The following is a 72,089-nucleotide window of genomic DNA, read 5'->3' as shown; positions in this document are numbered from 1 at the left end:
TATCATATTAAATAATATGTAATAATTAAAATTTTGTACAAATAGAAGAATAATATTTTTATAGAAGAAAATTATCATATTAAATAATATGTAATAATTAAAATTTTGTACAAATAGAAGAATAATATTTTTTTACTTTTGGATCATGGAAGACAGATTTCAAACTTAATGTCTCGTTGTTCTTGTTGTTTCCATATGTAGGTAGTTCATAACAACGAACAAATCTAAATTTAAACGAACATTACATATTGGAAGGATTCAACTCATATATGGTGCTGAAAAGATGAGTCATTTCAAAATTCAATTTTGGAGTAGATAAATTTAGTAAGATAAATAGAATAAAATTGTTTCTAATATAATATACAATATTGCATTATTTATAATTTAAAATTAAAATAAGAAATCCCAATGGACAAAAATTATATATTGGATGTTTCTGACAGAATTATACCATACATTAACTATTTCAAATTATGAAAATATCGAATTGCATGCATTGGGTGTCAAACATTTCTGATTATTGAGGGTAATATACATGTTTATTGAAAGTAATTTAATGTCCATTTGAAACACTTTTGAATCTATCTCTTTTAATTTTCTTATGCTCTCTTATTTGAATTTTTAAGAAGATAATTCAAGATATACAAAATACATATAGTTTTAGAAGAAAACTATAATGCATTAATTCTTTCAGATTAAGGTAATTTTGAAATAATATACATTTGGGATAAAAAAAAAAAAATTTATGATTATTAAATGGTAATTTAATGTCAATTGGAAAACCTTGTTGTAGACCATCCATTTTTTTGAAAAAAAATTAATTTAAAAAAAAAACACGAGATGAGTTTGAGTCGGCCTGTTTGGAACACTCTAGCCACGATGGGGAAAAATAACTTTTGTGTGTGTGTCTATTCGAGTGGACAGTTTCCCCATAACATCTCCGAGAGAAAGGTTGATCTCCCCTGACTTCCCCAACTTGACCTCGTACCGGAAACTTGATTTTTTGATGGTACGTGGAGGCCACAGCCCTCATCTCGTTCATGGCTGGTCTCCCGAGAATGATATTATATGAAGATGGGGCATCCACTACTGTAAAGACTTTCATGACCGTCTTTTGCAAGTCTCCAGTTCCCAAAGTTGATGGCAGTGTTATTTCTCCTTCTGGATACACTGCATGACCCGCGAAACCAAACAAAGCAGTCTCAACCGCCTCTAACTGGTACTCATGTAAATCCATTTGCACCAAAGTTTCTTTAAAGATGACATTGACAGAGCTGTCGTAATCCACAAAAACTCTTAATACAACATAATTGGCAACCTTGGCATGGATGACAAGAGCATTATTATGGGGTAGACTGACTCCCCTGAGATCTTCTGGGCCAAAACTTATGACCGGCTCATTCCTTCCCCTCCCATCAATTTCCAGAAAGTCTCTTCTACTTCTTGCCTTCCTAGCCCGGTTGGAGTCACCATCTGTGGATCCTCCCGAAATCATTTTTATTGTTCCTCGAATCGGGGAGGAGTTTTTCTTTTCTGGTTGCTTATTTCTCTTCTCCCGAGAGCTTCCTTCCTCTCTCCTGCTCCACTCGGGACATCTATCGGTCTTCCAGAAGTGTTAGGTCCGGGGCGCCGGGCTAACCAGGGTGGTTGCCTTGGTTCACTGTGTGTATGGGATACTGGCGTAGAACGCCGATTGGATTCTTTCTTCAAAGTTCGAGATTCACTAGTATCATGGGAACATTCTTTATGGAGGGTACAAAACCCTTTCTTGTCTTGTCTTGGCAGTCGTGCCATTGAACCTTGGTGCTGGGCCATATCTTAGCTACATTGTTGAACCTCCCGATCCCAGGCAATTCTCAAGGGGATTTGAGAAAGATGCCTCAAACCACCCTTCATATGAGCTCTCTCATCGGTCCTGACAACCCGATCTCCCCTGGCTCTCTTCAAAGCTTCTCATTTCTAGTTCTGGGCCTCTTCCATATTGATGTATTTTTTCGCCCTGGATAAGAGATCTTCAAAGTCTCCGGGCAACTTTTTAGTTAAAGATCGAAAGAAATCTCCTTCCCAAAACCCCTGCATGAATGCAGTAGTTTTTGTCTCGGGGGCGCAGACAGGGACATCCAAAGCTACTCGATTGAATCTTTTGATGTATGCTCTCAAAGTTTCATCCTGGCTCTACTTCACTTCAAACAGACTGAAAGCGGTCTTTTTATATTTCTTGCTGCTACTGAATTGGTGAAAAAATACTTTTTGGAAATCTTCAAAAGATTGGATACTTTGAGGTGCCAATCCTTCGAACCACCTTTGGGCCGATTCAATCAGGGTGGTCAGGAACACTTTGCATTTAATCTGGTCTCCATAACAGTGTAGCATGACCATATTTTCGAATCTGGCTAGATGATCTTCAGGGTCAGAACTCCCATCATAATCCTTAAACCTGGCTGACTTGAAGTGCCCGGGAAGTGGCTCCCGAACGATGACATCAGAAAATGGGCAACCCTTAACAGTAACTTGAGTGATGCCCCTGGAGCCGACTTGCCCCTCCAACACTTTCACCTTCTTTCTCAACTCTTCTAGTTCTTCTGCCACAGTAGGAGATTTGGAACCAGCACTCGACTCCCTCTCTTCCTCCCTCCTTTCTTCCCCTTCTTCTCGTACTTGCTCCCGTTCTTGATCTGGTCGGGTAGAATGATTAGCAAGGGGTTCAGCATCAGTTATAATTTTGGCCAACTCTTCAGGTGTTAAGTTAACAGTAGGCCGGGGACCAGTGGGCGGCGGGCCACCTGCACCAGAAAGATGAGTGTTATTCTCTTCCTGAATCTGAGAAGTTTCTTGATTCGCTCTCCTAGTAGGAGCCATATCAATGTCTTATAACTCTACTTCCCACAGACGATGCCAATGATGCGTCCGGGTGAAATGGATGAGCCTGGTCGGGTACTCTACCGGATCTACTATAAAGATCATGAAGAAAATAAGAGCAAGGGCGTCTAGATTGAAAGCTTTCCTCCTCGGACGGCTGGAAAGTTCTGCGAATAAGAAGATAACCACGTGAATGACAGTCGGAGGGGTGTCCGGCATGGCCACTCCGATGCTTAAGTCAGTGAATGATTTAGGCAAGAAACCAATGTAACCAGATGATGGTTGTGAGATTGGTGTGGAAAGTGTAGGTAATAAATGAGTAGTAAATGTGAGTATTCAATATCTGAATGGAGAAAAAAATGTAAAGAAAGAACCTGGTGTTTATAGTAGGAGATATAATGATGACCTCGTTCTTTGTGCTACTTATTAATTATAGTAGGACGACTAATTATACCCTACATTCTGACATTTCAAATCTCCTACTAGTCACATCCAGCCTACTTGATTTTGTCAACCACTTAGTGTCAGAGATAGGACGGCCGCCCACATCCTACCTTACTGGTGTACTCGAGTGCGGCGCTTATATCGAAGTGGCCCGAGAAGAAAGCTTCCAGAGAATTTTCTTAAGGGCTCGGGCGTCCGATAGCCCGGAGAGAAGACGTCCCGGATGTCCAAGGACTCGGCCTTCTGATGAACACTTTCTGTAGATTCTCCCTGGTGGGTTATTTATTCAATATCCCGGTCACTCGAGATCCGGGCTTATGCGCAGATTTTGGCCCTATTGGCCCGGATTATCCATGACTCGGGAATAACCCATTTTCCTAACCCGGGCACTATTCATGACCCGGGACATCCCAGGGTATCAATAAATGTGTAGATTTTGTGTAGTTATTGGTGAGATTATTATTTTAAACTAAAAAAACTGAAGATCGAGGATAAATACATTAAGATACTAAAATATTAAAATAACGTATATAGCTTGATCGTCGAATTTTTATCAATGAACTTTTTATAACATGAAATTCAGTAGGCAAAAAATCATGACTACGCTTTGCGTATATGTGGTCATTCTATTCTCAGCACGTAGCCGCCATGCTATTCAATTCACGAATTCAAAGGTTTAATACATTAAATAGACTCATATGAAATTTCTCAAGCATGTTTCTATTTTACACAACTCATTAATTCCGTTGATCATTAAATTAAAATAATCTTGATATATATATGTACCTAGAGTCGTCAAAATGGGTTGGACACGTCGGGACGACCTTCCCCATCTCATGAAATGGCGGATTATAAAATGAATATTTCGTTAGCCTGTTTTGACAACTCTACTTGTTCCTCTATTTAGTTTTCGAGAAAACAAGTGTAGTAAATATGTTTCCCGATGATCTTTGGAACTGAGAACAATACGAGTTGAGGCAAGGAAAATCTTTTTCCCGCAAGACGAATTTGCCCGTATTCCCGTGCTATACGAAGAGGCAATCGTCCCCATGATACAACAACTCTAATCCAGAAACTGCAGCAATACAAGTTCCGGATGGCAGCGAAACAAAAATATGCTGAAGCTTTCAAGTTTGGAAGAAAAGTGAAGGATCGAGTGTGCTAGTGTCTTCGAAGGCATTTCGAACAATATATTCTCCAATGAGCTGCAATAGCTCGTTTTCTAAGAATATGAACATCGATGAATTAAATCGAATTTGGTTTAAAACCAAGCGGAAGAAACTCAAAGTAATCCTTCGTGAAGAAGAATGTTATTAGAAAACATTTTAACTTATGTAAACTGAATAACGGAGAAAGACTAGATTAGTTTTTGCATTCTTCAATTCAGTTATGGTGACAACTGAATTGATGAATGCTCTAACTGATCAAAACAATTTGGAAAAACAGTTAATCAGTTAAATACACAAGATATGTTTATGGATGTTCGGAGACTTCAACTGCTCCTACGTCACCCTTTCTACCACCACGGGTAGGATCCACTAGAAGACTTTGATTTATACAACACTTTTGTACAAACTCACTCAGCTAGGACTTACAATACTGCATAAACTGAACTCCTAGCTACGACTGAAGGAAGCACCTTCCAACCAACACTTCTTTAACGTCTATGTGTCAAAGACTACATACACAAGTTTAACGTTTTTGTGCAAGACGGTATTTGGGTGTTTGAGAGATTTTGTGCGTGAGAACTGAACAAGGATGTTCTCACACACTGAGGGATATAGGCTTCTATACTAAGCTGATAACACGTTGAAGTGTCCCTATTGGCTGATTGCTTCTGAAAGCTGATTTGCAATATGCGTGCCCTTTCTTTTCTCTCTTATTTGCGTCGAAGCTTCTTCTCTTTATATGTTGAGTCTTCACTGATCTTCTTTTTATATAGGCTGGAAAACTGATCCTACAGTGAGACTCATTTATTGTATCTGTTGCATCTTGAATTTATTTCTTGGACTTTGTGTCTCGACTTTTCGACTGCCCTTCTGAAACGTTTGTCTTTAATGCTCTGATGAACGTCCATTATTGTCCTTTGATTGGACAAAAGATTTGTACCTTTACGCACAGCTGGAATCCACTAAAAGAGTTTGTCTTCATCTACAACTGAAAGATTCTAACTGATGCTTCGGACTGGTCAGCTGAATTGATCTTCAGTTGGGCTGGTGAAATCAATTCACTCGTCAGTGGAACTGAATTCATTCTCGTTCAGTTGGATTGATCAGCTGGGTTTCTTCATCAGTTGAACACTCCTTCGGTTGGCCAGGCTTCTGAGGTTCTCCTGCTGAACCACCTATCAATTGGACAATCAGCTGGACTGCTCAATTGATGTGACAGTTAGACTGATTCAGTTTGAGCGATCAGTTAGATTTTCAGTTTGCGATGTAAATAGCTCGTGACGAATCCTAGCTTCTGCACGCTAAAGTAGATTATTAGTAGCACAAGTTAACAAGTTTTGTTAACATCAAAATCAAGATTGCGAACTTGAAAAGTTCCAACAATCTCCTCCTTTTTTATAATCACAAAACTTGAGCAGTTAAGCACAATATATTCAGTTCAAGGGTTAGTACATTCAAACATCGTTAAAAGCACCCCCTCAAGAACTGAATTAAAGAAGTTTTGAAAACCATTTTAGAGATAGAGGATAAAAAAAATATAAAAAAAACTCTCCCTCCAAAACTGAATTGATAAACCCTTTAAATGTATTAAGAAAACACTTTTCAGTTGACGAAAAGAAGAAAGAATTTTTCTCAACAACTGAATTTTAAAACTAATTGAAAAACGATTTTCAGTTTGAGGATAAAAGAAAAATTGCACCTCAGAAACTGAATTTTAAAACCCGTATTTGAAAAATATTTATTTAGCCATTCATTCAGAGGTGATAATCATTCAAGCAATGTAGACAAGAGATCTGGAAATATCCATTCAGTCACAACGAAACACAGCTGAACAAACATGATGTTTATTAAATAAATTTCCTTGTATTTACATCTGAGTACATACATCAGTTGAAAAGGAAAAATTGCTACAGTTATAGCATAATTTAAACAACATCAGATATCAGTTGGTTTATGCGACAGAACTGGGTATACCATCAACTGATTGCTTGAAGTGTTGCATCGGCTGTGAATACAATTTGCTAAAGAAACGAGTTAAACTGCCTTGAACTTGACTTCTGCGCTTACACAACTGATCGAGCAGACTCTGACTAAGCTCAGGTGGAGTTCAGCTGGTGATTAAATCGACCAACATCCCAACATGGATGAGTATGCATCTTTACAGATGATTCACAGTCCGCTACAGACTGATTAAAACCCCAAAGCTAAGAATCTAGAGTAGTGGCTACAACGTTAGTTGCATAACCAATCCTCTCAACTCTTTGCTAAAGAGCGACATATAAATATTTTCAAATAGTTTTGAAAATGTATGAAATACTTTAAAATATCTTTTAACACTATTTTAAAGTAACAAATTTTAAAACAGAATTTTCTTCAAATGTTCTTCGTAGAACAACCCGCTCTGATACCAATTAAAGGATCGAGTGTGCTAGTGTCTTCGAAGGCGTTTCGAACACTATATTCTCCCATGAGCTGCAATAGCTCGTGTTCTAAGAATATGAACACCGATAAATTAAATCGAGTTTGGTTTAAAACCAAGTGGAAGAAGCTCGAAGTAATCCTTCGTGAAGAAGACTGTTATTAGAAAACATTTTAACTTATGTAAACTGAATAACGGAGAAAGACTAGATTAGTTTTTGCATTTTTCAGTTCAGTTATGGTGACAACTGAACTGAAGAATGCTCTAACTGATCAAAACTATTTGAAAACAGCAGTTAATCAGTTAAATACACAAGATATGTTTATGGATGTTCAGAGATTTCAATTGCTCCTACGTCACCCCTTATACCACCATGGGTAGGATCCACTAGAAGACTTTGATTTATACAACACTTTTGTACAAATCCTCCAGCTAGGATTACACTACTACCCAAACTGAACTCCTAGCTATGACTGAAGGCAGCACCTTCCAGCCAACACTTCTTTAACGTCTATGTGTCAAAGACTACATACACAAGTTTAACGTGTTTGTGCAAGACAGTATTTGGGTGTTTGAGAGATTTTGTGCGTAAGAACTGAACAAGGATGTTCTCACACACTGAGGGATATAGGCTTCTATACTAAGCTGATAACACGTTGAAGTGTCCCTATGGGCTGATTGCTTATGAAAGCTGATTTGCAATATGCGTGCCCTTTCTTTTCTCTCTTATTTGCGTTGAAGCTTCTTCTCTTTATATGTTGAGTCTTCACTGATATTCTCTTTATATAGGCGGGAAAAATGATAATACAGTGAGACTCATTTATTGTATCTGTTGCATCTTGAATTTATTTCTTGGACTTTGTGTCTCGACTTTTCGACTGCCCTTCTGAAACGTTTGTCTTTAATGCTCTGATGAACGTCCATTATTGTCCTTTGACTAGACAAAGGATTTGTACCTTTACGCACAGCTGGAATCCACTAAAAGAGTTTGTATTCATCTACAACTGAAAGATTCTGACTGATGCTTCGGACTGGTCAGCTGAACTGATCTTCAGTTGGGCTGGTGAAATCAATTCACTCGTCAGTTTAACTAATTTCATTCTCGTTCAGTTGGATTGATCATCTGGGTTTCTTCATCAGTTGAACACTCTTTCGGCTGGCCAGGCTTCTGAGGTTCTCCTGTTGAACCACCTATCAACTGGACAATCAGCTGGACTGCTCAATTGATGTAACAGTTAGACTGATTCAGTTTGAGCGATCAGTTAGATCTTCAGTTTACAGTTCGTGAGGGATCCTAGCTTCTGCACGCTAATATAGATTATTAGTAACACAAATTAACAAGTTTCGTTAACATCAAAATCAAGATTGCGAACTTGAAAAGTTCCAACAAAAAGAATGCAACGAAATTATGTATGCTCGAAAAAGTAAGTAAACTGTTGAATGCATGTAGATGGACTATTTAAAGTGAGAGCTTCATAAGCCAAGGGACATATCCAGAAGACACACCTTTCTGCAATGAGTCATGGGACGCACCCTTCAAAGCAGCGGACGCACGACGCGGTGCAACATCAAAGGACAGTCACACGAGACGCACGGTTTGAACTGAAGCACCACACTGGTTCGGACTACACACTGACTGATGTGTCCCAACATCGGATTGTTACAAAAAATATTATTCCAAATAAACTTTGTCCAAAAAGATTAATATGGTCAAGAAACCACACCGCACCGAACCGAACTGGGCCGAGCCGAGCCGAGTAAAGTCGAACACGCACTTGCGTGTGTGTTTTTCCGAGATCCAGCCTATTAGCGTCCACTCTCTTTCCAAAAACTTTTGGTGCCCCTTGGGGCCCAAACCCATAGCTCAAACATAGAACTAATAAAGACTTTTGGCACATTTTCCAATGTGGGACTTTTGGCACACTTCCCAATGTGGCTCACTTCTCAATGTTCATTCATTTATACACTTATACTTATCTAACAATCCCCCACATTAATGAAACTAATGTATGTATGCAGATTCGCTTGAAAGCTCTTGTGAATTATTATTGCAACAGGATAGGTAGTTTTTGACTTTGAACCTTCCTTAGTAACATACTATTGGATTTACTAGTTGAGTAGTGACATGATGTCTTGAACTAGTCAACCGTTTATGTAAACAAAGTCAATTGTATTTACACAATAGTAATTCTAACATATTTTGTTCTCATGTTGTGTCCATTTCGGCTCTGGACCATATCTTATATTCATAAGTGTTTTTCATTGAAGCGGCCTTTACTTCTCACTTATATAGGTGATATCCTAACTAGAGTATCCTGCCATACCCTACCTCTTAGATATAGGAATCATTAAAAGAAAACTTAACCTCACCACTTGTTGCAAGTCTTTTCTACTTGGATTTTGTAGGAATGAGCCTTTACTAATTCCAAGTACTCGAACTAATATTTATAACTTAGTTCTCCCATTGAACCAAGGTCATGGGATCTCCAATTCACAAGGTTGGGTTACCGCTATAAATATTTTATTTTGTGGGTTTTAAGCTCGTTCCTCTCAACAGTTTGTATATTTGATCTCTATTTATTCTTTTAGTAAACGGATCTGCTAGGTTTTTCTTTGATTTTACATATTCAACAGAAATAACCTCGTTCGAGAACAATTGTCTTATGGTATTATTTCTCCGTCGAATGTCTCGAGACTTACAATTGTACATACTACTCTGTGCTCTTTCTATTGCCGATTGACTATCACAACGAATGTTAATGGAAGGCACTGGCTTATTTCAGCAAGGAATATCTTCTAGGAAGTTTCTCAGACATTCGGCTTCTTCCCCAGCTTTGTCTAAGGCTATGAACTCAGATTCCATAGTAGATCGAGCTATGCATGTTTGATTAGACGATTTCCATGACACTGCTCCTCCACCTATTGTGAATACATAACCACTAGTGGACTTGGAGTCTTTTGTATCAGATATCCAATTAGCATCACAATATCCTTCTAAAACTGCAGGATATTTTGAATATATCAAATCATAGTTCAATGTATATTTTAAATATCCAAGCACTCTTGTTAAGGCTTTCCAGTGATCCTTATTTGGATTACTTGTGAACCTACTTAACTTGTTTACTGAATATGCAAGATCTGGACGAGTGCAGTTAGTCAAGAACATTAGACTACCAATTATCCTTGCATATTCAAGTTGTGAGATTGGATCTCCTCGATTCTTTGCTAAATGAACGCCTAAATCTATAGGTGTTCTAGCAGGACGACTGTTTAAGGTACTGAATTTTTCAAGTACCTTTTCAATATAGTGAGTTTGTGATAAAATGATTTCATCAGGTATTCTAGATATTTTAATCCCTAATATAATATCACATAACCCCAAGTCTTTCATTTCAAAATTTTCTTTGTATTTATAAGCAACTCATGATTACTTCTCATAATCAACATGTCGTATTAATAAAGGCAGACAATAACATAAGCATTTGCATTACCTTTAATATAAACGTATTTATCACATTCGTTGATTTTTGAAACCATTTGACTTCATTGTAGTGTCGAATTTTTCATGTCATTGCTTAGGTGCTTATTTAAGTCCGTACAGTGACTTGACAAGTTTACACACCTTTTTTTCTTGTTCAGGTACGACAAACCCCTCGGGTTGTTCCATGTATATTTCCTCTTCCAGTTCCCCATTCAAGAAGGCTGTTTTTACATCCATTTGGTGAATCTCAAGGTTATGCAATGCAGCGATAGCTATGAGAACACGAATGGATGTAATCCTAGTAACCGGAGAGTATGTGTCAAAAAAGTCATACCCTTCTTTTTGTTTGAACCCTTTAGCTACTAATCGGGCCTTGTATTTTTCTATATATCCATCTTCTTTGTATTTTCTTTTAAGGATCCACTTACATCCTAAAGGCTTACAATCCGGAGGGAGATTAGTCAACTCCTAAGTATGATTATGCATGATGGAATCTATTTCATCATTTATTGCTTCTTTCCAGAAAGGAGCTTCTGGATTGGATAGAGCTTTTTGAATGGTTCTTGGTTCATTATCTAACATGTAAGTCAGAAATTCAGGACCAAAGGACTTTTCAACTCTTGCTCTCTTACCACGTCTTAGTTCTTCATTGATTTCTATGTGTTCAACAGTAGATTCATAAGATTGTTTGTTAGAACCTTCTTTTTTTTCCGTACAAGGAAATTTGGTTTCAAAGAATATTGCATTCCTTGATTCCATAATTGTTCCTTCATTAGTATCAGGAATTGCTGACTTATGTACCAAAAACCTATATGCATTACTATTATATGCATATCCAATAAAAACACAGTCAACAGTTTTGGGTCCAATTTTAAATTGTTTTGGCTTAGGTACTTCTACTTTAGCGAAACACCCCCACACTTTTAAGTATTTGTAAGATGGTTTTCGACCCTTCCATAATTCATATGGAGTTTCATCTTTCCCTTTGTGTGGTATTTTATTAAGAATGTGGTTTGCTGATAAGATTGCTTCCCCCCACAGGTTTTGAGGTAAGCCAGAATTTATCAATAACACATTCATCATCTTTTTAAGAGTACGATTTTTGCGTTCTGCAACTCCATTGGATTGAGGTGAATACGGTGCTATAGTTTGATGAATTATTCCAGAGTTAGTGCAAAATTATTCAAATGGAGCGACATACTCTCCACGACGATCACTTCGAATCGTTTTGATTTTTGAACTCAATTGAATCTCGACCTCATTCTTATAATTTTTAAAAGCTTCTAAAGCTTCATCCTTACTTTTCAATAAATATACATAGCAAAACCTTGTGCAATTGTCAGTGAATGTTATGAAGTACTTTTTCCCACCTCGAGTTTGCACAAGTTTTAAATCACATACGTCAGTGTGAATCAATTCAAGCGGTTTAGTACTTCTTGTCACAGAATGGAATGGAGTTTTGGCCATCTTTGCTTCAACACAAATCTCACACTTATCTTGTGGATTTCTTTTAAATGCAGGTAGTACATTTAAATTTGCAAGTCTATATAGAGTATTGAAGTTAACATGTCCTAATCTTTCATGCCATTTCGCCTCGTGGCGGATAACATTCATTGCATTCATTTTAAAGAGACCATTGTCTTGGTACTCTTTGCCTACAAATACACCGTTTTTAGTTAGAACAAACTTGTCCGATTCAAACACAAGCTTAAAAACTGCCTTACTCAACAAAGATCCAGAAACTAAGTTCTTTCAAATGTCTGGCACATGCAGCACATTCTTTAGCGATATCTCTTTCCCAGAAGTCATCTTTAATACCACGTTGCCAATCCCTACGACCTCAGACGTCGTAGAGTTTCTCATAAACAATTTTCTATCACTTACAGAAGTGTAGGATGAGAACATTTCTTTGTCAGCACAGATGTGACTAGTGGATTCGGTATCTACCCACCATTCCCTTGGATTATCCACCAAATTGGTTTCAAACACAACTGCAAATAGATCGATAGGTCAATTGGCACATGCCTTTCCTCGATGACGTTTGCTTGCTTTAGTTTATGATTTTTGTTGTCTTTCTTTGGAAGACGACAATTCTTGGCCATACGATTCGGCTTGCCACAGTTGTAGCATGTTCTTTTGAACTTTTTGGCCTGCCCTCGCTTATTTTCATTCATAGGGCGCTTTCTCTTGTGATTGGAACTTTATTCTATCATATTAGCCTTGGCATCAGCCTCCATTGTTCTTTTGTATATTTTGGCTTCAGAGTTTCGACTATCTTCCTCAATTCAAAGCCTGACAATCAGATCTTCGAGTTTTAACTCCTTGCGTTTGTGCTTAAGATAGTTCTTGATGTCTTTCCACATTGATGTCAACTTCTCAATAATGGCCGCCACTTGGAATGGTTCATTGATTTCCATCCCCTCTGCTAATAAGTCATGAATAATAATTTGAATTTCTTGTACCTGGCTTATTACAGATTTGGTGTCCACCATTTTGATGTCCAGAAATCTACCAACTACGAACTTCTTGACTTCTTCATCTTCTGTCTTGTACTTTTTCTCCAATGAGTCCCACAATTCTTTGGCTGTCTTGACAGAGCAGTAGACACTGTAAAGGAAGTTGTCAAGTCCGTTCGAGATATAGATGCGGCAAAGGAAGTCACTGTGGTTCCATGCATCAACAGCATTCTTTCGTTGCGAGTCTGTATCGCCTTCGGATATGACAGGAGGGGACTCTGTCTGAAACCGAGACAGGCTCAATGTGGTCAGATAGAATAGCATTTTATACTGCCAACATTTGAAGTCAGCACCAGAAAATTTCGGAGGTTTTTCACGGTGAGCAAGGGCAGCAGGCACGGGAGCGAATGATGCAGTAGACATATTTGCAGAATGAAGATCAGTAAGAAACAAAAATTAGTCTTGCGATTGTAGTAAATATGTTTCTGATGATCTTTGGAACTGAGAACAATACGAGTTGAGGCAAGGAAAATCCTTTTTCTGCAAGACGAATTTGCCCGTATTCACGTGTTATACGAAATGGCAATCGTCCCCAAGATACAACAACTCTAATCCAGAAACTGCAGCACTACAAGTTCCGGATGACAGCGAACAAAAATATACCGAAGCTTTCAAGTTTGGAAGAAAAGAATGCAACGAAATTATGTATGCTCGAAAAAGTAAGTAAACTGATGAATGCATGTAGAGGGACTATTTAAAGTGAGAGCCTCATAAACCAAGGGACATATTCAGAAGACACACCTTTCTGCAATGAGTCATGGGACGCACCCTTCAAGGCAGAGGATGCACGGTTTAATGCAAAGGGACCCGGTGCATTACCAAAAGACAGTCACACGAGACGCACGGTTTGAACTGAAGCACCACACTGGTTCGGACTACACACTGACTGAAGTGTGCAAACATCGGATTGTTTCGAAAAATATTATTCCAAATAAACTTTGTCCAAAAAGATTAATATGGTCAAGAAACCACACCGCACCGCACCGAACCGGACTGGGCCGGGAAAATCGAGCCGAGCGTGCGCGCGCGTGTGTTTTTTCGAGATCCAGCCTATCACCTTTCTCTCCCTTTCCAAAAACTTCTGGTGCCCATTGGGGCCCAAACCCATAGCTCAAACATAGAACTAATAAAAAAGTATTTTATTGGCATACTTTCCAATGTGGGACTTTTGGTACACTTCTCAATGTGGCACACTTCCCAATGTTCATTCACTTATACACTCATACCTATCTAACAACAAGTTTAAGTGAGATTTATGAGTAAATCACAACAATTTGAGCACAAATGCAAATACTGGTCCATTTAAAGTTGATCGTATTAAGGGCGTTTAAAGCCCGATAACATGACTGCTTTTGGGTTTTAGTATTAAAATTACAGTAATTTCATAAATGATTTAATTAATAAAATATTAAATGTGACATCGGCTCCTTCCTATGAAGTAAATATAAATATGTAGATTTTGTGTAGTTATTGGTGAGATTATTACTTTAAACTAAAAAAAAACTAAAGATCGAGGATAAATACATTAAGATACTAAAATATTAAAATAACATTTATAGCTTGATCGTCGAATTTTTACCAATGAACTTTTTTTAACATAAAATTCAGTAGGAAAAAAATCATGACTACGCTTTGCGTATATGTGTTCATTCTATTCTCAGCACGTAGCCGCCATGCTATTCAATTCACGAATTCAAAGGGTAAATACATTAAATATACTCGTATGAAATTTCTCAAGCATGTTTCTATTTTACACATGCAACTAGTTAATTCCGTTGATCATTAAATTAAAATAATCTTGATATATATATATATGTACCTAGAGTCGTCAAAATAATGGGTTGGATACGTCGGGACGACCTTCCTCATCTCACCAAATGGCGGATTATAAAATGAATGTTTCGTTAGCATGTTTTGACAACTCTACTTGTTCTTATATTTAGTTTTCGAGAAAACGAGTTTAAGTGAGATTTATGAGTAAATCACAAGAATTTGACCATAAATGCAAATACTGGTCCATCTAAAGTCGATCGTATTAAGGGCGTTTAAAGCCCGATAACACGACTTCTTTTGGGTTTTAGTATTAAAATTACAGTAATTTCATAAATGATTTAATAAATAAAATATTAAATGTGACATCTGCTTCTTCCTACATAGTAACTATATTTTACTTTGTTTCATAAGATAAACCAAAATAGGAGAAATGCTATTAAATTTTCTTTTTGTTCTACGAGAAATAAAACTACTTTTGTATATCCAATAACACAATCAGTAGTTTAAAATATAATATACTCAATTCACAAAAACATATTTCCATCAAAACACGTGTCGTATCGGTATCATGCCGAGGACCTTGTCGAGGTAAGACAAGTGTCAAGTATCAACTGGTGAACCGACATCCTAGTTATCCTCAATACATAATCCTGCAATACATGAGCTATGTGAGTTTATAAACTCAGCAAATTGGGTTTTGTACGTATCAATATGGAAAGAAAGGGCATACTATTCAATTCGTGTTCAAACTCTGAATTATTTGAAATATAGTGCTTTTATATCGTGAAAACCATGGTCAAGTTATATGATATTCATAAGCTATTGTGGTTGATCATATACTACTGTATTCATATACTATTGTGGTTGATCATACGATCCATGTCAGTAATCATTATTTACCAATAAATTCGGTAAGTTTCAATCTTTCAGGTATTAACGACCCATGTTACGTCACCAACATGATCATTTTATCATATAACTTGCTTTAATTTCTATAGCATATCATTTACTTGCAAGATTCATTTCTATCAATACATAATAATGACAATTGTATTATAAATCATTAAAGAAATGCATAATACAAATACATATATCTTCAAATAGCATAAATCCTTTGAAAACTACGAAGAAATTCATATTATTCTCATATATTACATCAAAGAATAAGGCCAACTTAATCTCAAAACTTAAGAACACTTGTCGGAGTAATTTTTCTTGATTCTAAGTTGTCAAAATTATACTAACATCAATTAACATCATCATTTCAATGTAACTCCTAACAATTACTCCTACTGTATGGTTTACATAGCATGAACTTATGAATTAATATTGAAAGAAAACTTACAACTCTAAGTTGAAAATTCCATGCATGTAGAACTCGAATATAACTTCAAATAGAGGTAAAGATGAATGTGTTGGGGACGATTTGAGGATGAAATATGAAGAACCCTAATTTTTCTCCCTATTTTTAGTGTATGGGAAATGAATAATGATATAAATCCTGAAGCCCACGCGTCTTAATTCAAAATTTCACAAATGAGGCGTCGGGGTGGGAATTTTCAGCCGTTGGACGTGCACTTTGTTTTTGAAGGGCACTGGGCCTTTTCAGGCGCTGGGGCGCATCCTGCTCGGCCTTGCACTTGATTTTCTTGCCTAGGAGCGCTAGGGCGGTCAATTTTGGTCGTTGGGGCAACCCTCCCTCGAAATTTCAAGTCTTTTATTCTTTTTAGGCTTTTTAAATTATTCTAATATCAATTGTTTTCCTTTATTTCTTATCACATTCATTAGTCACTATCTATACCTCCTCAAACATGTTCTCAACATTCATTTCCACGATCACCAACCTCCGTCACTCACTTGTAGAGATAACCGGACATTAACAACGCAATGCAATTATGAATTTAGTTTTGGATATATTATATTTCAGAATGATTGAATTTTTGAGTATCTTGTATATATCTTTGAGAAATTGAAATTTTATGAATTTAGTTTTGGATATATTATATTTTTATGTTAATTTCATTGATGTTTGATTATAAATAACTAAATTTATATTAATTTTTTTGGTGCTAACTTTATATTTGGAGTTTTGATTTAATTTTGGATTTGTCTAAAATATCTCACATCCTATCAATCTAACTACATGATTTTATTATATATTTTATTTTATCTCATATCATTTCAATTTCAAAAATTTACAACTTTTATTTTCAAATTAAAAAAATAATTATTTCTTTATTTTATTACATAGGACACGAACACAAGCATCGTATATGTAAGGATCCGCTAGTATAACATAAAATAAACACAAAAACTCACGTCAGATCGTCGCATAAAAACGTGCTCTAAAATAAAAAAAACTAGTAAAAAATACAAGATTGTGAAGAGATTGTTAAAAGAAACCTTCTGTTTGATTTATTTATTTAATATGACGGTCATAACCTTCTATTAATAAACTACCCTAAATCCATATTGGTCAATCGATGTTCTATTTGGTTTATCATGAACTAATTTTCTCATTCTGGAAGGGATAAAATTAATAACATTTCATTTTAATTGGTCAAAACCTTGATCTTTGTACAATAATTGATATTTAATATTTTTAATCCAATTTTCGTCGGAATATTGATATGGAACGTCGCTAACATGACACTCGGTATTGCTGACACTTGAGGCTAAAATTGTGAAGTTCATCGAAAATCAGATTAATAAATGTGCAAAAAACAAACTCAATTTATTGCATTAATGCTAAATTTTTTTGGCAAATATACATGATAAGTATATACTCCTATACCTAGGGTGGAAAAAAATACCAAATTTTCGGTATACCAAAGTTACGGTACCGAAAAATACCGAATTTATCGAAATTTTTGGTATACCGAAATTTTCGGTACGGTATGGTACCGATACGAAATTTTCGGTATGATAACGGTATGTAATTTGAAATTTTCGGTATATACCGAAATACCGAAATAATATATATAAATTAAAAAATTTTTTTGTATAAAACGATATATATATGGATACTGTCTCAAAATAAAGAATTTAACTTCTGTTTGGACTCATCATGTTGGAATAGTCCAAATCAAAGTTCAGTGAAGCAACTCCACTCATTGTTGAGAATTTAAACTGTTGAGAATTCTTATCTTTATAGCCTAACCTTACAGCTAGCTAGAGGACTGGATGCTGATTCTCGACTTATTAAAAAGCTGACAGGCTTCAGAAATCACAGGAGCTCAGACATTGTTACAAAGATAGCGTATGAAGAAGTCGCACATATTCCGGTTGAATTTTATTGGTGTTTATTGATGTCTTGGATCTCCAGACACATGTTGCGTTGATATTTATTGTCTTTATGGATTTGTTTTGTATATATCTTTCCTGGTCTCTTTGACTGTCTTGAGGGATTTGTTAAGTATTGATAATCATTGACCTTGAAATTACAAAAGAATGAATTTTTTATATATATTTTCGGTATGACGGTATTTTACCGATACCGTACCGACTTTTCGGTATGCCGACTTTCGGTATACCAAAAAGTCGGTAATGTGACGGTATCATTTTTCTCATACCGACATTTTTTGTACGGTATATGGTATCCGAAATTTCAATACGATATACCGTACCGACCACCTCTACTTGTACCTACTTTAATTTCATATTGCTATGATCAAGCGATCCACTTCACCTATTTTTAAAGTGAAATTTTGAATATAAATGTTAATTTTTCAGAATTTTTCAATAATATGACATATATAAAATTTAATTTTAAACTTTAGTTTTATGATAATTTTAAAAATGTTCAATATTATTATTATTAAATATATATATATATATACACACACAATAAGTATAGCTAATAATAATTATAAATATGAATTACTATAAAGATAATAATAATTATTATGGTTCTTGAAATTAATTTAAATGATATATTATATAAGGGTATGTTTGAGATATGATATAATATATTTGAGATATGATAAAATTAATAAAAATAATTTTGTTTTATTCAAATAATACATTTTCATATAAGTTGGGGTACCCTAATTTTAAAAAACAATTTTTAGTCTATCAAACAACTTATTTTGACTATTCTTTTTTTTTTAGAAAAAAAATTTATCAATTTTTTTAATAACTTATAAACTCTTAAACAACTTATAAATTTTTTGATACTCCAAACACCCCGTAAGTTGTTTTTTGACTAAAAATTTTATTGAGGAATAATTTTATTATGATCAAATTGGATAGTCAATATATACCTCATTCAAATGTTGGATCTCGGTTTTCTCGTGTCCAAACGCAGCGGAAGTTTTAAAATTTTTATTTATTTTGAAAATCAAAATATATTTGGACACTCGTATGATTTTTAATTAAACATACATAGTATGTTTAAAACTTTTACCTTTGGTGATTAAATCACTTGACTCCAACTAATCCGGTGTTGACGGATCTAGCTATTGATGAATCCCTATGAACTTTCTTCAATGACTCATTTCTTCTAATCAGGTCCATGACTAGATGATTTATTTATCTTCCAATTTGCACTAGAAAAATGGAAGAAGTTTTACGTTGGAGATTAAAACGAAAGGGCTCAACCTCTTTTAATTGGGATGACCGAAATATTATGGAGGAAGGAGGCTGAATTTTCGAAAATTTCAGCTTGTGTATATACTACTAGGGTTATGGTTTGATTATCCTATTTATAATTAAGTCATGACCTTAATCCACATGAAATAATACATAGGCCTTTTAATTAACATTAATGGGCTTGATTAATTAATTGAGCTAGTCTAACTAGTTTATTTAATTAATCAAAGTCCATTAAGAAATTTAATTATTTAGTATGTTGGACTTGTACTCCTACAATCTCATTAAACATACTTCCCACCAATTTTAATTTAATATTTAATATACCCAACTTTTGAGTTTAATAAATTAAATTAAATATAAATTCAACATTTGAATTTATTACATAAATTGTAAATTCAACTCCTTGAATTTTATAACCTCCAAAATTTAATTATCATAAATTCAACTCCTTGAATTTACTATATCATAACATAAATTCAACATCTTGAATTTATTCTCTCAACGGGAACAAACGATCCAGTGCTTGTGTGACCCTCAATGGTTCAGGGATACAGTTAGCCGTGGGTTCACAACTCTTTGTGATTCAGAATAACATTTATTCTTATTCGGGCTTACCCTAGTTAGCCCCATTTTTTTCATCAATACCTTGATCAAGAATGTCGGAACTCATTTCTGATTGCACCCATCGGATCATGGTAAGAGCGTCTAGTAGCATCGCCACATGATCCCCTAGGTATCACTGATAATGCCTACAAGAACCACTCGATTATGATTAACGTACAGTACGGTCCCTTCATCTCATATATCACGATCGAATCTGCAACCATTGGTTCATCGAGGATAGCATAATAATTCGATAACTATGTGATAACTATAAATAGTGGCATCGCATGTACGGTTGGAGAACTCCTTCTCTAACGTACATCTCATACTCTGGCCAGAGATTCCATGCACTATTATTTTATCAGATCACATAGGATATCCACACCCGCAGGTGAGCGGTGAATCCCCGACTACAATGCACCGGCTCTTATATGTGTCGCAACTGTACCCAACCTCGCCACCTGATGACTCTCCTGGAGCCGGTAAACGAGTCAAAGCACAACCCTAGCATATAGAGTCTCAGTGTTGTCCCGGGTCGTAAGGACTAATGGTGTACAATCATAACCATGGACTTATCCTCTCGATGAATGATAACCACTTGGAAAATACGAGGGAGGGTTGTTCGGTATAATCATCACATGACTACACATCTGCATGTTTGGACATCTCTATGCCCTTACCAAGAAACGCAGTACACAACATCACAAATGCTAGTCTCGAGCTCAAGCGACCTTTATCCATGTTTTAGGAGGCTGAATCGACTAAGAACGAATTTAAATCATACAGTGTTTACAAATGAGTTTCAACATCGAATTATGATTCATTTGTATTAAAGTATAATCAAGGTCTTTACCTATGTTTGATAAGATGAGTATACAGATAAAGAAATAACAAACCATGAAATAATGAATTATATTAAAATAAAGATTGTTTATTACAACTGAGTCAATAAAATCCCTAGCCAACAGTTGGCTTGCAGGGCATCTACTCTAACATCAAATACATAAAATCAGATAGTAACTTGAACTCAATCCATAAAATCACACATAATTCATAAAACAGAAAAATATGATTTTAGTAACGTAAGTCGACCTATTTTGTATATTAATCATTAAACTTGTCAAAATTTGATTTTTATCCAGCAATTTAGACAAGTTACATGACGAAAACCCAAAACAAGTTATGCAACTTGACATGATTAAAACCCAAAACTCGAATTCTTTCCTTCATAAAATATCCAACATTTTAGCTCTAAAATCATAAGCAAGAAAATTGAAACCAAATTTTTGAATAAAAAGATATGAACTTCACTGAACTTTTGTTCCGATTTCAAGAGAATACCAACATTGACATAAAAAGAACACAAATTTTGAGCAGATCACACGTATTTCATGAAGAGCGTTGAAGTTGAACATGAACATTGATTTCATACATAATGTGCGCGCAAAGAACAAGTCAAATATATGGATTCATTCAATGCAATTAATCAAATCAAAATACTCAAAATCAAACAGCTAAAAATAAAATAAAATAATAACAAGAACAAGTATGCATGCACAAAACCAGAAAAAACAAGACCAGAACTAGGAAGATCTAACACCAGAAATGATCTACTCTTGCCTCGGTTTTTCGCAAACATTCGAACAAACTTATTAACACAAATCGAGCAAAAGTATTTACATTTCGAGCCTCTCAAGATTCCAAATTTTACAAAAAAAAAAAAAAAACTTGAGAAAATGAAGAACTTAGGAGCATCAATGTTCACTATTCGCAATATTCTTCGTTATTTGGCAGATTTATTGATTACACTTGTTGGATAAGTTGGAACACCAATATCATTATTATCCTTATTCGCAATATTCTTCGTTATTTCACTCGATTTCCTATCGAAATCCTTCCTCCTCGCGTTTCTTGAGGGTGGTGACGAACCTGTGACTCCAGGGATCAAATACCATCCGATCGAAGCGCACAATATCGCGAAAGATCGTCCAAAGATAGCCAGAAAGACCAAAATCAAGACCACCATCATTGGGAAAGAGCAAAAAGGTTGTCTCAAGTTTTCAACCTTAAAACTCTCGCTACATGTGAGGCATGACTTTTTCTTCTGCGTTTGTTTTTCATCGGGTACCTGATTAATCTTCTCTTGATGAACTTTTTCGGATCCTATCGCGGAATGACTCCTGCGTATTCCGACCGGATTATTTACAGTAGTAATGACCGGTTTCTTGGCGAGGTTTGTAGGGTTAGCTTCTTCTTTTCTTTCCTTAACCCTCACCACTATCGGCTTTATTTTATCCGAGTCGTTAGAGTAGACAAACTGCACGAAGGAGATCGCTTCGGAACCCATCCGTGCGTAGATCATCTGTCGCTTCTCGTCAAGTTCGGACAAAAGGGCGTAGAATTTGTCCAATCCTCGGTTTGCATAAGGGTTCTTCGTGGTGTAATTCTTGCCGATTCTGCAGAAACTCAAGCTCTTTTTCGTCGTTTTCTTCGGTGCCGGATACGAACTGATTACTCTATCATCTTCATCTTGATGACTGAAGCTTGCACTACCACAGATGAACATCTGGTTTTTAACGTGTCTAATTTTGATTTGGTTCCTTTCTATGATGTTTTTGGATCGATGGGCTATTTATTTTTTCTAGAGTTGAATGGATTAAATCGAAGAAAATGAGAGCCAAGCAGTCAATGTCATTTATATATATAATTTATGTAAACTAAAGTATTACTAGTGTGAAACTCTTGGAGAAACTTCCAAGTTTATCAAAAAAAAAAATTTCTAAAATAAATCCCTTTCGATAATATACTTATTTTTATGAAATATGAATTATTGTGAAAAATAAATATTTATTATAATATAATTAAAAGTTGAATGAACATTTAGTANGTTTTATATTAAATTTATATGTTTCGTATACAAATGAAAAGCATGCTTCTAGATGGACAAATATTAATATTCGTGATGGGTTAATTATTTGAAGGATATGATCAAGAAAATTGGCAAGCTGTAGTGGGTCAAGTCTTTGCCGAGGAACAAAATTCCTCAGAAGCTTCTATTTATTCACATTAATTAATTATATATATATGCATATGTATATATATTTTTGGATTTAAGGGTTGAATTCTAGAACGATGGTTTCGTTAGCTAAATGCACTTTTTTTTTATGGGGATGGATATGTAGTTACTACAATTTGGTGTGAATTATGTAAACCTTCGTACTAACATAATATCTTGCAAATCATTAGTTTATAGTTGGGAAAACCTTACGTGACATGCTCGTCTAATAAAACGTTGGAATGAGAAATCGAAGTCACGACTAATATTGAACAAGCATTCACCTACTCCATCATGATATGAATAATTATATCATATATACAGGGTTTGCAAAATTATGATGCATCGTACTATATAATCATCGGTTCATAGGAGATGGGCTTGGTATTTTTTTGGATCGGAACAAAGTTTAAAGGGATTGAATAAATTCTATTAAAATAATTTCTAAAATCGAACTTGCTTTAACTACTTTTTAGATTGTTAAGGCACTTTCTTCTAACAGCTAGAATTTTCTAGACCACTCAACGTGAATAAGTACGAAAATGATCCGATTATACTAGTAATATATTAAATATTCAAATCAAGCAGCAGTTAACACAAGAGTTAGATATGCAAATAGACAATATAAAGTGTGTAAGGTAAATAAGACATAATTTATGGATGTTCGGATATGAATATTCCTGTGTCACGCCTTCTTCCATTTAGAAATGAATTCTCTAAAAGAATTTGGTTTTAAAACACTTTTGTAACAACCCACTTCGAAAAAAACTTTGCCTAAATTGAAACTTCTAATTATCACGCAACAACTTCTGGCTGTTTAAAAACCCTCAGTTCACCATAAACTAATACAAACACCATCGGTTAGCTTTGCAGCTTGAGTTAGTAAGGTAGCACAAAATGATCATGTAATGTCTTAAGTAGATATCATAATTTGTTGATTTAGTAATGTGAGATTATTAAATAATTAACGATTTTTAAAGAATGAAATATGACATATCTTGGTCATAAGAAGTCCAAATGATTTGAAATTTCGAGATGACGTAGAAAACTTAAAAATATAGAAGTTTCATGCATGTTTTGAGTTTTGGAAAATTTGATCGTTTGACTAGTCTAAAGGGATATACCAGTGTTGAAAATGTTAAATATGATATATTATATTGTATTGTATTATTTAATATAATATAATTAATATAATATTTAAAAAAAAGAGAGAGAAATTTTGAAAGTTGAGTAGGTGAAAGAAGATAAATTCACTCGACAGATAAGAACAGATAGGTGAGAGAAGAAATAGAAATAGGGTTTTGATATTTTCTTTTCAATTTTGCTACTTATCAGTTCATCCAATCAACGAACCGACTTCAGTTCTGGATTCTTTGACACGAGGTCTTTGATTTGAGGTATAAATTTTATAGTTTTGGTGATATTTGAAATTCGTCGATTTCTGTAATAAATCTGATAAATTGTTAAATCATACAGAAATTGAAGATTGTTAAGTAGTGTATGATTTTAACGATGAAGAAAAGATAATAGTGGTTTTATTTTGAATTATTCTCAGTTTATTATAATGAGGGATTTTAATCGATGGATTGAAATTGGGGAGATGTTTATGAGTTGTTATTAATTCTAATTATATATTCGGAGTCTATGAAGTATAGCCTATCTGTTGATATGAAATTGTTGTAGTTTAGTGGGTGTTTTATATAGCCTATTAATTGAAGTTAATTTATTAGACTGTATTTGATTTTAGTATTGAAAACTAAATACACTCGAATATTAATTGTTGAACGATGAAGATGTATAATCGATTTTTATATTTTGTTGAATAATTGTTGTTAGACTATTTGATGTTGTATATTGAGGCTGTTATGATTTTGTTGATACGGTGACAATGATCTGATAATTGTTGTTGAATTATTTATATACATCACAAGCCTCAGGATCAAAAAAATAGACAGATTATATAGTTGACGTACAAGCATATGTTGTTATTGTTTAGTATTGATCAATACTATTGTGTTGAACGATCGTAATTCACCGAAGATGGGTGGTTTGATATTATATTTACTTTTGATCATTGTTGATATTGTTGGTTTTCGTTTATTGGGAGACGTATTTTTGATGTTGTTCGATCAACGATATTACTATCGCCGGAGTAGAGGTGCGACGTATCGTTGATGTTGTTCGATCGACGATATTGTTGTCGTTGGAGTAGGGGTGCGGCGTATTGTTGATGTTGTTTAATCGACGATATTGCTATTGTCGGAGCTGGGGTGCAACGTATCGTTAATGTTGTTGTTGCAATAGTATGAGAATGATGTCGTTGATGGTTTGATTGTCTAGAAACATCAAAGGGAGTATTTCTGTTATGATTTCAGTTATATTTTATGTTATTAATATAATTGTTATATGATGATTATAGTATATGCTCAAACTTTGAGGGCTGTTTCTGTTGGACAGGTTATAGGACTAGTGCTGAGACATGTTAGAGATGAAGGACTAGGTGTGTCTATTCAAAGAAGTCATGTAGTTGATAGTAGATAGAGACAGTATAGCTTATTGTTGTATTTGAGTTATGTGTCTGTATTTATTATATTGTATTTGCTACACTGATGTAGATAGTGTGATGATTGCACTATTTTGTCATATATACATTTTATTTTTACTTCGTTGAATAGAAAATTTTCACGAATATGACATCAAATGTTGTATGATTAAGTGGCGAGGTTTGGGACGCCACAGATCCTTAGAAGATCTGATATAATCTGATAAGTGTGTGCTAAGTTGAGCATCTTGAGATTTGATCGAATAAGAGTGCTCGAGATCTTGTAATATTGCAGATTGAAGTACATGTAGTTAAGTTGATTAGATATTATTCTGTTTTTCTCGACTTCTGAATCTGCATATTTATAGTTGAAAAACTCCAATACTCGAAAATTATTTTCGACGATCATTAATACTATCTCCTGATATAATGAATGTGGGGACCCGGACGCTAATCATATTCTTAATCATCATTGGGACAATTTAATCAATGATAATAAACAGGGTCTAAATTTTTTTTTTTTTTTTGAAAATACAAAGCGGAAACGTAATGTAATTCAATCTGAAATACATATTAAACATAAACATACAAATCTTGTAGTGTTTATAATAATTCAACTAGGTCCAACTACATATCAGTGATGAATCCTAATTTACTTCTGAGCCCGGATCTCCACGCTAACCAGTCCTGTCTCGTTCTCTTCCTGACCCTGATCCTGTCCCACCTGTTGTCATGCACACATACAAACAAGACAACAGCCGGATAACTCCGGTGAGAATTACATTCCCAGTATAAACCAAGTATACATGCAGTCATATAAACAATATAAAAGCATGCATCAGATATACATAACATGTATCTCAATCAACACATGAATTAATATCAACTATCAATCATACTCTAAACAAGTACCAAAATCAGGAACATAATTCAATATCAAATAAGGAATCACACTCTGTGACTCTCAGACTCAAACTCGACTCATTTCTAATCTAGGGATCCCGATTTGAATAAGAACGCAACAGGTCTCCCACCTACTGTCCCGATCGTGGTGGCGGTACGTTCTTATTACGGACTTTGGTCCTGTCTATATCGAATGTCTGTGCCAGGAGTTGCTCTACTCATAAGCATTTCGATACGACCAAACGTCCGGTGTCTTGGCTATTCTGCCAAAGACTAGGTGTATCTACCTAAACTCTAATTCTGACAATGTGCAATGGGCCATTAACAACTCTGTCTTAATCTGGCCCTTCTGTCAGTGACTCTCACTCAATAGCTATCTACTATTCTATGCTTTTCTATAAATCAATAAACAAAGCATATTCATTCAAATGATACAAATATATGAAAAGCAATAACATACAAGTATGTGATTTAGGGAAACTCAAGTCCAATCTGACTTAAGTCGATCTCCCGATTCACATTGATTTATACCTTTGTCTTCTCAGTCTGACGAAGACGAAGTCTTGCATTCCAATCTGTCCATACCCAAATCTGGCAATGACAATATCAATATGCACAATATCAATGTACAACTCAATTTAAGACCTGTTCTGATCAATACACAAATCAAGACATACTCTGATCAATGTCAATAAAGTACGGTATAATCTAAAGCAATACTGAATCTGATCAATATCAATCTACTGATGTTTCGACGACATACTAATACAATCTCAATAACCGCGTCAATCTCAACATCACAGATATAATATCAGAACTCATACTCGATATCAGTATAACTCATAATCTCAACTATAATACAAATCTGATATCGAATCTCAATCAAATCAACTCCAAAAATCATAACAATTACATACACAGTCCGTTCTTCGATCTGACCTCAAATATACGATGCCTACTGTATCAAAACACCATATATGATTCATATTCGATTCTGACAATATCATAATTTCAAAACATATCAAAACGTAGCAAAACTTACGTCCAGTTGTAGCCTGCGTCGATAGGAACATAGTACTGAAGTCGGATTCAAAATCGGACGGACGGATCTTTCGCAAACTTCAAATTTCGACAATAAAAGGCGTGTGGATTTTTCACACTTCCCCCGGAGCTTCTCTCGATTTCTTTGCTATGGAATTGAAGGACTGAAACACTTATATATATCACTTGCATGGCTAAAGAACGTGACATAATCCTTCACGCAACACGTCTCGCGCATATGCGCGACATCACTCGGCGCATATGCGCGAGACCATATGTCTCGACGCGTGTATCTCGGCAGCTCTCGCGCATATGCGCGCCTTCCCTCGGCGCATATGCGTGAGGTTCTCTGGACATGGCGCTTGGCTTCTCGCGCATATGCGCGTTCGTCTTTCGCGCATGTGCGCCACATTCTCTGGAAATTTACTTTAGCTACTGGACGCATCGCGCATATGCGCGAGACCTACTGTCTCGGCATATTGCAACTCGCGCATATGCGCGCCTCACTTCCGCGCATGTGCGCGAGGTTTTCTGGAATTCACACTTTAGCTACTGTATACCTCGCGCATATGCGCGCCATCACTCCGCGCATATGCGCGGGGTCTTCTGCCCGTTCCGCGCATGCGTGCGCGTCCGGTCGCGCATGTGCGCGAATAGCACCGCCCTCGCACATATTTCGCGTCTTTTCTCGTCTTTCTCGGTCTAATACTTTCCGTCTATAATTACCTTGATTAATCAATAAATCATTTCAGATTAATCTCAGATTACGGTAATCAAATCTCGGGCATTACAATGAATTTGTCACTTTCAATCATTGTTCAACATTAATTGCACATTTAATGTTTTTTTTTGCGACTTTTAGCTCTTATCTTCTGAAAAATTTGATTGAATTTAGATAGTTTAGGAAAAATTTTGTCAATCGAGAGTTAGTAGGATATTGTGCATTAATACTTTAACTGGTATTCTCTGAACGGTTGGAGCTAAAGTATTCACTTTGATCTGCTAAGTCTGACCAGACGAATAAATGTAAGCTTTAAATCACCTCAACGATCCGGTCAGAGACAAATGATATTATGAAGTTTGCATACTGAAACACTAATAATATGTTGAGCAGCTTGAGTAGGTCCAGGGGTTGGAAGTTCTATAATACAAAGAAATCGACATTTGGACTCTTGAAACAACTCGATGTTATTATTATCATTACGAAAACTTAAGGTGATTTATGTTCTAATAATTTTTCTCTTTTTGGTGATGAAAAAACAAAGATGCGAAACTAAAAATATTATAGGTAAACAGCTAAGGAAAATAAGACATGAATTGAAAAATATTTTTCATGGAGATAATGAAGCCCATTGATACATTGCATAAGACAAATAGCAGCCGAGTAGACCTAAAAATAAATTTAAAACATATTTTTGTTGAATCGAGTTGCCACCACCACTACTTCCGCCTCATCTTTTATTTATGATTTATTATTCTTGCCTTCTTCTCTCATCAAACTGTTTCGATTCTTCATATCTTTCTCTCTGAACCCGCTTTTCCTTCTCCTCAAGCTTTATTTAATACATACCTTCCCTTTTTTGACGTCATCATGCTGCATATATTCAAGGATTTCCTACAATTGGCTACCAAGGGTTATTTGAAGATGATCCATCTGCTGATCCATATGATTTTTTAGTTGGGGCATCTGTCCGGATAGTTCAATATTCATGTTTACAGTTTGATGCTTCATTGACCTGATCAACAGGAAGTTTGTGGCTTCGCATCCTAATGGATTTCAATTCCTTCATAATTTGATGTTTGAAATTATCAAATGTCATTTTATGAGAAAAATACTTTATTTTCGTTGATTCAAACTTGTGGGGGGAAAAAATCTTCAATCTATTCGTCTTTTGGTTCTGAGAGTTGAGTGCTTTGTGATGTTGAAGGTCCATGCTTGAACATATCAAGAGGGTTGGGACATATAGTTTGATTTTGACTGGGCTTTAGGTCAGTCAATTTTTCCATTTATTTTGGTCCCGGTTGGACATGTTCACCTTCTTATTTAAAAGCGTTGTGAATCACTATGTCCTTGACCGTCGTATTTTCTGGAGATATTATCTGATCTTCTTCCATAATTTCACCGGTTGGAGTGGTTGAAAGTGAATCAATTTGGAGCTCTTCTTCTGTATAGACTCCTTATTTCTCAGAAATTGGATCTTGATGCAAAAGAGAAGAAGGGTCCATCTTGGACTGATCGAATTCAAACTTAGATAATGAACGAACCACTTCATCCACAAAATTCAAAGGCATCTCCAGAGATCTCCAATCTGATTTTCTGTTGGAGGAGGAGATGAAGGTGCTTTTGTAGAAATAATAATGGTGGGATCGGTTGGAATGGTTAAATCATTAATTGTAGTGGTACAAGGCTGTAGACTCTTTTTGATTTTGTGTAGGAGTGGTTTGAATTGTTATTCTATCACATTTTCCTCAACAGCTTGAGTTTGGAGAACTCCTGTTGGGATTTCTTTTGAGACTGGATGGTCACCAGCCTGACTTTTTCCTTAGTCAAAAACAGCTGAAAGATATTCTTCTTCAGCAACTAGGAGTTCATAATCATGTCATTTGACTTTCACCATCATTGACAGAGATGGAGTGTCCATCTTTAGGTGGCTGATGACTGCAACATTATCTTTGGATGTCGGACAATGGGAATTGAAGTTGTTTCTTTTCCTACTTGGTAATATGCCAGAGAGTGCTTTTACATTATTTTCATCTCAATAAAGTTTTGCCATTTTAGAGCTTCAAAGATAAGATCTATTTCAATCCATGTCAAAATCTATTTTTCTAGCTCGGCCACAACCTTGAGCTTTTTTTCATTTTTAATGATGTCAAAATGAAAAACGGTTCGATAATATACCCACATGTGGAACCGGTTCATTCTCTCCTTAGAAATTTCATCAACCCTTTGCATTGCCAAGTTGATGGTCTCTTGAGCATTTGATATTTTCTCTGGCTCGACGAATATCCCCTTCCCTTTGGCTTTTAGGTCAATGGAGGGTAGTCCGGATTGAGTTGCAACTTTTTCTCCATACTAGCCTCAACTTTTACTGTTGTTATATGCCATCTTTGAGGTTTTATCATCAAAAATGTCACGAATAAATTTTTACTGAAAATTTGAATATGGCTTCCTCATCTACAACGACAACTAATGATCCAATTTCACAAGGATAAAAATAGAAAAGTTCAACGGCGCTGAGATGGTAAACTCCAAATCTGTGGTGAGTCAAGTTAAAGAAATACAAGTACTATTGCAGGATATTCACGAGGAGGATATTAGTTTAAAAGAGTCTTTCAAGTTGCTGAACTGATTGAGAAACTCCATCCTTTGTGGAAGGATTTCAAAATGTAATTGAAGCACACACGAAAAAAATTGGACACGATGATCTGATTGTTCAACTGAGGATTGAATATGAGGTCAAAACCAATAAGATGATAGGAAAATTTAACATGGTGAGATCTATCAACAAAGAGAATAAAAATAAATTAATGGATGGACTAAAACAACAAAGAATCTGGAAAATTCGATTAAAAAGGTAATGTGAATCCTGGATTTGACCACTGTACCTTGACATAAGGTATTGTCTGGTTTCTCAACACTTGGTCTTTTGAGTCCACTATTCGGGTAGGGACTTCTTCGTATTTAAGTTCTTCGTTGAGTTTTCCTTCAATCATCAGTAATGTAACCTTGAGTACATGATTCGGATCTGGAACATATTTCCTGAGCTGTGAGATGTGGAAAACATTGTGAATCTTGGACATATCAGGCGGCAAAGCAAGACGGTAAGCTAAGGTTCCCACCTTTTCCAATATTTCGAACGGTCCCACATATCTCGGGTTTAACTTTCTGGATTTACTGAACCGAACTACTCCTTTAATGTGAGAGACCTTGACATAAGCCTTTCCACCGATCTCCAATTCCAACGGTCTTCTCTTCAAATCTGCCCAGCTCTTTTGTCTATCTTGGGCTGTCTTGAGTCTTTCCTTGATTATGGCTACTTTGTCAACGGTTATTTGAATGAGCTCTGGTCCAGTAACAGCCTTTTCTCCGACTTCATCCCAGTATAGAGGCGACCTACACTTTCGGCCATACAGAGCCTCATACGGAGCCATCTCAATGCTACTATGGTAGCTGTTATTATAAGCAAACTCTATCAACGGTAACTGCTCACTCCAATTTCCATGAAAATCCAGAGCACACGCTCTCAACATATCCTCGAGGGTTTGAATTGTCCTCTCGGTTTGGCCATCAGTCTGAGGATGATAGGCTGTGCTGAGAGTGACTTTGGTTCCCATCGCCTTTTGAAAACTTTTACAGAATCTTGATACAAATCTTGGATCTCTGTCAGACAGTATACTTGTCGGGACTCCATGTAGTCTCACTATATTGTCCATATACAAGGTAGCGAGTTTATCCAGGTTGTAAGTCATCCGTACCGGTAAGAAATGTGCAGACTTCGTCAATCTGTCAACGATTACCCAGATTCCGTCATGACCTTGACTTGATTTTGGTAGTCCGACTACAAAGTCCATGGAGATGTTATCCCACTTCCTTGTTGGTATTTCCAATGGCTGTAAAAGTCCTCCAGGCCTTTGATGTTCTGCCTTGACTTGTTGACAGGTTAGGCATTTGGAAACAAAGAGGGCTACGTCTTTCTTCATTCCATTCCACCAGTAGTTGTTCTTCAGGTCTCTGTACATTTTGGTGCTTCCTGGATGTACTGAAAATATCGATTTATGTGCCTCGGTCATTACTTCTTCTCGAACTCCATCGACATCGGGCACATACAACCGTCCTTCCATCCAAAGGATACCATTCTCATCAAGTTGAAATTCTGGAAGTTTTCCTTCTTGGATCTGTTCCTTAATTTTAAAGATGGAGGTGTCTTGACTTTGCTTTAATTTAATGGTTTCTCGAAGTCCTGGTTGTGCTGACAGTGAAGATAAGTTTACCTTTCAAAAATTTCTTCGACTCAATGCATCTGTCACCTTATTCGCTCTGCCTGGATGATAGTTGATTACTAAATCATAGTCTTTCAGAAGTTTCATCCATCTTCTTTGCCTCATATTTAACTCTTTTTGAGTGAAAATGTACTTGAGGCTCTGGTGATCAGTAAATACTTCACATTTTACTCCATAAAGGTAGTGTCTCCAGATTTTAAGCGCAAATTCCACTGCGGCTAACTCCAAGTCATGAATGGGGTAATTCTGCTCATATGGTTTTAGTTGCCGTGAGACATAAGCAATTACCTTACCCTCTTGCATAAGTACACACCCTAATCCTCCTTTTGAAGCGTCACTATATATTGTGAAGTCCTTGCCATCTTCAGGGAGGATTAATACTGGTGTAGTTGCGAGTTTTGTTTTCAGGGTTTCAAAACTCTTCTCATATGCTTCATTCCAAATGAACTTTGAGTTCTTCTGAGTAAGTTTAGTAAGAGGAATGGCAATTGACGAAAATTTCTCCACGAACTTCCTATAATAGCCAGCTAAACCAAGAAAACTCCTTACTTCAGTTACTGTCTTCGGTTGTGGCCAATCCTTGATTGCCTCTACTTTCTTAGGGTCTACTGACACCCCAGATTCAGAAATTATATGACCTAGGAACGCCACACTTTTTAACCAAAATTCACACTTCTTGAATTTGGCATATAGTTCCTTTTCTCTCAGTGTTTGCAACGTGAGACACAAATGTTCCAGGTGTTCTTCCTCACTTGGTGAGTATACCAAGATATCATCTATAAACACAACCACAAACCTGTCGAGGTATGGTTTGAATGCTCGATTCATTAGGTCCATGAATGCTGTCGGAGCATTTGTTAAACCAAAAGGCATTACCGTAAATTCGTAATGTCCATATCTTGTCCTAAAAGCAGTTTTAGGGATATCCTCGGTTTTGACTTTCAGTTGATGATAACCATATCTTAGATCGAGTTTTGAGAAAACTTTGGCTCCCTTTAGCTGATCAAAAAGATCGTTTATTCTCGGGAGTGGGTACTTATTCTTAATGGTGATCTTGTTTAACTCCCGGTAGTCAATACATAGCCTCATACCCCCATCCTTTTTCTTTACGAACAGCACTGGGGCTCCCCACGGGGATGCAATGGGACGAATCTGCTTCTTGTCCAGTAATTCCTGAAGTTGCTCCTTTAACTCTTTCAATTCGGCTGGAGCCATTCGGTATGGTGCCTTTGAGATTGGTGCAGCACCAGGGACCAAATTAATTTCGAATTCCACTTCCCTATCGGGTATCTCAACCGGTAATTCCTCGGTAAAAACATCTGGAAAATCCTGAACAATTGGAATATCTTCCAAATTTGGGACTTCTTCTCCCTTGATCTCAGTGATCATTGCCAGATAGATTTCTTCCCCTCCTTTTATGGCCTTCCACGCTTGTGAGGCGGATAACAGAGATTTCCTTTCCTTGGATTTTCCGTGGTATATGTCTTCTTCTTTAGTCGAAGTCTGAAGCCTAATTTCTTTCTTTGACAGTCCACTATGGCATGGTTTTTAGCTAACCGATCCATTCCAAGAATGATGTCAAACTCAACCATATTGAGTTGAATCAATTCTACTTCAAAATTTTGTTCGCTGATACAAATTTTACAGTTTCGATACACTTTGTGTGTCTCAATTATTTTACTCGCCGGTATTTCCACTTTTAATGGTTCACTAAGAGTATCATGTTCAAGTTTAAGCTTTTTAGCAAATCTTCTAGACACAAACGAGTGCGTAGCACCACAATCAAACAAGGCATATGCAGTCATTTCATTGAGTAAGATAGTACCTGCTACCACTTCATTAGTGTTATCAGCTTCCTCTTGGGTGATTGCATATACCCGTGCATTGGTTTTGTTTTCATTTTGCTTGCTGTGCCCCATTCCTTTGTCCTTATTGTCTGGACAATCTTTAATTCTATGACCCTGCTTTCCGCATTTAAAACAAGATCATGTCTTCCGATAACATTCTCCAACATGCTTCTGTCGACATGTATCGCACCACTTTCCTTCGGTGTTGCCAGTACTGTTAAAATTTCCTCTTGGAGGTCCGCTGGAATAATTTGGCTTCTTAAATTTGGGACCATTTTGGGTAATTTGGTTGACTAACGGTCTCTTATTTCTGTTTTCATCTTCACGGCGCTTAATATCTGTTTCCGCGCTCATTGCCGCGCCCATCAAATCAGCAAAGTTGTTTGGTTTGAACACTGCCAAAACCAATTGAATCCGGCTGTTCAGTCCTTTCTTAAAACGATGCATCTTCAAGGTTTCATCAGACATAATTGTTGGGACGTAGGTTCCCAAGTCATTAAATTTTGAGGTATATTCCATTACTGTCATATCCGGTGTCTGCCTGAAATTTTCAAACTCATTCAACTTCTGCAGACGAAACTCGGCTGGATAGTATTGTTTCAAATATTCTCTTCTGAAAACCTGCCATGTGATTTCTTCCATTTCTGCTAGAGATGGTGACACAGTTTCCCACCATTTCCTAGCTCGGTCTTCCAAAAACGGTGTTACAACTTCCACTCTCAGTTCTTCAGGTATTTCCAGTAAATGCAGATGTGTTTCGATATTCTTCAGCCAGTTGTGGCTGACTTCCGGGTCTGGGTTCCCATCGAAGGTTGGAACTCGATTTCTTCTCAGAGATTCATAATGGTATTTAATTCCATGAGGTTGTGGTGCTTGGGGTGGTTGGATCGCGTTAGCCAATGGGTTCACGAATCCTTGCAATGTCGTGGCTACGATAGTAGCTATCGCCATCATGTCTTCTTGACTGAGATTCACTCTTGGTGGTGGTGGATTTTCATTTTGGTTGGCACTACGAGGGTTACGGTTGTTTCGGGGTGGTCCGCCTGCCATATCCTATAAACATGTAATTTATTAATTTGTTTGTCACAATATTTGATTAAAGAAATAATTTCATTAATTTGTAATATTTTCATACAACCCAAAGTTTCTAATAAATGATTAATCAGATAGTTCTGGTTACAATTGATATTTAATCTAGAGTTCTCTCCCTACTCGTCTATGACTTCACCGTCTCCTACTGCCTCATTAATCTCCTCTTCTACAATAGGATTTTCTTCTTGGTTAGCTTCAAGTTCTTCAAAGAGTTCCTCCATATTGATCATGTTATTCTGTAGCTGATCAATATAATTTTGCAACTGTGTGTTGTGGTGGTCAAGGTTGTTTACTTGCTTCTGAAGCTCCTGTATTGTTGATTGGCTTACATTTTCATCAAATTCTTGTTCTTCGATCCGTTCTTCAAGACGGCGTTGTGTTTTGAGAAGGCTATTATCCCGGATTTGGAGTGTAAGAATCCTATCATGAGCTTTGTTTAACTCTTGCTTGGTGATCTCGTGTCGACGTTCCGTCTCCAGATGATAGGCAGCATAACGTCTAACGTCCTCGCGTAGTTTCTTTTCTTCCTCTCTGGCTTCACAAGATCCTCCATCATGCATACGTTATTCCCATCCAGCTGGTAGTTGTCTCTCTCAAGTTTTTCATTTTTTTCTTTCAGTGTTTTAATTTCTGTCTCCTTTTCCTGAAGTTGTTTTTGAATTTCATTTATAATGCTTTGAAGATCCATGTTTGTTTTCCTATAAAGATAAAAACACAATTTTATTGATAGTATACTCATCCAATTTTTTAATATGCAATAATATAATAGAAAGTGTCATTTAAAAATAATTCAGTACATAATATTTTCTTAATCATAATTTCATTACAATCCAAATATTTTTATTATAATCTTGATATTAATCTAGTCTATCATCTCTCCTCCGTCGCTGTCGCTGTCACTGTCTTCATCGGCCACCTCCATCGGTGCTTCTTCCTCTTCCTCCATGTTCTCTATTACCAGGTGCAAATAGTTGTTCTGATCTTGGAGTCTGTCCATAGTGCCGTGGAGCTTTGAGATGTACCGCTCTTGCTTGGCACTGAAATCTTCCTGACGCTGACGAGCCTGAGTAGCGCGCTCTCTCTCTGTCTCAACTCTTTCCAGCAGATCCTTGTTTAGTGAAGCTAAGCGCGCAATGCGAGCCGAATTAGTCGGTATCTGTAGTAGTTGGCTCTCAGCCAAGTCCAAGTGATGAGTCAATCGCTTAATCAGAAATCTTCGGCAAAATTTCAATTTCAGTTTTGTAATGTGACATTTTTAGTCTTATATTTATCGTTTTATCAATCTACGATCCAATCATATAATTAAATAATTAATGTCATTATAAATTTTTTATTATTACACCATTAACAAACATTAGCTGTAATCGTATCATCATATGGTCGACTGATCAGTCTTAGATCACCATTGCGCATAAGGACGGGCACTAGGCCTTGTCGTAAGTGAAAATACGATCGTCAGGCTACCTCTGGGGTCTTTTCCTTTAAATGGACTCCCTTTGAGGTCTTTTCCCGCATCCGGGATCCCACTGGGGTCTTCTTCCATAGACAGACTCTCTCTAGGGACTTTTCACTCACGATATTCCAAATAATGTCATATCATATCATGTTTTTCATAGTCAATTCACATCTTTCAAAATATTTTCTTTTTTTTTTATTCATAAAATATTGTGTCCTTCAAAATTCGTAAAATAACATTTTACAGTCAAAATCGTACAGCTTTAACATAAATCATAAAATTCTATTTTTCATCATAATCCTTTTTAAAATATTATTTAGCATGTATTATGATTCTTTGGGGTACTTCCAAGCCTTTCGTACTACCTGGGATGCAAAATGACCATTTTACCCCTGGACTCCAAAATTCCCGATTTTGACTTTTTCTTACCTTTATTGACTCGAGCCTATCCCATAGTATCATATAAGCTTAAATTTGACTTCTAATATTTTTTCTTAGACGTAAACCCGAGCCTTTCGATTTAATAACTTAATGACTAAACCATGAAGCGTTTTTTAACCCGAATAAATTCAAACTTAATATTTTCTTTCCCAAATTTTAAACATAAAATTTTCATCCATAAACTTAACATGATACCTTAAAATAGACCTATAAATATTTCTTAGACGTAAAATTAAGCTCCTCGATTAATTTCCCAACTCGTTTTAAAACTTAACCGTACGTCCCGATTTAACATATACTGACTCAAAACTTAATCAAACTTGAAACATAGCTTATTAACACCTTACTAACCCTTTTTCATCCTAAATCAAGCCAAATAAAACCCTTGAACAAGCCTAGAACCATGCTGAAAAATTCTGCTCATTTTCGAAAACTCTAGATTGCACAAACTCTCAATCCCTTCGACCCCTAGCCCATGGCCGACCCGACCAACCCCTAGCTGACCATACTAGGACCATGACACTATCCTAGAGACCTTGCTGGACCGAGGTTAAAGAGCCTAGAACCCCCAGCCCTAAGCCGCACCCCTACATGACTTAAACAACCCAAAATGATGTGCAACATTTATTCTCTCTTTCCAGCCCTTGCACAGCCCATCTAGGACCATGACTAGACTCTCTTAGGACCCTTGAACACATCACAAATAGCAACTAGAAGTCTCCCTCGCCTAGGACCAGAAACGCAAACCCTATCCCCATTTGATCTCAATTTTCGTTCAACATCTTGCCTTACATGTACAGCCCTTAATCGTGGCCCTTAACCACCCTTAAACATAATGAACTTCATCCCTTCCCATAGACCTTTGATGGCATCCCCTTTATGCATCATAATCATGAGTTTGAAAGCATGAAAATCCAAGTTTTAAATTGTACAAGTCATAAAAACGAAAATAAAAGGAGGGTTTCATATTATTCATGCAAACATTATTAAACACACATAATATGGTTTGCATAGTGCAAAAAGAAAGTTTAGAAACGTGCTTTTGTGTTTAAAACGCTGGAAATATGCTTAAATAATATTCTTAAAATATTTAAAATAAATATTTTCTTATCTAAAAATAAAAATTTAGCTTTTAAATATTTAACACCTTAATCGTCTCCGATCCTTCGTCCATGGCCAACCACCGATATTCGTCTGAAAATTTTTAAATTATGAAACCAATCAAAATTACACAATTAATCATTTAGTCTCTCAAAATATATCATTCACGCATCCAAAATCATTTAATAAAAATATTTTAGTAATTTAATAATTTTCATGCATGCGTTCTACGTAGACTTATTTTCGGGCGTTACAATATGTGTTCCATGGACAAAACGACACAATCGAAAACCAAAAGAAAATTCTAGAGGAGTTACCATGCATGTCTGATTGTATGGTTTTACACAAACTACCAAGAATTTCAAGACATCATGTTCAATTTGTGGTCTAATAAATCCGATAGTATTCTACTAAGGAAGGTTCAAAGCCAGAAAATATGCAATGATTTTTTGTATGAACTCTCTTTCGACATCACGTGCATTTATGTGGGAGATTGTTGGAATATTTTAGGCTTAATTATTAGTAATTAAGCAAAGAAAAATACGAAGAAAACTCGAATAAAAGAAATGGAAAAAAACATGGGCCCTAAAGCTGCCAAGGAATTTTTCATGCATCGAGAGAAGCACTAAGGAACTTGAAAGAGGCGCCTCAGCGTCCCATTGTGTGCATGCTAGGCATGGAGGCGTCTCAACACCACAAGTGTGGACTTGCTTGTTGCCCAGGGGAAAGGGAGGCTCCCAAGCACCCGTAAAGTGGCGTCTTGGCAACAAAAATGCTATTTGGAAGTAGATGCGAGTTTTTCATGGATCAATGCATTCGAGATGATGTTAATTCATTAGAATTTTTTATTAAGAGACGCCTAATTTATGAAACAACATGTCTCTGCATATTAATAAATAGATGATCAAATGTCATTCCGAAATATATTTTTTTATGAATACATTATGCATTCGTTTTGTTTGTAATTATTAATTCTTAAAGAAAGAGAGTTATACAGTTATTTTTGTTATAAAACTTGTGGTTTTCTTTGTTGTTATCATAAGATAAGTTATTATATCTTGGTAGAAGATTTCCAACCACCGAAATACCAGAGCGGAGCAAATTCTTTTTAAATACATAATATTCAACATTAGCCTCAATTTTTACTGTTCTTATCTGCCATCTTCGAGGTTTCATCACCATAATAATTTTATAAATTTCCAACAACAAAAGAAAATATTGAATTTTAAATAATTTTTCTTGCCTTTTTATTAAATGTTTGACACAAATGAGAGATTTTAAACAAAAAATAAAAACGTGGAATAAAAAACTGAACATCTTAAATGCAGTTTTGCTTTCGGTTACTATTTTCGTTCTAATCTGAACCAATTTAAAGTAAAATCTAATTTTTAAAATTTTAATAATTAGATAAAATAACAGTACTTGTTGAAAAATATTTTAACTAAATAAATCAGTTATCAAATATCATAAAAAAAATGTTGTTTCCTACAAATGTAGTGAGTATAAGTTTTTGTATTTTTAACGGTTCAATTGTTTGTAGAAGACAAAATATGATAATATACTCTTAAAAAGATATCATCTTTGTAAGTGTGAGGACGAACCATCTCAGCGAAATACTTATGAAGCCATATGTGTGTCATGGACAAAACGGACACGATCGAAAACCAAAAGAAAATTATAGAGAAAGTTATCATGTATGTATAGTTGTCTGGTTTTACATAAACCGCCAAGAATTTCAAAACATCATGTCCAATTTGTGGCCTAGTAAATTCGATAGTATTCTACTAAGGAATGTTTAAAGCCAAAAGCTACATTTTCCTGCTGCAATGATTATTTGTGTGAACTCTCTTTGGACATCACGTGCATTCATAATTAATTTCATTCATGTGGGGGATTGTTGGAATGTTTTAGTCTTAATGAATAGAAATTAAGCAAAGAAAAACATGAAGAAAACTCGAACGAAAGAAATGGAAAAAAAACATGAGCATTAAAAGCTGTCAGAAATTTTTTCAAGCAGTAGGAGAAACACTGAAGTACTTAAAAGAAACGCCCCAGCGCCCCATTGTGTGCATGCTAGGAACGGAGGTGCCTGCTTTAGGCGCCTCAGCACCAAAAGTGTGGACTGGCTTGTTGCCCAGGTGAAAAAAGAGGCTCCCAAGTGCCCGCAAAGTGGCGTCTTGGAGCCTAAAATGATGTTTGGAAGCCGATGAGTTTTTTATGGATCAATGCATTCTAGATGATATTATTTGATGTTATTCATTAGAATTTTGTATTATGAGACACCTAATTTTTGAAACAACATGTCCATGCATATTAATAATTATAAATAGATGATCAAATTTCATTATTAAATACACTTCTTATTAATACATTATTCATTCGTTTTGTTTGCGCTTATTTATTCTTAAAGAAAGATAGTTTATACTATTTTTTTGTTATAAAACTTGTGATTTTCTTTGTTGTTATCGTAAAAGAAGTTGTTATATCTTGGTAGAAGATTGCCGACCACTGAAATATCAGAGCGGAGCAAATTCTTTTTAAAAATATAATATTCAACACTAACCTCAATTTTTACTGTTCTTGTCTGCCACCTTCAAGGTTTCATCACCACAAAAATTTTATTAAATTTCCAATAACAAAAGAAAATATTGAATTTGAAATAATTTTTCTTGCCTTTTGATCAAGTATTTGACCCAAATGAGAGATTTCAAACAAAAAAGGAAAATGTGGAATAAAAAACGAATATCTTAAATGCGGTTTTGCTTTCGGTTACTGTTTTTGTTCTAATCTAAACCGATTTATAGTAAAATTTATTTTTAAAAATTTTAATAATTAGGTAAAAATAACAATACTAGTTGAAAAATATTTTAACTAAAAAAATCAATGATCAAATACCATAAAAAGATTGAAAATATTCCATTTTTATTGGAAAATAAACAAAAGAGGTTAACGAGATGTTATAATAAGATTACTCGATCCAATGTCTTATAATTGATGTGTAATCGGAAATATTCTGCAAAATTTCAATTTCAGTTTTGTATTGTGATATTTTTAGTCTTATATTTATAGTTTTATCAATCTACGATCCAATCATATAACTAAATAATTAATATCATTATAATTTTTTTATAATTACACCATTAACAAACAAACACTTCCAAGACAAAATTTTTAACCATACAATTTTAAATTTTTAAAAATGATATTAATTATTTGATTAAAAAAATTGCATTCTTATTCTTTCGCCCGTATTTCCCAAAATGCCCCTCACTCTCCGGCGCCATAATTCAATGTGATCACACATAGATAACATGAAACACGATTCGATGTGGCAAAATTCTCCGTAATGCTACGATTCTACCGATTCTATCGCCGGAATATTCGCCTCCCGCTCTTCCGCCGTGCGTTTTCTTCCAATTCCGAACCCTTCAAGGATGCCAGCCTTGTCCCTCCACCGCCGCCAGTTACTCTCCAAAATCACCGTCCCGCCCCACTCCCCTCCCCGTCGTCGTCCTACTCCTCTTTCTCAAAAATTTCCATCGCCGCCGCCATCACCTCCACCGTACTACTCGCCTCCTACACCCTGACAACCTCCCAAAACGAGGCCCCTGCGGACCATTGGAAGAGAACGAGATTGATGTACGAGGAACTCGAAATTGCGGTCGAAAGATACAACGAATCTTTCAATAGAGTATTGCATAAGATGAAGCAGACCAGCGTGGCGGCGTCGGTTTTGTGGCAGTCGCTGAGGTCGGTGATGTCGTCCGCGAACCATGAGGTTAGGGCGGGGTTCGAGCTGCGGGTGGCGGCGCTGTTGGCAGATATTGTGGCGGTGAGCGAGAGCCGGAGGGCTGCCATAGTTGGTGCCGGAGGCGGTGCTGTGATCGATTGGTTGTTGGAAACTGTGGCGGTGCCCAAGGAGGGTAATGGGACGCAGTCTGAAGCCGCCAGGGCATTAGCGTACTTGATTGCGGATCCAAATGTGTGCCAGGAGGTTTTTGCACGGCCTCATGTTGTTCCTTATTTGTTGAAATTTATTTTCTCTGCTCAACCTCGGCGATCAAAGAACGTAAGCGGTTATGTTTGTTGATTTCATTGAGTTTTTCATGTTTTATGCATGTGTTTCTGTTCTCTCAAGTATACTTAGATTGATGGAATTGTTGTATGTTTGAGCATTGTGTGGTAGATGATCCTGCAATGTGCTTATAAGGGAAAATATTTGATCTGTCTGATTCATAGTAGTCCAATCATTTGGGAACGCTAATGCTATTTGGTTTATTTAAAATTTTTAGCTCCGATTGAAGTATCAGTGTTCAGAAATTTGGAACCTTGAATGCCAATTCTTTTCTTTCTCTTGAAGTCACAATTTTAGAGACTTTGTGTACTATTGTCGTTTCCGTTATGTAAATGATAGACGCGTGACAAACTGTTTTTTTGTTAAAAACTTTACTTCAAAGGAGATGTCCTTGCCTTTGTCAGAGCCCCATCCTTTCTGGGTAATAACTTCTGTTGATGTTTGTTTTATCTATCATTGACTATGTGGGATGGCTTACTCCCAAATCATGGAGGAATCGCAAAATACCAATTTTTTTTGGAGCCTCTTGGTTTTAGTGGCACTTATATACCGTGTTTCTGTGAAGCAGCAACCAAGACGTAGTTCATTCGATGTTTCTACTTCTTTGAAAGGTAGGAGCATGCTTGTGGCTGCAATTATGGATGTTGTTACTTCCAACTGTGACAGTGTGGAGAAATTAACTTTCAAGCCATTGCTACCAGAGAATGCCGAAACTAGAGATATTGCAGCAGCTATCGAAGTGATCGAGGGAGGCATGCACTGGGATGAGCTGCATGAGGACGGAGATGATAATAATGGTGGAACAGGATTGAAGGGTATCGGAATTAAGGTTCTTGGAGGTACCACAGTTTTGGGCTTTTCAGGAGTTAATGGAGTTGCAGAAATGGAGCATTCTGATGCCAGTGACCTCAGGACAGTAAAATTGGTGCCAAAGAATTTGTTCTTCAACAAAATAAGTGAAGTCTCTCCTGCACAAGCTAAATTGTCTTCTGCTGTTGTTCCTGGCCTTTGGGATGATTTGCATTCTGAACATGTGGCTGTCCCATTTGCGGCTTGGGCACTAGCGAACTGGGCAATGGCTTCTGCAGGTAATAGGTCTCATATTCAAGAACTAGATCGAGATGGGCATGCGGTTATGAGCGCTTTGATGGCGCCTGAGAGGTCAGTGAGATGGCATGGGAGCTTGGTGGCTCAGTTACTCTTAGAGGACCAAAATCTGCCTCTAAATGATTCTATTTCTGAATGGGGTTCAAGCCTTCTTTGTACTATTTCTCAAGCTAGCAAAACTCAGGACATACCTTTGGCTCAAGTGGCTTTATCTGCATTGTTGGTTTCCATTGAGAGAAGCCCTGAAGCTCAGGAAGTAGTGATGGACAAAGGTCTTCATTTGATGAGGGATGCTGCTAAACGAACGGTGATGCATAAACCTGTCCAAGAATCATTGTCAAAAGCTTTGAAATTATTATGCTCCAGGGAACTGCATATGTCTCTTGAAGAGAGTCAAAAATGGTCAGCAATTTTACTTCCTTGGATATTTGGCAAAGTTTCTTCTGACACAATTCGTTCATCAGCAATAAATATCCTCTCACACATTCTCGAAGATTATGGGCCATCCTCGATACCAATTTCTCAAGGATGGTTGACTGTTATGCTGGCAGATACTCTGAGCTGCAGGAAAGCAACATTAACAAAGGGAAGTGCCCAGCTTGATAGTGATAAAGTGAAGGTCTGTTGATGAATTGTACACTGGAGTAATTGATCGCATAGATTTACATATCCTGTTTTGAATAAATATGGATAACATCCTGTTTTTATTAAAAATTGATTCCATCAAACCATTTTGGTCATTCTCATGATTTTGTGAAAGTTTTCTTCCTTGCAGACTCAAATTGATCTGTCGAATGTTGTTTCAGCTACCCAGACCGCAAGTCAGTTGGCGAATGCCGTTGTTAGCTTAGCAGGAAGGCAACTTGGAATGGCCACTGACAATGACGATATGTTTCCACTAGCTGAGCTTTTATGCCTCGAACCCTTTGCAGGACCATTTAAGAATCTTAAGAAGGACAAAGCACCAAAAATTACTGCTGCAGATTCTGCTTTGGCCACTCTAAAAGGCATCAAAGCTCTAGCAGAAATATGTGCTGAAGATCCCATTTGTCAACACAAAATAGCCGAGTGCGGAGTGTTGTGTTTGCTTAGACGTCTTTTGTTGGAAGATGATTACGAGCAACTAGCTGCAATTGAAGCATATGATGCATCACGAGATCTGGAGGCACAGGAGCGGTTGCCATCTTCCCCTGCTGATTCATCTGTTGATGATGCATATGACCCATCTAATATAAGAGTTCCTGCTACAGCTCATATTCGGAGGCATGCAGCTCGACTACTTACTGTACTTTCAGCTCTTCCTGACATCCAGAAAGCAATTGTAGATGATAAATCTTTGTGTAAATGGCTCGAGGAATGTGCTACAGGGCATATTCCTGGTTGTAATGACCTTAAAATTCAGAGTTATGCCAGGGCAATACTCTTGAATGCTTTTTGTAGTGATCCAGCTTGTTGGATCTCTGAAAATGACGATGCTTCTGAAAGTGGTTCTTTAAACAAAAAGCGGTCCAGCCCTCGGTATTCTGATATGATATTTTTAATTAATCCTGAATTGCCTCACTGGAAATGTATAGAGAAAAGAGCACCAAACTTTGTTGACACATCGCCAGCTGATGATGATTCCATTGATACAGAAGATAGGTCACGTACCAAATCTTCAGAAGATGACAAATCTCCTGCTTCCACACCCGGAACAAGAAACTGCTTGGAAATGGAGATTCCTCCATTGGACGTCGTTTTTGTCCATGGCCTTCGTGGAGGTCCCTTCAAAACTTGGCGGTTATCCGAGGACAAGTCATCAACAAAGTCTGGCCTTGTTGAAAAGATTGACGAAGAGGCTGGCAAACAAGGAACATTTTGGCCTGGAGAATGGCTTGCAGCTGACTTCCCCAATGCCCGCTTGTTTAGCCTCAAATACAAGGTTCAAGTTGTCTTATTTAACTCATTACCGTGTTTAAACTACTCCAGTTTCTTGGATTTATTTCAACAATATGCTACCATCAAAGTTGGGTTATTTAATCAGATTAAGAAGCTGGATACTTGAATTAAGAGATCTTTTGGGGGATTATTGTTTACTTTTTCGAACTCTGACTTTTGAGCCAATGATACATGCAGACAAATCTTACTCAATGGTCTGGAGCAAGCCTACCTCTTCAGGTGCGTTTGTGTTTTAGCAATTATGTAGATAAGTTACTGAACATTTGGTACTTAATCATTTACCAAATAACAGCGTGTCTTGATTTGTTTGCTATAGCACATTAACCTTGCCTTGTGTAAATAAATGAACCACAAATGATTAACCCTAACTGGTACCAGACATTTTTTCTTCATACCACCACAACTCACAGCTACTTAAATTTCTACTGGATACAAAACAGATAAATGGGGTGTGATAGTTGGTATAAAATGTGATCCATAAATTGGTTAGATAGAAATTCTACTTTGTATAGCCTTGCAATGAATTATGCGAGGACAATGTCGTGCTCTATTTATGCTTATTAGTTCCTTGAGATGACAGTCAAGTGAAATAACTGTTTGGGGATTGTCTAATATGTAGAATTGACTTTTAATTTTCTTTTAATTTTGTTATTTTTTTCTCCAGTCATTTTGGTTTGCTTCTCTTATTTTTCACTTTATGTTATGGTCTATTTAGATGTTTAGCTGTTCTGCTTTCTTCGCAATTTGCAGGAAGTTAGCTCCATGATGTTGGAAAAACTTGTTGCTGCAGGCATTGGGGATCGACCAGTTGTATTTGTAACTCATAGGCAAACTCCCATCTTGCTGCGCATACACAATTTCTCTTAGGAAAATTGATGTTTAACTCACATTCTTACTTTTTGCTTCAATATATACAATTCTGCTTTAATGAATTGTATTTATGATGTTTATAATTAATTTTTATGTCTATAGAACGACAGAAACCTGTCTTAGATAGGAGGTGGCAAGCAAAGCACTTAAATAAAATAATAGCACAATATAGCACCCATATTCAAATCTCTTTTACATAGGACTCTGAATTTCGAAAGGTGCTTGAATGAATTAATGAATGGCAATGATATTTGAAAGATGTCAAGGAGATTCATGAAGTCAGGCAGGTGTAGAAAATTTATTATTAGACTCCACAACTTAAAGGATGTATAGGAAGATTTTTCTTCTGTTTGCCTGGATACAAACTTGAACCTGTAGAACAGTATTTTTACAGGTTTGGTTTGTTGAATTTGTTTATTTTTCAGAAATAAAAAACAATTACTTAGAATATTCCTATTGTAGTTGACTATATTCGGTTCAGTCAACCTCCATATCGGAGTTGTTCCATGATATGACAAGATATCACAAATGATTTTCATCCCATGTTTCCGCATCGTGGAAAATTGTAATCCATATGGCATTTGCCTACTGAGAATTTATATCATAAATTTCTTTCTTTTTGCAGCATGGGAGGCTTGGTGGTCAAGCAGATGTTATTTCAAGCAAGGACAGAAAACAAGGATAATTTTGTTAATAATACCATCGGAATTGTATGTGTTTCTGCAGTTGATTAAATAATGCGTGTTCGCCTTTCTGTTAGATAAATTAAGTTTGCGCTAAAAGGTTCCTTATGCATGAATGTTTTAGGTGTTCTACAGTTGTCCGCATTTTGGTAGCAAACTTGCAGACATGCCATGGCGTATGGGTCTTGTGTTGCGTCCTGCACCTACTGTTCGTATTTTGCATTTTCATATGTGCTGTCCTTTAAATTATCCCCCCTTTTCTTCCCAAGTGTGATTGAAGTTTATCTCCTTGTTGCATAACTAGTAATGTACTGTGAGTATTGAAATGATGTGGATTGTTTTTGCTGTCACCAGATAGGAGAACTAAGAAGTGGATCTCCACGGTTAGTTGAGCTTAACGATTTTGTCCGTCAACTTCACAAGAAAAGGTTGCTTGACGTCCTCAGTTTCTGTGAGGTAGTTAGCTACATTTTGTCTGAATCATTAATTCATTTCGTACCAATCATTTGTTGATTTGATGTCTATCTACGTTTTGGCAGACCAAGGTAACCCCAATTGTTGAAGGTTATGGAGGGTGGGCATTTCGAATGGAGATTGTACCCTTGGAATCAGCGTATCCTGGATTTGGTGAACTTGTTGTAAGTATTGGCTATTGTACTTCATTATTTCCCTTCAGTCTAAACTATTGAGGCATATGTCTAGCGTTCAGCATCGCGTAATTGAATTGTTATCATTATGGTGTCTAACATAAAAGCAATCTACTATGAGATTTACCTCATAGTAGATTGCTTTTCATACTTGTACTAGTAGGAAGTTGAGTGAACACGTGATTATGTGATAGGGAATCTGGGTGGAAGTGTGCAACTCCGAGCTCTTCAGAGTGCACGTGAAATTGAGTTTGCTTTATTTTTTTTAAATATATATGCTTTTTCTGTGCATCTTTATATTTTTATAATTTTATATTGCAATTGATTGAAAAACTCATCACTTAGTGGGAAGCATGCTAAATCTTGGTCATTTTAGCGACGGAAGGGTGGCCGTGCAAAATTTTCGCTTCATATTTTCATGGGGTGATCTATGGGTTGGATTCGGATGTGTGTACTCCTGGACCTGAATCAATACTTTTAGCTTGCTTGTTTAAATTCAGATCCAGTAGGATTGTCATTTTTCTATCAAAGTCCGAATTTACGCTGTACGCGGTTCTCATTCCAAAATGTCTATGTAATAAAATCATCACACTACAGTCTTGTTTTTATGTATAGAAATAGTGTAACATGATCATGAAATTCGTAACATCAATGATAACTAATAAAACAAATGATTTATTTCAAATTTGTTTGATTCAGATCTTAATCAGCTTCAATCAAGATTGCATCCATATTCAGAGCATAATCATACAAACCAGGATTGGATCCAATTGCCAAATGCCACATTAATATGTTAAATTTCATATTATATGTTGAACACTGATTTGCAATTTGTTGTTCCTCTTCAGGTTTTGGATTCAACAGATCATATAAATTCTTGCAAGCCTTTGAGTCGCGGCGATCCTTCTTATAAAGACACTTTAGAGTTCATACAAAAGCTGAAAGCACACTATACTTAAAAAGACACTGTACATAATTAGAGATAACAGTCAGTTTCTTGGATCATTTTTGTCCGGGCGGTAACCGTGGAGTGCAGTTGGAGCCTAATGAACTGGGGTTTCAACATCTCCATCGTTCACGTGAATCGACGACATTCATGAACAGTCTCAATGCTTGGATATATTCTCTTGTTTGGATCATGATGTTGAACCTTGGAAACTTAGAAATTTTTTTGTGTAGTGACTTTTTTAAATATAATTATAGGTATAGGGAATCGAAGTAGTCATCTTGCGGTATCGCGATATTGGCTCTTGGCTAGTGATGTTGTTGCATATTAGTTACTCATTTGTCAATAAAAACGTTGTATTCATAATGCAGAATGTAAACTTTAGGTGAATACTGCATAGTGTTTCTTGTGTCCTCTCTGTTTTTTATTATTTATATTTTCAATATGTTAAGATGTATTTTTGAAAAAAATTATGAAAAAACCTCTATTAACATTAAGACTGAAAATATAATCTGTTCATAAGGCTTTTGATAAGTTATCTAAATATTATTATTATTGAAAAAGATAATTGTTTGTTGTTTCTGAAAATCTTTAAGCAAGAGAATTTTGAATGTTTTGTGGGAGACCCGGCGGTTCAGCAGGTGGCAGAACAAACGTGGTCTCCTCCACCCCCAAACCAACTCATTTTAGACGTGGATGCAGGTTTTGACATGAAAAATAACAGATTCAGTGTTGGGATTGTGGTGCAAGATGATCATGAGCTGATTTGGAGTGCACTTGCAACTCCTATCAGATTTCCAGGATCCGTTACAGGTGCAGAGTTGTTGGCAATGAAAAGTGGTTATGTATTTTCTTGGACTCATTGGATCATATTCGGATGGTTATTTCTCCTGACGATGAGCTTGGTCCGTTCAGTGTCTTGGCTTTGGAAACGGGACAGAGAAGGTGGAGGCAAATACGACACGCTTAGGGGCGACAATACCTTAGGTGCAGCACTGACGAGGGCAAATGCGATTGTGTCGTGGGCAAAGACGATGTTTGCAGTGACTTGAGGGCTATATATACGGGCTTGAACCATTGACCTTCTTGGTAAAACAGATCAAACTTATTATTATTATTATTTTATAAAAATGATCATAATTGTTTCAAAGACCCAACGTGCATTTTTTGCATTGGGCTCGTACGTTGGGATCGGAAGAGGTGGAGACAGAGACGACGGTACCATGGGTGCAAAACCGACGAGGACAAAGACGAGAGGAGAGGAGTGAGAGACGAGTTAAATTCGTTGGAAAATCTCAAAGAATAAAGTAAGTGTGATGAGAAGTTTGAGTTATAATAGAAACAGTTCTCTAAAACTTCACCAAATTAAGAAACAGTTTTTTAAGAGGATACTTATAATAAGAGTAAAATAATAGATTTATTAGCCTTTTCTTTTCAAAGTTGAAGGATGCAAAGACGAGGATAATGTGTTTTTCGTCGTCATATCAAGGAGAGCTCTCAATAAATAGAACACACTTTCCTCATTTCTGAATGATCTCATTACAAAGTTTTTTTTGTGTGATTCATCTCAATACATTCAAATTGTTTAAGATTTTTATTTCTATAATACTTTGTGAGGTGCATACATGTTAATATTTAGAATAATATTCTCTTTGTAAAATAAAAATGTCGTGACCAACAAAATATCATAGTACGCATATATTGTTTTATGATAATAAATTTTAAGGGTTTTATTACATAAATTTTTGTGTTCATTATATCTTTAAGGGTTTTATTACATAAATTTTTGTGTTCATTATATCTTTATNATATCGAAAATTAACGAGATAAGTTATTTCTGATCGGTTAGAAATTATATTTATAACAAAATTTAAAAAAAAACTTCAATAGTGATGATATTGTAATTTCAAAATGCTTGAAAGTATAAAGTTTCATGCACAATTAAGCAGTGTTTGGTTCGCAGGATAAAGAATAGATTGATTAGTTATCTCTCATTATCATTTGTTTGATACAAAGTTTGTGCATTCTGAAATATCTCATTGGCCCTCATATGGCCCGCACTGTACATACATTTAGTGGGATACTTAATCACACTAGGGTCGTATGATTATGTACTCATCCCAATAATAATGATGTTTTGTTCCTATTATACCTTCATATTATGTAAGAGAAATTAATTATAATGGGAAAATGGATTTTTTAAAATATTAAAAAATGTTCTAAAATATATTAGAAAATAGATATTTATTTAAAAATCCACATAAAATATTTAACGGATTCTAATTAGATTTGGTAACGGATTAAGTAGCTTGCAAACGTTTACCCAGATCTTGAAATTGGAAGCGTGTTGTTCTTTGTCTTTGGTTGAATGGTTGAGTACCTATCAATACACGGAAATAGCAGTTTGTTCTAATACGTTGTATTATTGTTTGTTATCACCAAAACTAAGAGATCTAATATAATATATAAGAATAATAATAAATATAGTAATATTAAAATGTAAACATATTAATAAAAATAATGGATAATAAGAGTTAAATTAATAATAACACATATAATTATATTAATTATAAAAATAGAAAGAAATAATAGGAATTAATTTATTGATTAAATTAATAATATCATTAATTATAATGAGAAAATAAATGTATAATAAAAAATAAATTTTACAAATTAATAAAAAAATTGAATTTTTAATATTAATATCAGTATCAGTATTCGATATTAGTAATATTTTTTAAAATTACCTATTTATTTATTTCTTATTATTTCTATAAATATAATGTATTACTCCATCATTGTCTGTTCAATAATTGTGTACTTATTTTGAAATGCACAAAAGCTCTAATAAATAAAGATAGATTTCAAATGCTTGATTTTCAAACTTTTCAACTCCCGCTCCTCTGTCCCTTCATTTGCACCTCCGAACGCCGCCGTAATGGGAGCAGGCCACAGCCGAGAAGATCTTGATCTCTCCGACTGCGAATCCGAATCAGAATTCCTTGAAACCGCCACTCATGAATCTGAATCGGAAGACACCTACGGAACCCCATCGTCGTACCTCTCGGACAAGAAACGCGACCCCAAATCGCCGTCTTCTTTGGAAGATGTTGAGTCCAGGCTCAAAGCACTCAAGCTCAAGTACAATAACGTCAACAACGACCTGAGTCCCAAGAATGCGGTGAAGCTGTACCTCCACATCGGTGGGAACACCTCCAAATCCAAATGGGTTGTGTCGGAAAAGCTCGCTTCTTACTCGTTTTGCAAGACTAATGCTGACGGAGACGATGATGATGGAGATGAAGAAGGATCTGAGCAGAATGACTTCTGGGTTTTGAGAATTGGGTCGAAGGTGAGAGCTAAGGTTGATGAGAATTTGCAGCTGAAGGCGTCTAAGGAGCAGAAGCGTGTGGATTTTGTGGCCAATGGGGTTTGGGCAACTAAATTTTTTACCACGGAAGAGTATGATGATTTTACTAAGAGGTATCAGGAATGTATGTTCGAGAATACTTATGGGTATGAAGCTAATAATGAGAATAAGCTAAAGGTTTATGGGAAGGACTTTATGGGGTGGGCGAACCCCGAGATTGCGGACGATTCTATGTGGCAAGATGCGGAAGAGAATTCCGCAGTGACTCCTCTGGTGAAAACAAATGTAAGAGGGCATGATTTGACAGAGGAGTTTGAGGAGGGTGCGGTCACTGGTAGTGCAATTCAGAGCTTGACATTGGGTGCTTTAGACAACAGTTTCTTGGTTGGTGACTCTGGGATTCAGGTCGTGAGAAATTATCATCATGGGATTCAGGGGAAGGGGATTTATGTGAATTTCAATGAAGGAAGGTTGAGTAGGACGAATGGGGGTAGCAGCACGAATTACATGACTCCGAGGAAGACTTTGCTGATGAAGGCTGAGACTAATATGCTTCTCATGAGTCCAGTGATGGATGGGAAACCACATTCCACGGGGTTGCATCAGCTTGACATTGAAACCGGGAGGATTGTGAGTGAGTGGAGGTTTGAGAAGGATGGGACTGATATTACTATGAGGGATATAACGAATGATAGTAAAGGAGCTCAAATGGATCCATCAGGAGCAACCTTCTTGGGTCTGGATGATAATAGGTTGTGTCGATGGGATATGCGTGATCGCAAAGGTATCGTTCAGGATATTGTGAATGAGAGCACCCCTGTATTGAATTGGACTCAGGGGCATCAGTTTGCAAGAGGGACTAATTTTCAGTGCTTCGCAACCACCGGTGATGGATCAATTGTGGTCGGGTCAATTGATGGCAAGATTAGACTGTATTCGACAAGTTCTATGAGGCAGGCCAAAACTGCATTTCCAGGACTTGGTTCTCCCATTACTCATGTGGATGTTACCTATGATGGGAAATGGATCTTGGGAACCACTGATACTTACTTGATTCTCATATGTAGTCTGTTTTCGGACAAGGATGGGAAGGTAAAAACTGGATTCGCTGGTCGCATGGGGAATAAAATCTCGGCACCGAGATTGTTGAAGTTAAATCCTCTGGATTCACACATGGCAGGGGCAAACAACAAGTTTCGCAACGCACAGTTCTCGTGGGTATGTGAGCATTTGAATTTTCACAATTCATTTATTGTTGGTGAAATTTATCGTTCATATGTAGTCTTGTTTGCATCTTTTCTTACAGCTTTGATTTCATTCTTGTATAGCATTGACTTAGTAGTATTCTACTTGTCTTATTAACTCACAAGTTTTTTATTCTCGATGGATTAAAAGAGCTGGTTAGTATTAATAACTATTAGCAAATGAATCTACACGAACGAAAGATAATCTCCACAAAACTCAAACTAATATATTGGGGAAAAGTTCACAGAAGAATACAACGAAATGTCCTATTTATAGTAAATGGAGAAGTAAAGGAAGAAAACGTATTTCCCTAACACAAAATCGTGTAACAACTATTCTAATACTCCACCTCAAGATGGTGAATGAATATTGTGAATAGCCATCTTGGACAAGAGCTCTCGAAACCGTGTGGGAAGAAGAGACTTTGTAAACAAATCAGCAAGTTGCAGACTTGAGGCCACATATAACACTTTGATGATCCCAGCTTGTAACTTTTCCCGCACCACATGGCAATCTATCTCGATGTGTTTAGTACGCTCATGAAACACAGGATTGGAAGCGATATGCAGGGCTGCCTGATTATCACAAAACAAAGGTACTGGAGTATCACAGCATACTTGAAAATCATTGAGCAATGAAAGCAACCAGACCACCTCGCATGTTGCATTTGCCATTGATCGATACTCAGCTTCGGAAGATGACCTGGAAACAGTATGCTGTTTCTTTGATTTCCAAGATATCAATGACTCTCCTAGAAGAACACAAAAACCAGAAATTGAGCGTCTTGTATCGGGGCAGGCTGCCCAGTCAGAATCAGAAAACAAACTCAGCTTGAGGTTGGATGATGAGCTGTAGAACAAGCCCTGACCTACTGTCCCTTTAACATATTTCAGCACCGAATATATAGCTTGTAAATGTGTGTCTCTTGGCTTTGAGACAAATTGACATAGCTTGTTGACTGAGTATGCTAAGTCAGGACGTGTGACAGTAAGGTAAAGAAGTCTACCAACAAGACGTCTATATACAGAAGGATCAGGGAGCAATTCACCCTCTTCTTCACTGAGCTTCAAGCCTACATCTAAAGGCGTAGTACGTGGCTTACACCCAGTAAGTCCTGTATCAGAAAGTAATTGGAGAGCATAGTGCCGTTGACATATAGAAATGCCTTGTGAGGAACGTGCCACTTCAATTCCAAGAAAGTATTTGAGGTCACCCAAGTCTTTTAGCTTGAATTGATTGTCCAGAAATGTCTTTAAATCAGTGCCTTCTTCCTCATTGTTCGTGGCAATGACTATATCGTCCACATATTCCACTAAGGCCAGAAACACATCTCCACGATTGCGAATAAACAATGACTTATCTGCATGAGATTGAACAAAACCAATACGAAGTAGTGTGGAAGAGAACTTGGCAAACCATTGTCTAGAGGCTTGCTTCAAACCATACAAGGACTTGTGCAATTTGCAAACCGCATTCGAAGGTAAAGACTCCCCCTGTCGTTGATATCCCGGAGGCAACGACATATACACCTCTTCAGATAAGTCACCGTGCAAGAATGCATTATTTACATCTAGCTGTGTTAAAAACCAGCCATGAATAGAAGCCAAGGCCAACAAAGTTCTCACGGTCACCAACTTTGCGACAGGTGAGAATGTCTCAAGATAATCAATACCCTCTTGTTGTGTGTAGCCCTTAGCTACGAGCCTTGCCTTATAGCGTTCCAAACGGCCATCAGCAAAGAATTTTTCTTTATACACCCACCTACAGCCTACAACACGCTTGTTAGGTGGCAAAGACACTATGGACCAAGTCCCATTACGTTCCAAAGCTCGCAATTCCTCAGACATGGCTTGTCTCCATTCAGGTTGAACAACGGCCTGAGAGAAAGTGTTTGGTTCGACAACAGACGATATAGTATGTACGAAAAGTTTGTGAGCTGGGGACCAACGATGATCACCAAAAGTAGAAGACATCGGGTGAGCAGTACAAATAAAGGAAGAAAATCAGTAGTATAACAATGAAAATCATGCAAATGACTTGGTGGTTTGATTATTCGGATGGAACGATTTGAATGTACCGGGTCATGTTGAGTAGGGACATGAGAAGATTCAAATTGTGTTGGTAAGACATTATCAAAGAAAGAATCTAAATGTGAAAGAGGGAATTCACTTTGAAAGGGAAAGGTTGTCTCATGAAAAATCACATCACGAGAAATGTATACTTCATTTGTATCAAGATTAAGGAGTTTGTATGCCTTAAAACCCAATGGATAACCCAAAAACACAGACTTAATGGCCCGGGGTGAAAACTTAGTTCGGTGACTCATGAGGGTGGAACCATAGCACAAGCACCCAAAGACTTTCAAGTGAGAATAAGAAGGTGGTTTGCAATGCAATAGTTCGAATGGAGTCTTATGCGAAAGTCGAGGGGAAGGAATTCGATTGATCAAATACACAGCAGTTTGAACACAATCACTCCAATAAACTAAAGGAATACATGACTGAAAGAACAAAGCTCGAGCCACATTGAGTATATGTTGATGTTTTCTTTCCACAACTGAATTCTGTTGTGGTCGCTCAACACATGAATGCTGAGAAATAATGCCTTCGCTACGCAAGAAATTAGAAAAATCTAGCTCAAGAGCATTGTCTGTCCGAACAGCCTTAATTTTACGTTCAAATTGGGTGCAAATCATTTTGAAGAAAATGGGAAATATGTTAGAGACATCGGACTTAGCTTTGAGGAAATAAACCCAAGTGAATCGTGAATGATCATCCACAATAGTGAGAAAGTACCTATAACCTTCAACACTTAAAGTAGAAAATGGACCCCAAATATCAAGATGCACTAAATCAAACAAATTGTCACTAACTGAATTGTTTGAGATAAAAGATAGACGTTTCTGCTTAGACAATGGACAAACATGACAATCAAACTCTTTTTTCTGGACATAAGGACCCAAGAGCTAAATCTTTGCCTATGACAGATAATCTGGAAGAAGATGGATGACCTATTCTAAAGTGCCAAAGTTTACATTGGGTTAAGGAAGCGTTACAAACAGTAGATAATGATGGAGAAACTTGTGATACCAGGCTGGAGTTGGTTAACACATAGAGATTGCCAACTCGTCTACCCATCCCAATCATCTTGTTCTCGTTGAGTGCCTGAATTTGACAAGAATCAGAAGAAAAGGAAACTGAGCAAGGAAGATTAGTTGTGAGTGAACTAACTGACAACAAATTGAAGTGAAATTGAGGCACAAATAAAACACTCTCCAGAACAAGATCACATGACAAACGAACAGAACCAATGTGTGTGGCTGGTGTAGTGGAATTATTTGGCAATGTGATAGTGGAAGCAAGGGACGTATATGAAGAGAATAGTGATAGAGAACAACAAATATGGTGTGTTGCTCCAGTATCCAACACCCAATCACAATTCAGGATTGAAGTAAAAGCGAAAGACAAGGGATTTATACCACTGAAACAGGAAACAGAAGGCTCAGGCTGTTGTCAGCTGAATTAGGGCCATATCCAAGTTGGAGTTGGGAACTAAGGAAGGCAATGAGCTGCTTGCAATGTTCAGGACTAAGTGAATCACTCAAACCATTTGAGCCTTTATCACTGGAATAACAGACTGGAACAAATACAATATCAGCAGAAGCAGAAGTAGAGGCTTGAACTTGATTAGCTCGGTTGCGGTCTTTACTTTGCTTTTGCTTGTATTTAGGATGACTAGGTGGATACCCACAGAGTTGATAGCACTTGTTAGCTGTGTGCCCTGGATAGTGACAGTAGGAGCAAATCATTTGTTTATCATTTTTATTGTTTTTACCATGTGAAGATCCTTTAACAAAGGCTGCAGCAACAGATTGGTGCATAGAGGACTGTGGATTAGCAGAACCTGAACCACTATAAGCTCCTTTGTGTATTGATCGCTGTCTTTCCTCCTGTACTACAAGTGAAAAAATCTTAGACATGACTGGAAGTGGATCCATCATTAAAATCTGAGCTCGTATTTGAGCATAAGAATCATTTAATCCCATCAGAAATTGTAAAACACAATCCTGATTTTGATAGTTCATCCACTCTTTCATCGAGCTACAAGTACATACTGAAATCGGCTGGAAATCCCTCAATTCGTCCTAAAGAGTCCTCATACGAATATAATACCCACTGATATCCATTGATCCTTGTTGCAAACCATTCAAGAGTTTCTTAATCTGAAATATACGTGGAGCATTACTTTGATGAAAGCGATCACGTAAATCAATCCAAACTTCATGCGCAGTATCAATGTACATCAAGCTGTCCGCAATTTCACGAGACACCGAATTAAGGATCCAGGAGATAACCATACTATTACAGCGGATCCAAGCATCATACAACAAATCCTCAATTGGAGGACGCACAGAGGTGCCATCGACGAAACTCAATTTGTTTTTCGCCGTCGATGCCATAGTCATCGCACGACTCCAGGTGTTGTAATTGTTACCTGAGAGAGGGTGAGACACCAGAACAAGACCAGGATGATCACCATTCTGCAAGTAGAAGAGGCTGCCAGAATCTTTGAATGCGATTCTTTGGCCCTGGCCCTGATTAGTGGTGGAACCTTGAACATTTGAGTTTGGAGCACCTCTCGTCATGGAAGATAAGCAGAATTACTGCGAATTAAAGCTCTGATACCATATTAGCAAATGAATCTACACGAACGAAAGATAATCTCCACAAAACTCAAAATAATATATTGGGGAAAAGTTCACAGAAGAATACAACGAAATGTCATTTTTATATTAAATGGAAAAGTAAAGGAAGAAAACGTATTTCCCTAACACAAAATCGTGTAACTATTCTAATAATTTCAAAATCATTCATATCATGATCTTGTTCATCTTCATCATAATAAATATTGTTATCATGATTATCATCACTGTTATCATTACTGTGAATACCATTGTTATTATTCTGAATATCATGACAACGGTCGTCCTTGCTGTTATTGTTGTTATCAGCATCATTGTTATTATTTTCTGGGTATTGACTACAGTTGATAGAAATACTTTATGATGAAACTGGAATTTTAGATATTAAAATATTTTGGGAAGAGATTTATGGTGTTTAATACTGTCTTATATCTGAAAGCTCATGGTTTGATTCTGTTTGAGAAGTGCTGAATATATAAACCCACTAAACCATACCATTTTCTTGCTTAGATATCAATCAAATTCTGGAAATCTCATCCTGAGACTTTCAAGTGATATTTTAGCCAAGAAGAAGAGAGAAAGATGGATTTTTTTTTTGTGTCATATTTGATATCGTGATCGCTACTCTTTGTTATGTGCATGTGCTTTACAGCCCATGGTGTCATTGACCTATTCAAGAAGTCAAGGGTCGTATAATGATTGTGGCCTTTATCGAATAATTAACCGGTAACCCTTGATGCATGAACAGAGTCAGAGGGTGACTGGCTCATCCATACTCTCTTGGCTGGAATAGGTATAAAGTATTGGTGAGTAAGGACTAAGGAATCTGACATTGGTGGTCTTAGTAACTTCATGAATGGAATGAAGGGCTTCTTTCACAAATAAGGAATTTCTGTTAATCCCTTTTCTGTCTGCAGAGTTATGGTAATGTCACCACTATGTTGAAACAGTAGGAATATCTCAATTAATTTCCCTACTATCGATCATTTTTGAGGAAGAATATCTTGTTTCGAATTAATGGCTGCATTCTGGTCTCACTAGTGGTAGACATCTATACATTTTACATTTTCTGCACGTTCAGTTCTTGAAAAATGATGACATTTCATCTTGCCCTACATATATGGTTCGAGTTTCCATATGTTTTGTTGCAGCCTTCATATTTAACTGATAGTTTAACCAAGGAACACGCTGATTCACTTAGGTAACTGAAAACGGGAAGCAGGAACGCCACCTGGTTACAACTGTCGGAAAGTTTAGTGTGATATGGAATTTCCAACAGGTGAAGGATGGATCCCACAAATGCTATCAGAATCAGGTCGGTTTGAAGAGCTGCTACTGCTACAAAGTAGTTCCGAAAGACGAGTCTATAGTTGATAGTCGTTTCATGCATGAGAAGTTTGCGGTTAGCGACTCACCTGAAGCACCACTTGTGGTGGCAACTCCAATGAAAGTTAGCTCCTTCAGCATATCAAGCAGTAGATTGCACATGTGAACACACCTTTGCTCACACCTCATGCTCCTTATATAATTGTACAACATTCTGTAATCGCTTGTTCTTTGCTTATTTTGATTGTTGTGTTTCTACTCCATAAGTGATCATGCCGATCTGCTAAATGGGGTTTGACTGCTGCCAGTTATCTTACTGTTGTAATATTTGATACAATGTCAGCTATTGCAATTAGTAGTGTAGGCCTAGGGATGACGAACGGTGCGAGGGCGAGTTTTCCATCCCCATCCTCACCCTCGTAGGGATCAAATCTCCATCCTCGTTTCAAAATATTAATGCGAAAGCGGGGGCAGGAAGGGGCGAAGGTTATTATTATTAATTATAATATTAATATCAATCAATAATAATGTTATTATTATTATTTTCAAAAAAAAATTATATTATTATATTATTACGATTTTTCTTATGTTATCTTTGTTGATTGTATTATCTGTACTGAATGATGCACCTCTACCAGCATACTTTCCTCTTGGTCTATTACTATTATAAATCAATTAAGAGCCAATTAAATAGTGTTTGTTTTTTGTTTATAATTTGTCATAAGAATTTTCTATATGGCCTGTATTACGTAAATTTAATTTGTTAAAAAAAAAAATTGAAATAACTTTGATACTTCTTCAAATTTAAGTAACAATCGGATATTTTGTTGAAGTTTTTTTTTTAATTTGAAATCTATTTAATGAACAAATTATAGCATTAAGGACAACAATTCATACCGATAATATAATAGTAAAAAGACATGAATTTTTTTTCCATGTCGTTATTAATCAATGTACATTAGATAAACATCCGGAATAATGCAGTAGTCTACAAACCAAGTTAGCCAAGTAAAAAACGAGCAAGACATATGCGACATGCTTGTCCTAGAAAGTAGAAATCAAATTCTTGACCACTTGTCAAACGCTCATCTAATCTACATGCTCAAATGCTCCTTGAGATAGTAAGCACACATGATTGACATTGTATGTGGAGGGTAACGAGTATACGAGATAACACAATATAGACACAACACAAAATTAGATTTTACTCTTAAGTCTAAACATCAAATTTTAAAAGAAATATTTCGATCCCAAAAATAGTATACATGTAATCAAATGTCATATTACTAATTAAAAAATTTGTATTTCAATGTTAATTTTTTAAATACAAATGTTACAATTTATTCTTGATATAAGATAAATAAAAAAAATATAATGAAACAATATATTTGTTTCAAATCCTCTCAAGTGATTCAACAAATAACATTGTTTAGCCTTATAATAAAGTTTTAAAACTTGTACACCACAAATAATTACAAGTTTAGACAATTAAACAACATGTTGGAAACTTAATTTCGGTAGTTTGACAAATTGAGCATAAATTATTAAACAAACCGATCAAGAAGACTGAAAGGAACTGATATAATATACGCAAACTATTCGTTGCCTAACTGAATATTAGTGCGCAGAAATCAACAGCAACTGAACTAAGCTAACTGAATATTATAGACGACTGAATGATCAGTTGGGAACTGATCAGTGACACTATAATCAGTTGAGAGCAGTCAGCTTATCCTATCGGCTTTGTCAAAACTAATAAAACAGTTTTACACATCATCAATTGAGGAATGTAGCTATCAATCGACAAATTGTACAAGAGCATACTGTAACTTATAGTGGGAATGTCGCATTTCAGCAATGCAACAGTGTACTACTGTCAGAAGAATGTTGATGTGGCAAACAACGGATATAAAGTTTTAAATCACATTCATTGTTACCGTCGGAAGCAAAAGACTTTAAATAGCCCAGAAGAGCAGCAGAGAAAAACGATACGAAACGAAACAGACACATAATCAACCAAGCTGTTATTCTGCTGAAATCTCTTCACAAGCTTTCTGTTCATATTCAGAAGATTTCAAAGCTCACACTTAGCATATACATTCATAGCATTAAGGCTATAATTTGAGCTTACTAGCACAAACACTTACTGTTGTATTATTAATCTTATAGAGATCTGTTGTGCTAAGTAGTTTCAATTCAGTCGAGTACTGTAAACTGTATCGAAACTAAGATTTTCAGTTTTGCATTGTTAAGTCCAAAACTGAAGTGGGTCTATACAATTCTTTGTATTTGATCAAAGTCTTTTAGTGAATATCCTATCTCACAGATAGGAGGGGTGGCGTAGGAGTGATTGAAATCTCCGAACATCCATAAGTCTTGTGCCTCTTAATTTCAGTTTTATTATATCTGTCAGTCAGTTTATTTCCGCACTTTCATTAGTTAACTGATCGACATTGACAAACAAGATTCCCGAGTTCAGTTTATCACTAAAACGACTCATTATTCGAAAAGAGTATAAAATTGTCAAGTGTTTATTAAAACACACCCACCCCCCCAAAAAAAGACACTTATTCACTTCTCAACCGATCCTATTACAGCAAAACAAACACAAACCAATAATGCAAGCCAAATTTGAACAAGTTTTATTATATTCATATCATACACACAAACATTAATTTAAAGATAGATGACAACTATTGAAATTGAAACATAATATTGATTGAAATTATATTTTTGTCAAGTAGATAAATAATAGCTATATTATTTAAGCAGATAAATAATACATTTTTAAAAAAAACATAATGTGCTTCAATCAAATCTTCTAATACTTTATCTTAATCACAACAAACTATTTAATGACATCTTTATGTCATTAAGTCGATGAGTCTCACGATTAAATATCCATAAATACATCTCACAATAAACTCACTTTAAAAAAATAAATAATACTCAACAATTTCACATAAAAAATGAAAAATAATAAACCCAACAATCTAAATCCATTCAGAAGTAGGGGCAAAATCACCTCAAAGTATGTTGTGTGTATTGAAGTTCTTGTGTAGAACCCGTAAATTAGACTACGTATGAGCCATGCATAATTCTAGTATTTAAATTAAAATGATTTTATTGCATGAGTATTTAAATTCTTTTCTTTAAATTTAATTGTTTTATTGCAGTAGTTTAATTACTATCTTTTCAGTTAATTAAGTGAGGCCGGACTGGAGTTGGAGAACTGAGATAAAATCTAATATTTAGAAAACATTCCTAGAATTTATTTAGGATAAATAATAAGTTAATTTAATATAAAAGAATGTTTAAGGAATTATTTGAGTAATTTAAATATTTAGCGATGCATGCAAGATAATATTACTCCATAATTAATTTCTTAAGTCACTAAAATATTTAATGGGTAAATAAAACTCTAAAGATTTAAAATACAATATTTAAGAAATATTTCCCCTCCACTTTTATTAGCAATTTTCGGCCATCTCAATTTTTAAAAGATTTAGTTTTGATTTACAACTCAACTTTGATTCCTTTCCATATCTATTTCATGGTAGATAATCCCTTCAATTTTATCTTCACTAGTTAATGATTTAAACAATATTCTTACCTATTTTTTTGATAGCAAAATCGGCCATCTCCATTAGGAGATTTAAAATATTGTCAACTCACTATTTTATATCCTTCCTTGATCCTTTTCTTGACATAATAGTTCCTCACTTTTTTATCTACTAAAATTATTAATTAAGCAATATCCTCCCTTATTTTTCAAGCTAAAATCGGCCCTCACCCTAGAATATCAACCTCTTATCTCTTGAAATCAAATCATATCAATATTATTTACTTATCTCACAAACTTGAAAGATAGAAAGAGTATTCTTTCCATTTATCTTGCAACCTTCCCATTTATCTCCCTAACCTTCTCTCCCCACCCTCATTCACGAAATTCAGAGTAAAATTCAGTAGGAGAAAACGTGAGAAAGCTAGGGAAAACAAGAGAGAAAGTGAGAAAAGAAGAACACTCCGTCTCCTCCGCGCCTCGTCGTCGTTTCATTTGTTTTCGTTCAAAACAAATCAAGGCATGTTTATATTTTTCCTTGCTCTTCAATCAAGTCATATACATGTTTTTAAACAATATTTGTTCATGATTTTTTTGAGCAAAACCGAAATATTACAGCAACTACACAACAAAAGTCTGCACAGATTTTTCTACTTCCCTTCATGCTTTATGGTTCTTGTTGTTTTTGTGGTTGCAGGGTTGGCTCGATTTCCAGGGGCTCAAGGCAGCTTTTAGACATGATATAGGGTGTGTTAGGAAGGGATTTGTCCATTGGTCTCAGCCCTTTCCCCCCTTGCATCGCGTTTTGGACAGCTACTCCCCAGCATGTCTAAGACGTGACCAAGTCGGCCTTTTGAGGCTTGGTCCATGGTTCCATCGGTTTTCAAAACAAAACAAGACAAGCACCCCTTCGATTTTTCTTTTCCTGCATGTGTAGTTTCGAGTTTAGAGGTTGGTGTGGATCTTGGTTGGCTTTTTTAGCCCTTAACCATGGTCAAACCATTCTCTAGGATGTTGGTAAGAGGCTCTGGTCGGTGGTTCAAGCCCCAATGGTCATTAGCCTCACAAACGACGCAAAGGAAACGCAAGCATGCTGCTGTAATTTTTGACAGCATGTGTGCTGCGGTTCAGAGATGAATTTCGGGTTCTTGGTCGTCTTTTAGCCTATGGACTTGGACTGGACAGTACCTCATCAAGTTAGGAAGGCTGTGTTTTTGGCCGTTTGTAATTCGGATCAGTTTAGAGGTCATACGAGAATTTACGGTGCAATGTGCCAAAATGACTCTCGAAAGAGCGTTTCATGTTTTTGGCCTCCATTCACTAAATTTCGAGTACTGTAAATTTAGGAGCATTATTTCATCATTTTAGGTGTATTTTAATCATGACTAAATGATGGTTCGGTGTTGGTTCGGGTTGGTACGGAGTCACGATTAAATACGAAGTTATTGGGCGTAATTGTCTCATTTTTTTTGGATTCAATTACAAAGTTTGGTCAAGATAAATCATTTGCATATTTTTTATGATAGATTTAAGTCGCAGCGAGCCTGGGAGCGATCCAACCCATTCGGTAAAATATATACAGGATATTTAATTACGTTATTTAATTATAATACGTGCATAAAAATAGAAAAGATTCATTTTTGAGATTTATGCGATATTGCTTGTGGCCACTTCACTGTCATGGTATTATTACTTCACCCGATGGTCATTTATCGGTTTGGTTCAGTTTATCCCGGTGGTCACTTACCGGTCCCACCCAGTATACTGTATCATTAGTCTGATTAGACGATTATTATTACACCCGGTCGTCAGTTACCGGTTCAGTTCAGTTCAGTGCAGTTCATGGGGCCACCTGCGTAGAATTATAATCTCAGCAAAATTATGACATGCTATTTTATTACAGAGCTCTATTGAGCAAATAGCTCACTTATGATTTCCAGTTCAGTTATGCACGTATTTATAATTATCTATGATAAGATATTTACAGTTCAGTTATGCAAGTACTATAATTCCTCATGACATGATATTTTCACTTCGCATGCAATTTTATTATTATCTATTTACTTGTTATTTACGGTATATGCATGCTGAGTCTTTAGACTCACTAGACTTGATTGTTGTAGGTACTGATGATGTCGGGATCGAGGGCGGAGACCAGTGAGCCAGCTCGAGTCGGCAGTAGTGGGACCCGAGGACCTCATTTATCAGTTTATTTATTATTTTTGGGAGAACTCATTTTTATTACAATGAATTATTTTAAGCTGTCGTTTTGAAACATTATTTACTTCCGCTGCTATTTTGAATATTAAACTTTATTTATCAGTTTATCTTATGAATGAGGCATTTTAATTATTTAAAAAGAAAAATTTTAAAATTTTCCGCAAATTTTCAAACACGAATCCAGAGGCCATTACAGGTGGTATCAGAGCCTATGTTCTTGTAAAGGGTTGCACTACTACTGATCTCGAGAAGCTCACGAAGTCACGTCTTCGGTCTGTAAGTTTTACAATCATGCATTTTATTTAAAGCCGGAATTATTTTAACTGCATGTTCTCATGAAGTATTTTTACGTTCGGATTTTAATTGTTCAGTATTTATTTACATTTAAATAAATTATGGAATTATGCATGTTGGTTACTATGGGTTATATGTATGGATCAGTATGCCTCCTAGACGTCTTGTTGAGCGAGTGAGAGACGACGAGCCTCGTCTTGAGGACAGGGAGGATCAGAGGCAAAAGAGGCACGTACCTCCACCCCCTGATATGAACGCCCAGATGCTAGCTGGGATGACTCAGTTCTTCGCACAGTATGTGGGGAACAATGCTGTGGCGACCAGGCCGACAGGGCCTGAGGCTGTCTACGAGAGATTCATGAAGATGCGTCCGAAGGAGTTTTTAGGAACGACGGACCCCATGATTGCCGAGGGCTGGATCAAGTCCCTCGAGGTTATCTTCGAGTTTATGGAGCTTGGAGATGCAGACAGAGTTCGTTGTGCTACCTACTTATTAGGAGGAGATGCCCGCTTATGGTGAGAAGGAGCATCAGTAGCCCTGAACTTGGCTACACTGATTTGGGCGCGTTTCACGGAGGTATTCTACTCCAAATATTTTACTGAGGAAGTGCGCACCAGGTTGACCACGGAATTCAAGAGTCTGAGGCAAGGAGATTTGACTGTTACGGAGTTCATCCGTAAGTTTGAGAGGGGTTGTCATTTTGTGCCCCTGCTCGCGAATGATGCTCAAGCCAAGTTGATGCATTTCTTGGTAGGTCTACGGACGATCTTGTGCCGTGATGTTAGGGTATCTGACCCTACTACTTATGAGGTCGCTGTTTCCAGAGCTCTAGCCGCAGAGCAGGATCAGCGGGATATCGAGAGAGATCGTCAGGGCAAGCGCCCAGTCCAGGTACCGCACCGCCCTCCTCCTCAGCAGCATCAGCAGCAGAATAAGAGGCCTTTCCACGGCCCACCCAAGAACAGGGGCCAGCAGCAGCAGCAGCAGCGGGGACACGCAGTCCCTAAGCCTATGGAGCGTCTGATATGTCCTAAATGCTCACGCCGCCATCCTGGAGTATGTATGTATGGCTCTGGGAAGTGTTACAAGTGCGGTAGCCCAGACCACGTGCTACCGCAGTGCCCTCAGAGAAACCTGCCTACCCAAGGCAGGGTATTTGCTCTCCATGCAGCGTAGACGAACCCCGATACCATGCTTATGACAGGTACCTTTAAGCTTTAAATTTATATTTGGGATTTAATGTTTTGGGTTTGAGATTTTGAACCTAGAATTGCGATAGGGTTGCATACTCTACTTAGTATTATTTTTGGGAATTTAAGTTAGTAGAACTTTGGCCTATGCATGTCTATAAGCTTAGCTCTTGTGATTATTGGGTTCAGCATAGTGTTCTAACCTTTTAGGGAGAATTTTCATAGCTGGCTCAGCTACAAAAGCCTTGATAGATTCAGGGGCTACTCACTCGTTTATTTCAGAGGTCTTCGCTAATTTTCTCAAAGTTAAGACCATTGGGCTAGATGTAGCCTATTCAGTAGTACTGCCTTCGGGAGAGGAGATGACAGCTACCAATGTGATCCGAGACATAGATCTTGAGCTTCATGGCAACCTCGTTTATGCGGATCTGATCGTATTGCCGATGCCAAAGTTTGACATCATATTAGGCATGGATTGGATATTGCGGAATAGAGTGTTGATAGACTTCCAGCGGAGATCTGTTCTAGTCCGACCGCCTGGGATGACACAGTTCTTATTTGAGCCGGACATGTACTTTCTTTTACCTCGCATTATTCCTTATGTCCAGGCTAGGAAGCTCATGCATAGAGGGTGTCGAGCGTTTTTAGCGACTTTTGTATCCGTTCCTGAGGCACCCAGTCAGTCGGCCTCAGATGTCCCAATTGTCAGAGATTTTTTGGATGTTTTTCCGGAAGACGTCTCTGGTATGCCACCTGAGCGAGAGGTGGAGTTTTCCATTGAGCTTATGCCAGGTACGGTTCAGATCTCAAAAGCACCGTATCGACTAGCACCGACAGAGATGGCAGAGCTTAAGAAGCAGATTCAGGAACTTCTTAACAAGGAGTTCATTCGCCCAAGCTTTTCACCATGGGGCGCGCCAGTCTTGTTTGTGAAGAAGAAAGATGGCTCTATGAGACTTTGCATCGATTACCGGGAGTTGAACAGGGTTACAGTGAAGAATAAATACCCACTTCCGAGGATTGAAGATCTATTTGACCAGTTGCAGGGAGCTTCGGTATTCTCCAAGATTGATCTGCTTTCCGGTTATCACCAGTTGAGGGTGAAAGACGCTGATGTTTCCAAGACTGCCTTCAGGACTCGTTATGGCCACTACGAGTTCCTTGTGATGCCGTTCGGTTTGATAAATGCGCCAGCGATCTTCATGGATCTCATGAATCGCGTATTTCAGCCGTATCTTGATCAGTTTGCGATAGTATTCATAGATGACATTCTCGTCTACTCGAAGAATCAAGAGGATCACAGCAGACATCTGACCGCAGTGTTGCAGACCTTGCAGAAGCATAAGTTATTCGCAAAGTTCAGTAAATGAGACTTCTGGTTGGAGAAGGTGGCGTTCTTATGCCACATTGTTTCTAGCAGTGGTATTGAGGTAGACCCAGCGAAAGTTGCAGCAGTCAGAGACTGGGTTGTGCCGCAGAATGCATCTGAGATCCGCAGTTTTCTGGGCTTAGCAGGATATTATCAGAAGTTCATTCAGGGATTTTATTCCATCGCAGTTCCACTCACATCATTGACAAAGAAGAATGTGAAATTTGAGTGGAGCGACGAGTGTCAGAAGAGCTTCGATACTTTAAAGCAAGCTCTTATCTCAGCACCGATTTTGGCCATGTCGTCAGGGCCCGGTGAGTTTGTCTTGTATACCGATGCTTCAAAGCTCGGTTTAGGCACAATATTGATGCAGCATGGGAAGGTGATAGCATATGATTCTCGTCAGTTGAAGACTCATGAGAAGAATTACCCTACCCATGATCTAGAGTTGGCAGCCGTGGTATTTGCTTTGAAGATCTGGAGGCATTATTTGTACGGAGAGAAGTGCCAGATCTTTACCGACCACAAGAGCCTCAAGTACTTCTTTACGCAGAAAGAGCTGAATATGCGTCAGAGGCGATGGTTGGAGCTTGTGAAGGATTATGATTGTGACATTAGCTACCACCCGGGTAAAGCTAATGTAGTTGCGGATGCATTGAGCAAGAAAGTTGCAGTGATGGCTCATTTGACGATTCAGAGACCTCTTCAGTCTGAGATGCAGAGGTTTAATCTAGAGACTTATCCTCGAGGTAGAGTTCCCCGTCTATCTATCTTGACTATTCAGTCCTCTCTCCTAGACCGTATTCGCAGTGGTCAGTCAGCAGATGAGCAGTTGGCAAAGTGGAAGCAGAGAGATGAGGCCAAGGGTAGTGTCTTGTATTCAGTTAGTGATGGTATTGTGAGATACCGGGACAGGATATGGGTCCCTAGTAGTGATTCTATCCGAGCAGATATTCTATCAGAGGCCCATATATCGCCGTACTCTATTCATCCAAGGAGTACGAAGATGTACAAAGTCTGCAGTTATTTTACTGGTGGCCAGGAATGAAGAAGGATATCAGAAGTTTTGTATCCGAGTGTCTGACTTGCCAGTTAGTGAAGGCAGAGCATCAGAGACCAGCAGGTTTGCTCAAGCCTCTCCTTATTCCCGAGCGGAAGTGGGAGAATGTTACCATGGATTTTGTGACCGGGTTGCCGAAGTCAGTCAGAGGATCAAATGCTATCTGGGTGATTGTTGATCGTCTTACCAAATCAGCGCACTTCTTGCCTATCAAGACGACTTTCACCATGAGTCAGTATGCAGAGTTGTTAATCCGGGAGATAGTCCGACTTCATGGTATTCCTGTTTCTATCGTGTCTGACAGAGACCCCAGATTCACTTCCTCATTTTGGAAGAGTTTGCATTCGACTATGGGTACGAAGTTGTTGTTTGGCACAGCTTTCCACCCTCAGAAAGATGGGCAGTCAGAGCGAGTTATTCAGATTTTGGAAGATCTTCTCCGTGCTTGTGTTATTGATTTCTCCGGGAGTTGGGAGTCGAACTTGCCATTAGTGGAGTTCACCTATAACAACAGCTTTCAGTTGTCTATAGGAATGGCTCCGTATGAAGCACTGTATGGTCGCAAGTGCAGATCTCCTATTCATTGGGATGAAGTAGGAGAGAGAGCAGAGTTGGGTCCGGAGATTATTCAGCAGACTGTCGATGTAGTAGTCAAGATCCGTGATAGAATGAAGACTGCTCAGAGTCAACAGAAGAGTTATGCGGATCAGAGGAGGAGAGACCTGGAGTTCGCAGTCGGCGACCATGTTTTTGTGAAAGTAGCACCTATGAAAGGTGTCATGCGATTTGGGAAGAAAGGGAAGCTCAGTCCGAGATTCATTGGACCATTTGAGATCCTCGACAGGGTTGGGACGTTAGCTTATCGTGTTGCTCTTCCGCCGAATCTGGCCGGAGTACACAATGTGTTCCACGTCTCTATGATGAGGAAGTATATGGCAAATCCTTCGCATGTCTTGAATTTTGAACCGTTGCAGCTCACTCCGAACCTGTCTTATGAAGAGAGACCAGTGCAGATCTTAGACAGACAGGAGAAGAAGCATCGGAACAAGCTGTTTAAGCGAGTGAAAGTCAAATGGCTTAACCATTCAGAGGAGGAAGCTACGTGGGAGTCTGAGCTAGAGATGAGGAGTCGGAATCCCGAGTTATTTGGTGAGTTTTAATTTCGGGGACGAAATTTCTTTTAAGGGGGGAAGGTTGTAGAACCCGTAAATTAGACTACGTATAAGCCATGCATAATTCTAGTATTTAAATTAAAATGATTTTATTGCATGAGTATTTAAATTCTTTTCTTTAAATTTAATTGTTTTATTGCAGTAGTTTAATTACTACCTTTTCAGTTAATTAAGTGAGGTCGGACTGGAGATGGAGAATTGAGATAAAATCTAATATTTAGAAAACATTCCTAGAATTTATTTAGGATAAATAATAAGTCAATGTAATATAAAAGAATGTTTAAGGAATTATTTGAGTAATTTAAATATTTAGCCATGCAAGCAAGATAATATTACTCCATAATTAATTTCTTAAGTCACTAAAATATTTAATGGGTAAATAAAACTCTAAAGATTTAAAATACAATATTTAAGAAATATTTCCCCTCCATTTTTATTAGCAATTTTCGGCCATCTCAATTTTTAAAAGATTTAGTTTTGATTTACAACTCAACTTTGATTCCTTTTCATATCCATTTCATGGTAGATAATCCCTTCAATATTATTTTCACTAGTTAATGATTTAAACAATATTCTTACCCATTTTTTTGATAGCAAAATCGGCCATCTCCATTAGGAGATTTAAAAATATTGTCAACTCACTATTTTATATCCTTCCTTGATCCTTTTCTTGACATAATAGTTCCTCACCTTTTTATCTACTAAAATTATTAATTAAGCAATATCCTTCCTTATTTTGCAAGCTAAAATCGGCCCTCACTCTAGAATATCAACCTCTAATCTCTTGAAATCAAATCATATCAATATTATTTCCTTATCTCATAAACTTGAAAGATAGAAAGATTATTCTTTCCATTTATCTTGCAACCTTCCCATTTATCTCCCTAACCTTCTCTCCCCACCCTCATTCACGAAATTCAGAGTAAAATTCAGTAAGATAAAACGTGAGAAAGCTAGGGAAAACAAGAGAGAAAGTGAGAAAAGAAGCACACTCCGTCTCCTCCGCGCCGCGTCGTCGTTTCGTTTGTTTTTGTTCAAAACAAACAAAGGCATGTTTATATTTTTCCTTGCTCTTCAATCAAGTCATATACATGTTTTTAAACCATATTTGTTCATGATTTTTTTGAGCAAAACCGAAATATTACAGCAACTACACAACAAAAGTCTGCACAGATTTTTCTACTTCCCTTCATTCTTCATGGTTCTTGTTGTTTTTGTGGTTGCAGGGTTGGCTCGATTTCCAGGGGCTCAAGGCTGCTTTTAGACATGATATAGGGTGTGTTAGGAAGGGATTTGTCCATTAGTCTCAGCCCTTTCTCCCCTTGCATCGCGTTTTGGACAGCAACTCCCCAGCATGGCGTTTTGTGTCCCGATTTTCATGTTTAGTGCCTAAGGTGAAGATTCTGATCTTGGCTGCCCTAGGGGCTGTAGCCATGGTTAGAATCTCTTCTTGGCTTTTCTAAGACGTGACCAAGTTGGCCTTTTGAGGCTTGGTCCATGGTTCCATTGGTTTTCAAAACAAAACAAGACAAGCACCCCTTCGATTTTTCTTTTCCTGCATGTGTAGTTTCGAGTTTAGGGGTTGGTGTGGATCTTTGTTGGCTTTTTTAGCCCTTAGACATGGTTCAAACCATACCCTAGGATGTTGGTAAGAGGCTCTGGTCGGTGGTTCAAGCCCCAATGGCCATTAGCCTCACAAATGACAGCATGTGTGCTGCGGTTCAGAGATGAATTTCGGGTTCTTGGTCGGCTATTAGCCTATGGCCTTGGACTGAACAGTACCTCATCAAGTTAGGAAGGCTGTGTTTTTGGTCGTTCGTAATTCGGATCAGTTTAGAGGTCATACGAGAATTTACGGTGCAATGTGCCAAAATGACTCTCGAAAGAGCGTTTCATGTTTTTGGCCTCCATTCACTAAATTTCGAGTACTGTAAATTTAGGAGCATTATTTCATCATTTTAGGCGTATTTTAATCA

At 36.9% G+C, this 72,089-nt stretch overlaps 4 protein-coding genes across 5 annotated transcripts; 2 read left to right on the top strand and 2 right to left on the bottom strand.

Annotated features, from left to right (window-relative positions):
• Positions 1-9,670: 9,670 nt before the first annotated feature.
• LOC140975885 (secreted RxLR effector protein 161-like) lies at positions 9,671-10,609 on the bottom strand. Its single transcript, XM_073439811.1, has 3 exons — positions 10,514-10,609; positions 9,991-10,186; positions 9,671-9,891 (listed from the first exon to the last, which is right to left on the bottom strand). Exons 1-3 carry the CDS (start codon positions 10,607-10,609, stop codon positions 9,671-9,673), a joined length of 513 nt encoding a protein of 170 aa, XP_073295912.1.
• Positions 10,610-21,357: 10,748 nt separating this feature from the next.
• On the bottom strand, positions 21,358-22,518 carry LOC140975907 (uncharacterized). Its single transcript, XM_073439838.1, has one exon. The coding sequence runs from the start codon at positions 22,421-22,423 to the stop codon at positions 21,641-21,643; it is 783 nt and encodes a 260-aa protein (XP_073295939.1). The 5' UTR covers positions 22,424-22,518; the 3' UTR covers positions 21,358-21,640.
• A 19,102-nt stretch (positions 22,519-41,620) lies between these two features.
• Positions 41,621-49,009, top strand: LOC140975260 (uncharacterized). 2 transcript variants are annotated; one of them, XM_073438871.1, is made up of 10 exons: positions 41,624-42,405; positions 42,980-44,137; positions 44,294-45,439; positions 45,634-45,675; positions 46,207-46,283; positions 46,952-47,036; positions 47,134-47,217; positions 47,364-47,465; positions 47,549-47,647; positions 48,505-49,009. In XM_073438871.1, exons 1-10 carry the CDS (start codon positions 41,683-41,685, stop codon positions 48,613-48,615), a joined length of 3,627 nt encoding a protein of 1,208 aa, XP_073294972.1. In that variant the 5' UTR covers positions 41,624-41,682; the 3' UTR covers positions 48,616-49,009. The 2 variants fall into 2 exon arrangements, with proteins under 2 accessions (XP_073294973.1, XP_073294972.1); XM_073438872.1 differs by lacking the exons at positions 47,364-47,465; positions 47,549-47,647; positions 48,505-49,009 and having other exon boundaries at positions 41,621-42,405; positions 47,110-47,217.
• A 2,433-nt stretch (positions 49,010-51,442) lies between these two features.
• LOC140975259 (protein CYPRO4) lies at positions 51,443-59,503 on the top strand. The gene is made up of 2 exons (XM_073438870.1): positions 51,443-53,190; positions 59,121-59,503. The coding sequence occupies exons 1-2, from the start codon at positions 51,541-51,543 to the stop codon at positions 59,409-59,411; spliced, it is 1,941 nt and encodes a 646-aa protein (XP_073294971.1). The 5' UTR covers positions 51,443-51,540; the 3' UTR covers positions 59,412-59,503.
• The last annotated feature ends 12,586 nt before the right edge of the window (positions 59,504-72,089 follow it).

The sequence above is a fragment of the Primulina huaijiensis genome, chromosome 4 (assembly GCF_012295235.1).
Source record: "Primulina huaijiensis isolate GDHJ02 chromosome 4, ASM1229523v2, whole genome shotgun sequence".
In the NCBI taxonomy this organism is placed as follows: domain Eukaryota; kingdom Viridiplantae; phylum Streptophyta; class Magnoliopsida; order Lamiales; family Gesneriaceae; genus Primulina; species Primulina huaijiensis.
This window is presented reverse-complemented; position numbering and strand designations above follow the sequence as displayed.

Coding starts and splice junctions, on each gene's coding strand:
- LOC140975885 (XM_073439811.1), bottom strand. CDS start 10,609: ATGGATGTAAAAACAGCCTTCTTGAATGGGGAACTGGAAGAGGAAATA. Junction 10,187..10,513: donor TACCTGAACAAGAAAAAAAG/GTGTGTAAACTT, acceptor TATATTGAAAAG/GTACTTGAAAAATTCAGTAC. Junction 9,892..9,990: donor CAAGTTAAGTAGGTTCACAA/GTAATCCAAATA, acceptor AATATCCTGCAG/TTTTAGAAGGATATTGTGAT.
- LOC140975907 (XM_073439838.1), bottom strand. CDS start 22,423: ATGTTCATCTGTGGTAGTGCAAGCTTCAGTCATCAAGATGAAGATGAT.
- LOC140975260 (XM_073438871.1), top strand. CDS start 41,683: ATGCTACGATTCTACCGATTCTATCGCCGGAATATTCGCCTCCCGCTC. Junction 45,440..45,633: donor TGTTTAGCCTCAAATACAAG/GTTCAAGTTGTC, acceptor TGATACATGCAG/ACAAATCTTACTCAATGGTC. Junction 47,648..48,504: donor CTGGATTTGGTGAACTTGTT/GTAAGTATTGGC, acceptor GTTCCTCTTCAG/GTTTTGGATTCAACAGATCA.
- LOC140975259 (XM_073438870.1), top strand. CDS start 51,541: ATGGGAGCAGGCCACAGCCGAGAAGATCTTGATCTCTCCGACTGCGAA. Junction 53,191..59,120: donor GCAACGCACAGTTCTCGTGG/GTATGTGAGCAT, acceptor TGATTCACTTAG/GTAACTGAAAACGGGAAGCA.